Below are 72,089 nucleotides of genomic sequence, written 5' to 3' on the forward strand. Positions count from 1 at the left end.
CGCCAGCGCCGTGACGTCACCTACGCCAGGAGCCTATCCTCCGCTCTGAACGTTTCCCTCCGCGGGTCTGCGAGATAATCTAGTTCCCCACTTACCGCGGAAACCCCGAACTTGTGTCTCGCATGGACTTGATCTAAAAAACAAGATTTATATTATTCAACTCTGTGTTTGTTTAAAACATAATTGCAATATTCATTCATTCGAATGCATGTAGTGTATGTTAATGAATACTTTGTGTATTTATGCTATAGGCTATTTTACATTGAATTTTTAATTTTGTGAAGAAGTTTAATTTGATCAGTAAAATCTGCATGCATTTTTGCTTTTTTAGATTACATCTCCTTTTTGTGACAGTGAATAAAGGTCTTAATCTTTGTTGTGATCAGATAACATATTGCACAATTTCCATTTGCACCACATGCAATTCTAAGTTTATTCATAAGCTATTCTCCCTCGATATCTCCGATGCACTTGATAAATGGTCTGATTTAGTAAGCTATCCTGCACTTCTGATAAAATGACTCTCCACGTCCTTTGCTGCTGTTTCTGCTGATGCCCAGCCCCGAGTGCTATTTTCATGCGTTATCATGCAATATTAATGAGGTGGTTTTGAAGAACTGTTGGACGTTTCACTCTTGACATTGAAAAAATCTCGCCTTTTATATGTGAGGGGCTGGAGAGCTGGTTAGTAGGCCTAACGTGCCGTGCATTATAATGTCTTGAGGTGAGAAGTTGAGATGATGGCGTGTGTAAGCATGCTTTACCTTAGCTGCTCTTTGGACACTTTTGTTCTCCTGACAACATAAATAGAGCTTATCATATCACAATCAAAAGCAAGAGGGGAACTGAGAGGGCAAGGCTTAACACTGTGCAAGTTCAGGAGTTCACGACAGATACACCACAGAGTTGTCTGTCTATCAGTTAAGACTACACACTGCGTGAGATTACAGGCCAAGTGTGGAGAAGAAAGGCTGTTTGATTAAGTGCAACAAAAGAGGTGAGGATGACTGTTTCATTCAAAACCATAAGCATGAAGGTACAGCTAAACCTGTGTTGCAACTTATATTAGATTTTTGTATTTTTTTTTTGTTGGTATTTTGTGAGGCAGGCCTACTAGGGTGGGAGGAGTGAGTCCTTGGAACCCTTTATTGTGCAATTATCAAAAATAAAAATAAAAATGAATAAGTAAAATCAAACAATTATGCCACATTTTGCAGGGGCTAGTTCTGTGGAGCCTGGGAAGTGAAGGGGACCACCTCACTGCTTTATTACTTTATTTTTAAACTGCATCAAAAAAACACTATTTTTCACCACCTTCTACAGGGAAAAACTCGCAACTTGCATCTGGAGAAGGAAAAAAAAAACTCCCCGACGGCGAGAAGCTGTTCCGATCCAGATCTAGCATTGTTACACGGTTACATAATCCATTTCCACACAGTGAATGAAGATGTAAAAACGTGTGAAAAGTAGGTCTTGTTATTGTCAGGAGGGGGGGCTGCAATCCCGCGGCGTGATACTGGCGCTCAGGCGAAGGGTGAGGCGGCTCCGCGACTCGCTGACGCCAGGCCGAGCAGACCCAAGACAGGCAGAGAGAGAGCACACAGGAGGAGAAAGAGAGAGGGCTGCACTGAAAGAAAAAAAGAGGTAGGCTACTGTAAACTTGTTTTTTCTTTCTTCCACATGCTAAATGAAAAGTTTATTTAGCTGTATTTGCACTTGTTACAGTGTGCGTCTGTGTTACTGTGTTTGTGGGTGAAGTAGTTCTCCCAACTCAACAGTGTGTCAGTTGGCAGCTTCAAACTTTTTTTTCCCCTTCCTCTTTGCTCTTACTCACAGTATCATTCTGCTGTTGTAAATGTAGCCACATTGTGCATGAAGGATCAAACTATTTGTTTAGGCTACACGTGTTAGTAACCACAGTATTGTGATAAGGAACTAGTAGTAATCTGGTAGTAGTGAAAGTGAGCTTGCTGCATATTACAGTAGCCTACAGCAGTGTGTGTGTGTGTGTGTGTGTGTGTGTGTGTGTGTGTGTGTGTGTGAATAGGCTAAATAGTGCTGCCTTTGGAATTTAAAAACACTATTAATTTGGGTAATATCACTCTAAAGCTAGGATCAGTAGATAGCACCTGTACATTTACAGGCAACTCAGTGATTTTCCTGCAAGGAGTACAGATTTGGAGAACACATGGCTCAAGGGATTTTTGGTTTTATTAAGCCACAGGATGTGTCATATACACAATGAATTGTTTGGTCTATGAAATGTCAGAACATTGCCCAAGGTGATGTCTTCAAATTGCTACAAAGATATTCAATTTACAGTGATACGGAACACACATTAGGCAGGCAATCCTCATCATAATGAGATTATTTCCATTGATGCAAACAATGAAATAGTTTTAAGAAGTGTTGATGATCAAGTTTTCTACATGATCAATGGACTAATCCTTTCAAGTCTGTGCTTTATAAGCTGGTGAGGTCTTGGTGCAGGGCCTTTTTGGTTTGTGAAACCACGGGATGTGGGTTGATAGGTGATCTGTGTGAACTCATCATATTTAGATTTATATGATAAAGAATGAAATACAAATGCAGTAATTGTTCCATTCTACTTGCACATTCCAACGTGCCATCCTTTTAGATTTTTACATTGTAAGATTTTTTTTGTCATTTTACTGTAGTCAGGTTGTCGCAGACTTGCGTACAGCTTTTTCAACTAGTCCAATGATGTGGATCATAGGACATGTGTCCCAGTGTGTGTGTGTGTGTGTGTGTGTGTGTGAGAGCGAGAGAGAGAGAGAGAGAAAGAGAGAGAGAGACCTACAGCAGCTAACTGAGGCTAGATCGCCTGACATTATTGAAGATGACATATCAGATTACCTAAAGGACAGGAATTCGTCCTTGTCCGTGATTTACTTTCAATTGTTTTATCGTCCTGCGTTCCGCGTAGGCGGCTTTGGATTCCGTTTGAAAAATTAAACAAAAGGTGATTTTATGGGATTGAAATGTCAGGGTTAGTTGTTTAACATCAGGGCCAAGCCATGCAGTTTAATACAACGCAATGCAGATTTGTTCGTAAGATGCTTTCCCCCCAATCAATCTATCTATCTATCTATCTATCTATCTATCTATCTATCTATCTATCTATCTATCTATCTATCTATCTATCTATCTATCTATCTATCTATCTATCTATCTATCTATATATCTATCTATCTATCTATCTATCTATCTATCTATCTATCTATCTATGATCCTAGCAAAGGCAAAAAACTACTCGACTACAAGGTGTAAATATAGGTTAGCAGCATTCCTGTCTCCACAGAGTCAGTCACAACAGTAGTGAGCAGCGTCAAAGCCCTCCTCCCCGTGTGTCTGCCTGAGCCTCCCGCCCGCCCGCCTGGAAAACACAGGCTGCCATGTGTCGGGCTGAGGTGTCCACCCTAACACAACACTGAGTGCCGAGCATGGTTGAGATAGCTGCTTGAAACCCCATGTGTTTGCTAGTTATGTCTGCAGTCCTGTGTGTCAGTGTGTGTGTGTGTGTGTGTGTGTGTGTGTGTGTGTGTGTGTGTGTGTGTGTGTGTGTGTGTGTGTGTGTGTGTGTGTGTGTGCGTGTGGACTGCTGTGTCTGGGACCTAAATAATCTGATCCCAGTTCAGCCCTATAGTTCAGAGTCAGGAACAACACTGACTGACGGGGTTCTTCTTGTATGCCACTAGGTCAGGTGTGTGTGTGTGTGTGTGTGTGTGTGTGTGTGTGTGTGTGTGTGTGTGTGTGTGTGTGTGTGTGTGTGTGTGTGAGGCCAAAGTGACCCAGAGCCAGTTTGAGAAGCGTGTCCAGGTCAATGCCATGTCTAGTCACTAAAGGCCAGCACCTCTTGTCTGACTTGTGGTTATTTCAAGCTTTGCTCTTCGACTGTTTTATTAAACATGAGTGGCTGTGGTAAACATGGCTACGAGGGGCTATTGCTATTGAATATCAATACGGCTTCGGTACAGACTGAAGTAGTAATAACTGAACAAACAGGAAAGGGCCGCTAATATTGGGTATTATTGGTCGTGGTAGATATACAACCGTTTGCGTTGGCCGTTTAATTAGTAAGATATTCCAAAAACCAACTGACTTTTGCACGTTTTGTCCACCAGAGAGCACTGCCAGGTTTATTTTTTCGACTGTCAAATGTCCCACTCAGGATGTATTTTGGTCACAATTCTTCAATAAAAAAAAATCTTCTGTTGTTCTAAACATGTTCTTAAAAAGGAAAAATTCTATAATATGGCATAAAATGTCAGGCCAAGGCATCTGATCAGATAGTTCCCGGTTAAAATTCAAATTTTAGATTCATTTTTATTAAGGCAAAGTTCCAGTTTGGCTGCTTTCGCCTAGACACATATCAGAGGTTTGGCTTCTTTCGTTAAATAACTAAAAGGTTTTCTGGAGGGAAACGTGTTGCAACTAACATTTATTTTCATTGACAACTCATCTGACAGGATAACACCAGAGAAATGCAGGAAATCAACCCGGAGATTGCTTGCCATTTTTTTCATTGAAAGATGTATATTATGTTGTACACACTCATACATCACTGCTGCATTTATGTGATTTGCATTTGCGGAAAAAAAGCTAATATTGTATCCTCGGAGAGTGTTACTCTTTACTCAGTTATGACCCTTGAAATGCACTTAATCCAAAAGTGCTCGCTGAAGAGAGACCAGACACACCAGCGTTTTCCGTCTCTCTCTCTCTCTCTCTCTCTCTCTCTCTCTCTCTCTCTCTCTCTCTCTCTCTCTCTCTGTCTCTCTCTCTCTCTCTCTTTCTCTCTCTCTCCTTCTCTCTCTCTCTCTCTCTCTCTCTCTCTCTCACTCCCTCCGTCTTACATCCCTCCAGCTTTGCCGTCACTCTCACTTTCTTCCTCTCTTTCTCTTCCTACCCCTCCCCATCCTCCTCCTCCCTCCATCCCCTTTATCTCTCACTCCCTCTCATCCTGCACTCCCTCTGTTTATTGCCAGTGACTCCATTGAGCAGTGGGGGCTAATGGAGGGCCCATCCAGGACCCTGCTGATAAATAATGTAGCTTCTTTCATAATGCCCAGTCCCCAGGGAGGCTCCGGAGAGCATCATTACTGCCTCCTCATCCTCCACAGGCCCAGGCCCCTAAATTGATTAACAGACACTGGAGCGCTGCAAAATGATCCATGGCTGGTGCTAGTAGCGTATAGTGGCGAACAGCTCGCACCAGGTGGGTCAAAACCCTATACGCCTGTCAAGTGTGGCAATGATCCCCCACTCTGTGCTCCCATTAGCCCCCAGTTTACTGTCCGCTTGCTGGGCTAACTGATGGGCCATAACAAGCCACCGCTGAACACAATAGCATTGCCCCGGACTCAGCTGTGTAGGGAATGTCGGAGAGGTTTTTTTTTATGGAGCTGCTGTGTAAATGATGGTGTGTGTTTGGGCTTTTATAGGCCAAGGCCACTGCAGGCATCCGTGTGACTGTTCAATGACTGTGTGAGACATACCGTAGGTGAAGGGGCTCAGAGGTTTCATGATGATGATGCTGACGTATAGATATTCGATGCAGTGATTCACTTTAACTGTTGTAACAGAAAAGAGTTATTGTTGAAACGATAAGTCAATCTAAAGAAAAGTTAATAGACGATGAAGGATAATCAGTTGGTCATCTAAGTCGTCAATCAACCCAAACATGGCCGCTTCTGTTCTGTGTTATTGGGAATTAAATACATTTGTGTTTTTGGTGCATACAATGCAAATGAAAGACGTCACTTTTGGATCTGGATGACAACTTGGGCAGTTGTTAGGCTTATTTTGATTAATTTGAAAAATAATTTTAACAGATTAATAATAATTAAAAAAAATGTAGTTCCAACTTGTTTGGAATCTACACCTCTGACCTTAAATTGTCCGTTCAATATAGTTCTCTCAGGCTTTTCCCTAGGTCCTGAGGCGCAGGTGCTTTCTGGGTTCTGGAGCGTGGTGTGTTGAGTGGTAGGGAAAACACTGGGTCTGATGTTAACGTTAGCTATTTCTTATTTTTCAAAAACAACCGAACCAATCAGTTTTATTTTGCGTTTACATTTTTGATCCGAGATCAACACAATCTTAAACAGATACGTTTGGAAAGATGTCGCACACAAAAAGCCTGTTTGCATCTCGCAAAAATCCTAGTCTACACAGAGGTATAGGAACACAGGGAGGCACAATGGCGTCTTTATATTTTGACTGCCTTGTAGACAAACTAGCATTATCCAAAGAACCAATACAAAGCCATAAATGACCCTTTGCACAAGCATGCGGTGAGGCCAGTGCTAAGGAACCTCTAACTGTCAGGGTAAGAAATATCCAAGAGATAATATGGTCTCCAGCTGCAGCATAATGACATGAGAGGAGTGTGCTCCAGATGTTACTGTACAGAACTCTGTAGAATCTTCCATCTGAAATGAATTAAAGGTTGTCTTTAGTCCTGAACTTGTGCTGATAGTACTGTCTGTGACTGAGGTCATCAAAGCAGCATTGTGGCTGGAAGAGGATCAAAGAAGCCTCCCTACAATGTCTGGCTTGGGACCATGGCAAGAAGTAGTGTATTGTTATGTTCCATGTTTAGCGTTCAATTACATGTTTTGCTTTGTGTTAGAGTGTGCGAGGAGAATTTTGCATTAGACCGTTAAGGTCACAAGGTAGCATGCATCAGCTTAGGTTATACTAAGATGTTTGAGTACACTTTTTTATTTATTTAAATATCACAATGATTATAATGAGAATAGCTTGCATGTGTTATTGGAGACAACAGCAGAGAAATCCAGAAGCTTTGATGGGAGACATTTGGTGGTTGACATTTCTGATATGGGCTGGCTGGGTAATAATCCTCCTCCATACCGTACTGTATCTAAGTGCTGACTGAAAGGAGTGTGTAGCTGTCAAACACTGAAAGCAGGCATTACATGTTAGGACAGATTTGTATTCAAATAGAGAAAATGTGTTCAACTATTTTGATTATTATTGAATCATCAGTCTTCTTTCAACATAAATGTCAACAATGTGATGGTTTCAACCTATAAAAGGTGACAATTTGCTGATTTTCATTGTTTCAAATTACAGTTAGCTGAATATTTGTAGGTCTCGGACAGTGGGCTGGACATGTCAACAGGTCTTCATGCTAGGTAGTTTGTGACTTTGCGTGAAAAAATATCAAATTCTTTTTTGTCTGTAAATTGAGTTTCTAATTAATTATTCTTTGATCAGATAGTTCCTGACTTATGAGAAGTTTGCCTTTATTTCTTCCTATATCTATATTTAAATTGATCATTTGGATACATTGTATTTTTTCCTTTCATGAAATAAAGGATTTTGTAGAAACATCTGTTTAAATGCCTCAAATGTAGATAGCAAAAAATAACAATAGTATTATATGTTGAGGCTAAAATAATGCTACATCAGTGACCAAACAGAGGCCACACCCATCACATCTCCCTGATCCATCCTCTACAAGGCAAAGAGCATTCATGGTAATTCAGAGTGAGCAATGAAGATTAAAGTCAGGGCTTTTTGTTCTCCCGCCCTGCACCTGGAAAAAGCTGCAGGTCTCAGCAAGAGGAAGTGATGTCGCTCTAGTGATGACAGATATGAAGACGTAGCTACACAGTACACACAGCCTGCTTCCTGTGTCTCTGATGATGCTAGCAGAGGGGTCTGCAAGCACTAGAGATATCCTTGTTGGGATATGGTTTCTCTTGATCTCATACACACACACACAAACACAAACACATACACACACACACACACACACACACACACACACACACACACACACACACACAAAGACCCTATATGTCCCCTCCCTTGTATGTTAGTAGGTTCAGCGTCACTTTCGATCAGCTTGTGTGATTCAGGTGGCTAAGCTAAGTATAGGTGCAACTTGCTTCTTTACTGTCAGTGTGCTGGCAATAGTAAGTGTCCAAGGCCCCCCACAACACACACACACATACACACACGCACGCACGCACGCACGCACACACACACGCACACACACACTACCCACACACACACGTGTTGTTAACAGCACCTGTTCTCATCACACTTCCCTGGCCATTTGCCAGTATGATGTAGCCTACACACATTCAGTAGCTGACAAAGATAGAAATGGCTATTCATCCCATAATCTGAAGGACCAGAAATAACTCCAGAGCAACCTTTAATGATGTATTTGTTCCTGCTCGTAGGAAATCCAATATACTGCAGGCTTTACTGTCAGAGACTGATGCACCCTCACCCGTGAGTCAGTACGGATAAAGGGCGGTGGATTTCTGACAAGTTGTTCATTTGATTCTGGGATTGCATCCGAACATTTACGCGCATTTAGCCAACCCTCAACCATAACTATGTTTTTATCTCCCTAATTGCATTCAGAAAAAACGGTAAAAGGAGGTGGAACTGGGCGAGCTCAATGCACTCTTGTTTTCCCTCTTAAAAGCTAGAATGTGTTGTGTACCTCCTGGCCACTGAATTACCCCTGTGGGACCCAAGTCAATGGGCACATTTAGCTTGGGGTCCACATGCACTTCCTTTTTATTGTCCTGCACATTGCCAGATTCCTGCCCCTAACCCCTGTTGGTGTGTTGGTCGGTACCGTTGAAGCTTTATGGAACATTAACCTCTGCAGGCGGCGGCTCACTGAAAAGTGTCTCTGTCCTCTGAAATCTGAAAGACCTTTTTGAATTTCACATATATTCATAGTTGTCCGACAAATAATTTTATTTTTTCTGCCCTTACTGCTACTGTGAAGTGTTGGTGAGAGAAAGCATCAAAGAGGATTTAAAAAATCATTGACCTGTAGGAGTCATGTCCAGTAAAACTATTGGAATTTGGATGAATTCCTCTATCTCTGTATTTATCTTATTTATTTGTCATTTAGTTCAAGCTGAAACAATGATTTCAATTTTGTTTATGCTATTTTTACTCGTCTTCTGGGTTCTAAATATCTTGCCCATTGTTTTGCATTTCCATAGACTCTTCACTCGAAAGAAGAGAAAGAAAAAGTAAAGACGTTTGGACACTCTAGGAAAGTGTTCACTTTTTTCTGACATGTAAATAACCAAACAGTTACTGGATTTATCAATAAAACCATCAACAGATCAATCTATGATGATTGTTAGTTGCAGCCTTCCTGGAGCATTCCTCTTCTAACAGCTTCGAGCTGCTGTATTGCAGATTTAACCTGCGACACATACAGTACATTCCTGCAAAGTGAATCAGGTGTTAAACTTACACACCAGATTCCTTTAGGTTGTGTAGGCGCTACACACACTGTCATGTGAAATCCATTGCTGTAATTGACATTAGTGCAGTGGTGGTAATGTGACAAGCCACACGGACAGGAAGCTATCTGGAGAATGTCTGGGGGAGATGAATGCAGTTGTGAGTGAGCGACTCCAGTTTCCCAGAAGCCAATGCCCATGACCAACATGTCCATAACAGCTATGATATGACGGTGATGTCATCCTATAATCGAGGGTCGTTCCGGCAATCTGCTCTTGATATACCAGTGCTGCTAGTGAAGCAAACGGGGAAGATGTTCACCATAGCTGCTATCACTTTTCTTAGTGAAGGTACAGAGCAAGAGGAAAGATATGCACAAGTATGAAGTGTTGAAACCTGTACGGCTTTATTTATTGCCCGATGTAAATTATTTTTACATCTTTATTTTATATTTATATGTTTCCTTTCATTTTTAATCATATTAATTTAATATGTATTCATATATTTTTTTAAATTTTTAAAGGGTAGTCAAATTGTAAAGATGTTTTTGCAATGACATTTGTTTTGTTTTTACTCTGTAAAGTACTTTGAATTGCATCTGTGTATGAATTGTGCTATTCAAATAAATTGCCTTGCCTTGCCTTGAAAGAAACTTGTACTCATAAATTCTAACCTACCTCTCCTTTTTCTTCTAGTAAATGACTCAGGACGACCCTATCTCACACCTTGGAAGTTGACGATTACCTGAAACTCCAAAAGAAAAACCTGAAAGCTTTTCACGCCTTCCAAGACTGGACTGTTTGCGTCCTTCCTTTGGACATTGCGGAGAGGGGAGGAGGAGGAGGGCGGCTCTTGCGTCATCATGAACGTCACCTCTCTCTTCTCCTTCACCAGCCCGGCCGTCAAGCGTCTGCTGGGCTGGAAGCAAGGGGACGAGGAGGAGAAATGGGCGGAGAAGGCGGTGGACGCGCTGGTTAAGAAACTGAAGAAGAAGAAAGGAGCCATGGAGGAGCTGGAGAGGGCTCTGAGCTGCCCAGGACAGGTCAGTAACTGTGTGACCATACCGAGGTCTCTGGATGGACGGCTGCAGGTGTCCCATAGGAAAGGCCTGCCGCACGTCATCTACTGTCGGGTGTGGCGCTGGCCCGACCTGCAGTCCCACCACGAGCTCAAGGCCCTGGAGTGCTGCGAGTTCCCCTTCGGCTCCAAACAGAAGGACGTGTGCATCAACCCCTACCACTACAAACGAGTGGACAGTCCAGGTAAGACATAAAATAGGGATTTAACCGTCTAATATGTGACTGCGACAGACCTAAAGTATATTAGCAAAGACTTGACTGATCAACAATGTCAGCATCATTATAAAACTTTGTATATCCACTATCATTTGCAATCATTTAGTCACGCCTTACCTTATATAAGAATGATTCAAGCAGCTTTCAGGGATTTTAAATGATGGAGAAAATGAGCACTGTCCTCTGAGTTAAGTTCAAGGATTTCGGACTCGGTATCATGAAAGAAAAAGTTAAATCGATGCACTCTAAAAAATTATAACACAGCTGCTGTTAAACTGTGTCAAATTAAACTAGGAAAAAATGAATAATTTGTGTTAGCATCCAGATGGCTTTGTCAATAAGAAATATTAATCATAATATGCCTGTGTTTAAGTTTTTCTTATTAGCAGGAAAAAACACTTAACAAAGTGATGTAAATTGAATTTCAGAAACGTTTTCACTCTGTAAAAGTATTAGTACTATCCTGAAAATCCTAGTCTTTTCCTTACAAGTAAAGACTTCAAAGTCTGTTCACTTATTTGACTTACTTCTTGTTCCTTGTTATCTTGTTTTCTGAAAGTTAAAAAAACAACAAGAAAAACCACCACACACCTGTTATTCTCAAGACCGATTAGTGTTATTTTACCTCATGAAATCCAGGATCTAGAGATTTTGCTAAAACGGATAAAATATCATTATGAAATACATTTAACGGACTCCAATACTATCAGATAAAAGCAATACAAAAATACACTAAAATCAAATATATCAAACAAATCAAGTACGAAGCTCAAATCAACTGGATAAAACTGTTTTAAGGAGAGATTTTAGAGAAACAGACTCAGCCTTCTTCTCTCTCAGTCAGTCTCGGTGGCCTCCGCTCAGAAACAAGACAAATCAAACACTCCTTGGCCTCATACTAAACAGAAAATGAGGGTCAGCTGACAAGATAGAAACAGCTGTGTGCAGGGTGCTAAGTGTGTAATGGGCCAAGTGTGTGTGTGTGTGTGTGTGTGTGTGTGTGTGTGTGTGTGTGTGTGTGTGTGTGGGGCAGGAAATTCCATCTGGGGGAGAATGAGGGCTTTGTTTCGGGCATGCTCTGCGCTGCTGCTGCCCTCTTCTTTTTACATTTCATGCACACATGTAGTAGACGCACGGGCACAGAAACTCTTAAAATTGCACGTGTGTTACAAGAGTGAGGGGTACACACACACAGACACGCACACACACACACACACACACACACACACACACACACACACACACCCATGGCTGCACACGCACAGTTTCTCTGAGAATGGCTGGAACAGGAAGTCAGTCACCCACACACACAATGGGAGGAAAAGAGTTGTTGCCTGCCTCGCACACTTTTTGTTTTAGCAGCGGGTGGAGGACGGAGGGCCAAGGTGATTAAACCCCACAGCACCTGTCTGTCCACACCACACCACTCCCAGCCCACACACATACACACTCACACACGGCTGCTTTGTACAGCTACAGTATACTTGTGAGGACACTCATCGACATCATGCATTCCCTAGCCCCTTATCCTTACCCTAGCCAGCAAAACAAAATGCCTTACCCTGATCCTGAGTCGAACCCTACAATAAACCTAATTCATACCTGAACCTTAAAACTTAGTCTTAGCCCTCAACAAGGCCCGAAGTGAGAACCAGCCAAAATGTCTAAAACTCAAATTGGTTCTCACAAAGATAGTTCTACAAATACACACACACACACACACACACACACACACACACACACACACACACACACACACACACACACGCACACCCTGTCAATCCCCCCCTTCACTATTCAACCAAAACACCTGCTCCACATACAACCTTTGAAATAAACTGCTACATTGATGTATGCGTTGGCCCCGCTGCGGCACACATGTTGGGTTAGTACCTGCAGGAACCCGTCTACAATTTCAGCACCGGCTTTATTTATCTGTGAAGGTATTTATAGACAGGAGTGGAGCGTATCTGTGTGTGTGTGTGTGTGTGTGTGTGTGTGTGTGTGTGTGTGTGTGTGTGTGTGTGTGTGTGTGTGTGTGTGTGTGTGTGTGTGTGTGTGTGTGTGTGTGTGTGTGTGTGTGTGTGTGTGTGTGTGTGTGTGTGTGTGTGTGTGTGTGTGTGTGGACCGCACCTGAATAACCAACACACATCGACCGGGATATTTACCTCCAAAGTGATGAATTCCTCGAGACTGGCTGGGTTTAAAAAAAAAAAGCCTTTTCAGAGCAGAAACCTGAGAGTATCACAGGGCCAAATACTGCTGGCTAAGACCAACAGACGGGAAGCTGACATGTGAAGAATGCACTAGGACATCTGCTGCTCAGAGCGTAGCAACACGGACAGAGAGCGCCAGAAACAGATTTTTTTTTCTTTATTATTTTCGGAATCAAATAACTATGGAAAGGAGTATCCAATGTGTGTGATCGAGACAAACATGTCTACAGTTCCGAAACGATTCATTGATTAATCATAGGTTTAGTTCTTTTTTTTTTAATGACAGGATCACAGCAGACAAGTTGCATGAATTACATAAGATAAAAGGGGTTAGTACCAACACAAAATACAATAAAATTCATAATTGATACAATCAACTTTAATAAAGAAACGTCTCAAAAGAAAAACTGAAGTAAAAACAAAGACACTGACCATATTCTTACTTCGACAATATGTAGACAGGGAGCGTTGCAATCTGGATCTTTCACCAAAACTTATCAACAAAATACTGCTATATTACACACTGTACTTTTAATCTTATCAGTGTTCGGTTGGGACTTATTTGTGGAGTGCAATATTATTTGGACTTAAATAATCTCTAAACATTGAAAAAACATTCATTGACTTATTACCTTTATCTGCTAACATATCAAAGCATTTCCTGTGTTAACCAATGTAATGTCTTTTCTCCCTCCCCCTCAGTGCTGCCCCCTGTGTTGGTACCGAGGAACAGCGAGTTCAACGCCAAGCACACCATGTTGCCGCGCTTCCGCAACCCTCTACAACAGAACGAGCCTCACATGCCGCAGAACGCCACCTTCCCAGAATCCTTTGCGCAGGCCAACACGATGCCGCCCAACTTCCCCACCTCGCCGGTGAACAGCTACCCCAACTCGCCGGGCAGCGGCAGCAGCAGCGCCACCTTCCCTCACTCACCATCCAGCACAGACCCTGGCAGTCCATTCCAGATGCCAGGTGAGAATCAACACCTTACACTTAAAAAAAATAAATAAAATTTATTAACTTTTTATTAGGAAATTCTGATTACAGCACATTCTCTAACACTAAAAACTTGACATAAATTGATTAACAGAAGAGCTGTACAATGCAAAGAGTATTGGATTTGTAAAAAAAAAAAAAAAAGTGTATCAAAAGCAGTGTATCCCAACCTTATGTCCATTTCCTTTCATTATGATGATACTACTGTAAAGACAAGTTCACAACTGGACTATTTACATCCAGAGAGGAAAATAAGTCAGTAGCAGTTTGGCCTCATTCAGTTGCGTTTACATTAGAAACACCATAGAATACCTTCAATACACCTTACATTTTTCTTCCTTTTTTCTCTGTACTCACAATCTCTGCTCTTTGGCTCTTTGTTCTGCCCCCCCTTCTTGACACAGAGACCCCCCCTCCTGCCTACATGCCCCCCGAGGAGCAGATGACTCAGGACATCCCCCAGCCAATGGACACCAACCTCATGGCTCCAACCCTGACTCTAGACACTAGCAACCGGCCAGGTAACCATGGCACTTACTAGATCACACACGTGCACACACACATGTCTTTGTGTTCACAGTGATATCACTCTTTGTTTGGACCTGCTCACCTTGATCTGCAGGTGCAAAGATTTCTGGGAATACTGGTTGCTTTTCAAGTTTTTGGTCAAAGCCGAAATACAGAAAAATACAAAAATAATACAAAACAAAAACATCAGCTGAATTGTGTGTGCCATGTCCTTCCAGATAAAACCTGGACAGTGTGTGGAAGGGACCTGTTAGTTTACAGTCAGCCTCTGTCTGTGGGTGCAAATCCCATGGGAAGCTGAAAGCCTCAGCAAATGAGTGCAGACCTCAGAACAGTTTTATGAGGTCTATAAAAGCGGGGCCTTATGTCATCTCTGCTGGTGGTAATGACTTTCCACTCGTTAAGGATAAGATTCACTAATTACCTACACCGTTAGCTCTGAAATGCGGTGCAATAATTGCTGCTATCTGTACTTTGTGGTTGTGGGTTTGTTGTGCTAGGCAGACACATGATTTAAAGGGGTATTGTGTAGATTTTGTACTAGTGGTCATACTATCTATCAGTATTAAAGGTCACATATTCTGCTAATTTTAAAAATCTTGATTTGGGTTCCTACTAAGAACTGTTTTCACGGTGTACTGTCCAAAGAACCCTTTGCATTACTCACTTTGCCATTGCTTTCAACCTCTGTCCGAATTCCGAAACGCTCCGTTTTAGAGCACGTCTCTTTAAGCCCCGCCTCCCAAAAGCCCTAGTCTGCTCTGGTTGGCCCTGAATCTAACTGCCAGGTAGATTGAGTGGTATATCAGGGTGTGCTCATCACAGGAAGAGATAATGTTTAGTTAGGTTGGTGATCCGGGGGCGTGTCTTATGATGTCATAAGGGCAGAGAAATCTGTCTGGGGATTTTGAACACAGCTTTTAAGAAAGATGGAGGTGGAGAAAAGAGAGAGGGTTCTTTTTTTTCACATACTTTTTGAGTCTCTAGTCACACCGGGGACCCATATTAATGTTGAAAAAACATGAAATAGTGCATTTTGCTTAATAGGTGACCTTTAATATACTTGCTATGTAAAATGTTGACATCTGGGAACCTTGGTAGAAGTCTGAGCGCTTATATAACTTTGTTTGGATAGAAAAGAAACTCCTAGTACCTGTAGTAATCATCTGTCAATGACCCCGTCCCATTTGGTTTTTGCAACTGATATAAACTGGGCTTAGATCAAAGTCGTGATCAACCAGCACTTTGCTTTGATGATGCATTATTTGCTCTAACTCCCCAATGCAGGTGTTTGCAGTGAAATCATTCTCACCTCACATCGGAATACAACAGCTGGACTTTTGGTCTGAACTTTTTAGTTTTCCACGCCTGACAAACAAAATATGTTCTACTCTTTTTTTTACGACCGCGCTCTCAAAGCTCCAGAACTCCTGCCCACACACACACACACACACACACACACACACACACACACACACACACACACACACACACACACATACATGGTGACAGAAGTTTCGGGAATAGCTGTTGAAATGTTTGCTGGATGTGGGAGAGTTTAAAGGGGGAGTTATTTTTTTTTCTTTAGCACAAGCTGCATCCTGTACAGAGGGAGCGGAGTTCTATTGTGGGCTCTGGGAAGGGGACAGACAAAACACACCTGCTAGCCTAGTGCCGTGCTACAGAGGAAGTTTGGAAAAGTATGTGCTTAGATCAACATGATTTATTCCTCTCTATGGGAGGGAGGAGGGTGAGGCCAGCTGGCATTGACTGACCTCAGATACAAGGCCCAGCGAGCATTGGCCAGCCATCTTCTATTGACGGTTTTCCCGCTCAATAAAGGCTGGCACACACAGACCACAGACAGTGGGTATGCTTTAGGATGGCTCTGCATTGATTTCGGTCGATATGAATGTAAACGATGTAGCCATGGGTCCCTTTATGTTTATTCAAATCATTGTTAATAGGCTACAGGGGACAGTTGGGAAGAAATGATTGGGCAGATGAGTAAGAGTTACAGCTGAGCCTCTGCTGACATCAGTGTCTCCTGGAAGCTTGTCTGCCAAGGAATACAAAATGTGTGTTACTATTAGTCAATTCAAGTCAATAATTATTTTTATAGCATTTAAAACATATAAATGCATTTAGATATTTAAATTATCATCAGTTGACCAAAGTGCTGTACACAGGGCTTAACATTCAATATAAAATAATAAGCATGAGTAACATTAAAAATGAAAACACAATAAAAACACATTGGTGCATAATGTCAAGCTCAACTTGTGTTAACAGCCAGCACAAAAAGGTGAGTTTCAAGCAAGGACTTAAAGTTTCCAATAGACTAAGCACCTATGATATTTACAAGGGGACTGTTCCACAGATTGGGAGCAGCCACACAGCAAAAATCTGTCACCTCTGGTTCTTAGCACCTTGGAACATCCAAGAGCATTTGGTTTGTTAGGGGTTAAATGTTTAAAAAAAAACAATAATATTAATGTTACAATATTTAATACATTTAATATTTTAACATTATTCAACATATGAAATGTGTCCTCATCTGTTTATGTGCTTGTAACTAACTGTGTTTGTGTTTACTAAGCTCACTCCTGTGACCTGTTCATGTGTTTCTTGTGCAGATGTGCAGCCCGTGGCCTACGAGGAACCCAAGCACTGGTGTTCCATTGTTTACTACGAGCTGAACAACCGAGTAGGGGAGGCGTTCCAAGCCTCCTCCACCAGCGTGCTGGTCGACGGCTTCACAGATCCCTCCAACAACCGCAACCGCTTCTGCCTCGGCCTGCTGTCCAACGTCAACCGCAACTCCACCATCGAGAACACACGGCGGCACATCGGCAAAGGTACAGCATAGAAAGCCCTGTCAATGACCACGGTTACATGCACAGCAATACTCTGATACTAACCCGGTTAAGATCATATTCCGGATAACACGTGACATGTAAACAGCAGTTTCTGCTCAACTTAATCAGAATAAGGTCATGTTGGAGTAAGTCACATTAAGATAATAATGTGGACTATTCTGATTTTAGTCGCATTATTGAGGCATGTATACACCTTTGCACTAAATATTCCCACCAGAGTTTTTACCTGCAAGCTTTGGCAATTGTCACAGTTTATGACATACTATGTCCTAGTGTGTTAACCTCCTAAAAGAAGAGGTGCCATTTTTTGCTGACAAAACAATGCAAGACAACAATAATGACATAAAGAGAGTTCATTTTCCTTGGATGGGACATGAATTATTGTCGGAAAAGAACGCTCTGTCATCATGACGCTCCTGATTGACTCCATAATATCCAAGTAGCTGCTGCTCAAGGAAACACCTTATTTGGATTATTGTCATAACTGGATTATGGACCTTAATCAGAATATGCTGTGCATGTAAACGTGGCCAATGTCTGCAATGTACCTACTGTCAAACAGACGAGACTAAATCAATTTGTGTTGTCAATAAGATGTTGTGACCGAACAATAACAACAAATTGAGTAAACAGTATAGTGTATTGATTTGTGTTTTGCTGATGAAAGTGAACTAACAACACTCCATTGTCTCCTTGTCTTCCTCTCAGGTGTCCATCTGTATTACGTCGGCGGGGAGGTGTACGCAGAGTGTCTGAGTGACAGCAGTATCTTCGTCCAGAGTCGTAACTGTAACTACCACCACGGCTTCCACCCCACCACCGTCTGTAAGATCCCCAGCGGCTGCAGCCTCAAGATCTTCAACAACCAGGAGTTCGCCGAGCTGCTGGCCCAGTCCGTCAACCACGGCTTTGAGGCCGTCTACGAGCTCACCAAGATGTGTACCATCCGCATGAGCTTTGTTAAGGTAAGGGGGAAAGGGACAATATGGATTATTTGGACTGTCTAGTGTTAATATTTACCATACCACATTTTCTGTAAACTGACTTTCTTGAGTTTTACAACTGAGTCAGAATTGATCATTAGTGGCATTGTGTCCATTATCAGGGCTCATATTTTTTATATATTTCTTAAATATTGTATAGTAGGCCTATATATTTTTGGTTTTGATTATTTAACACGAGTCAAAATTGGATTACAAAACAGCTAACAGCATCTGCAGTGACAACACTATGGTTAAAGTTTTTTTTTTGCATAAATATAAGTAATTGTGCTTTCTCTTTACTTTCTCTATTTACCATTACTTCAATCATCTTATTTCCTGCTAGTTATTTCTCTGTAAAGTTCAGTGAACAGTCCCTTCAAACAGCAAAAACATTTGAATGCTTGGGGATATAAAAGCAGTTAAAAAAAGTGTTTTATTCTCAGTGAAAATCTGATATTCTAATAAGTTTCTTTCAAGTGTAACAAGAAGTCCAATTTTGGACCATTCAACACCATGTTGTTTTCCATGTGTTCTCCAGGGCTGGGGAGCAGAGTACCACCGTCAGGACGTGACCAGCACCCCCTGCTGGATAGAGATCCACCTCCACGGCCCCCTGCAGTGGCTGGACAAGGTGTTAACCCAGATGGGCTCTCCCCACAACCCTATATCCTCCGTCTCCTAGGCCCAGTGACTGTCCACACCCCAGCATTTTGGTCTAAGTAGCAAGAATAGGGTCCACAGATTGGCTTGTGGTTCAGCCTGTCTACGTATAGAGGTTTTGACTGAAATACAAGCTGATCTGGGACCAGTAGTGGCCGGGCGCGGGTTGTTAAATGTGTTGGTTTTGGTTCTCTACTTGAAAAGATGTCTGAATTGGGCACATTTTACAGTCTGGGAGAGAGGAGAGTTAGCAGAGTGAGCGTGATGCAACTGGAAGATACTTGATCTTTGTGACCAACTGTAATAATTACAACCATCACATTCATCATGATGCAAGTATCCTTCCCCCGATCTTGCTCCCACACAACGTCTCATTTTACATCGTTCTAATATTCTGACTCATCATTACTAGTTTGCATCTAAATATTCCCCTCATGAAACCCAGATATACGTGTGTAGTTACAATTATTATGAGACATTCCAGGTCGCCCTAGAATTGCAGTGGATTGCTGTCTTCTACTGTCTGACTGCAATTGGGGCCGGCATGAAATGTACTTATGAAGTGTAAAAAAAGTGAGCAGGCTTCGGAGTTTGAGCAGTATTGAAAATGTGTAATCATACTCCAGACACTGTCTTCAAAGTGTTCTTTTTTTTAAAAGATATTAAATTAAAACCGTACAAATTTATTATAAAAATGACATCCCATAACTCAGATTAGGAAAAATAATGGGGAGACAATTAAGGGGGAGTTTGAGAGTTGGGGTTTAGTGTGGGGGGGAGGGGGCATGGCACTAAAAGGGCATTTTCAGACTATTGAGAAAAAAAGACTAATGTTTAAATGTTGCTCATCTTGTGTTACACTCGTGTTTCAAATGTTGCAAACTTTAAGATGAAAAAAAAAGAAAAGTGTTTAGATATATTCACTATTAGAATATGTGCTGTGCAGTCTGGTTTTTTGCAAAGCATAGTTTGGTTAGTGTAGTGTTACACATTTAGCTCAACACCACACGAAAGCAGAAGCAAAAATACAAGTGCAAGTGTTTAGTTTTTGTCCGGTGCTGTATGCCTAACGCTGCAGCAAAATCAAAGGTGTCAAAATATGGAGTCACGTTGAGGACATTAATATTTCAGTGACTTCGAGCTTCATTCTCTTATTACATCCACCTAGCAAAAACTTGTAAAACGACTGTTATGGGAAAATGTTGAGCATTCAAATTTTTAATTGTTGCCTCAGAAAAAAGGTATCGGTTACTGATGATGTTTTTTTCTTTTTATATAAAAATGCAGATTTTGCCATTCAATTATTTTGATGCTTTGAGCGATCCTCTCTCGGCTATTAAACTGTATTACTCTTTACATTCTTTTTGTATTTTTTGAACATGTTTTCTGTTGTGTTTGTCTGCACTTTTCACTCAATGTTTTTCTTTTTTTTTCTCCTTCTTCATGTTTTTGTTTTTGCTCAGTAAAACTCCCAGAAAAGCAGTTTTATTCCATGAATATCAAGCCTCGACTGGAAGGTTCAATAAATTTGTTTCATTAACTTGCAGCATCTCTTGTCTCTTTTATGAACACTGTGTAAGTGTATGTGGGTTTGCTTGCTCGTCTGTTTAATTGCAGGCCACTCATTGCTAAGAAATGACATCAACCTGTGTGTGTGTGTGTGTGTGTGTGTGTGTGTGTGTGTGTGTGTGTGTGTGTGTTTGTGTGTATAGACATAGACATTCAACTAAGGGAGGAACAATAATTACAAGTGTATCTGATAGCCAACTGTAATGTTAAGCATGATTGCATTCGCAAGTAAATTGCAACAAAAAAAAGTGCGAAATTGTGCATTTTATGGGGCAGTATTGTGACAGCAATGGAACAGTTACAACAATTTTCCAGGAAGCTCCTCTGGAAATCACTGACTCAAATGTGTGTGATTCAGTGCGTGCAGGAGATTCATATGACTTTAAAAGACGTGGGTGGTACGGACGGTTGCACAGTGGTTAGCACTGTTGCCTCCAAAGATGTTGCATGTTTCTACCAAATTCCTCAGGCAAGCACATCAGGTGGACTACACTCTGAATGTCTGACTTTGAAAGTTGCAGGGTGTCCGTTTACTCTGCGTGTTATAGTGTTTTGGTGTAGCCTACTGCTAATTCAAACAGAAAAAAAAACATCACCAAAAAATTTGGAAGTGTCAATTATTTTTACAACAGACATGAAGATTTGTAGCCTGGTCCAACCACACCATCGTACTTCATTTCAGTTGTACAGAAGTTAAATGAAAATTGAGCGGAAGTAGGTAGGCGGGCGGAGCCAGGCTAGAAGATTTGTCTCACAGTAGAGTATGTGAAAAACATTGTTTTTACAAAATACATTTCAAAAGATTTTATGCAATGATCATCATCATTTTTGTACTCAAACCCTAAGCACGGATATTTTCTGATACTTTTAATTAGCAGCTTTCGTCATGGCAGGGTTTCTCTTACAATCTGCTTTGAATGGTTAGTCAATTTAACTTTGATTTTACAAATAAACTATGAAAATAAACAAGTTTTAATCAGATGAAATCAAGTTAAGTTATTGTCCAAACTGTTGCCCTGTGGCACCAGTAGCCCCATGGGGACCCAAAAAACTCAGGTGCAAATTTGTGTGAAATATCTAAATCACTTGCTATCTGCATAAATTACACACATTTGTTTTACAGTAGGCCTATAGCTCAAACAGAAAGTGTGCAAATCAATGATTTGAAATACATTAAGTCACTCCTGTTGCATTTGATTGTTATATTAATTATTGGTACTGACACTCCCACTGCTATACCTGAAGTTTTCCGACTTGTATTGTCTATAAAGTACTTATTAAGCCCAAAAGCTAAAAACAAATTCTGCATAACCTTTTCCTCTGCCAAGCCTCTCCTGCAACTATGCAACTATACCATCAGCACCCCATACATATACAGGAATACAACTTTCAAATAGCTGTCCACAATAATGCATAAAATATTAAATATATTATTTTTAGGTAGAAAATTGACCTATGCTGCCACCTGCTGGCAAAGTTGTATACTCTTTCCCCCCCCCCACTGTTTTCACCTGTACCTCTCGAAAGGAAACTCATAACATTTCGTTTTTTATTTTATTATTTTATACATTTTTGTAGTGCAAAAAGTGCCGCATCAGCTACAATTTTTGGATATCTGCTGAAGTTCAATTATATTTTTATCGAATGAATGAATCGACGTAACTGTTTGTTGGGGGCGGCTCCCTACGTCAGCGGAAACAGGAGGCGGACGGGTGAGACTGAAACACAGCTGTTGATGTGTAACCTGTAACTCCTCCGTGCAGCTGGTACGAGGTCAGTGCGAATCCTCATTCAAAACTTAATAAACATTTTTTCTAAAGTGTTTGTAAGCTATATTCCTGACAACTGTATTTACATTCACGGGGCAGGAACACGCCGTGTTGACGTAGCGTTAGCTTGACGTCCAAACGTAAGATAACCTTTGAAACAGTTTTGTAACTTTGCTCTGTGGGAGTTGTCTATCCATTCACAGCTTATAACACATGTTTTCACCCTGTCTCTTCTCCTAGATGCCCCATATTCCCCTTAAAATGCGTCGGTGTGGCTTTCCCCTCCTCAGACACATCTCTTCCCTTCACACATCATTCACTGTCCCGTCAGTCGCCGGGACATGCCGCCTCCATCAGCGGCTCCTCGCTGCTTCTCACGCCGACCACCGGAGCCCCATCCCCGACCACAGTAGGGGAGTGAGCACGGGTCTCAGGCAGCACTACCAGGAACTCTCTGGGCCAGAGCAGAGAACGTTAGATAAACTGTACACAGGGCTGATCGGAGGTCAGCGGGCGTCACTGGCGGAGTCCATCACGCTGGTGGAGACGCAGCACCCCAGGAAGAAGGAGCTTGCTCAGGTGCTGCTGCAGAGGGTGCTGGCCTACAGGAGGGAGCAGGAGACGCTCAATGGAGGGAAGCCGGTGGCCTTCAGAGTAGGTGGGTGATCTGAGTTTGTGTGGCTAAAGTTTCTTATTGTGTATTTTTTAATACATCATTATTATGGTTGCTGAGATGTTTGATGACAACACAAGGGGATACAATGTATTTTATCATGTGCAAACTGAAGCAAAAGGGAATAGGCATACCCTCTGTGCAGTGCACTACACTACACACTTCTTCACCACTTTATTAGGTAGGCTACACCTATTCAATTTAATGCAATCCACCTCAACATGGGAATACTGGGAGTTCTGTTCACCTAGATAGAGATAGCCTGTAATATTGCACATTAAAGTACTAGTATTTCACATGACAGTGATCATAATATCGCCTTCATAATATTTAAACATGATATTTAAGTTGGAAGTACTAATTGCACATAGTAATGAATGAAATAATGTATACACGATATATTACATTTTGACATTGACCTTATACATTACAAACCTAATATTACATAACAGTCTCCAGGGTCAGTTTCAAACCTGTGGGGTGGAGAGTCACAACTTAATTGTCAAAGTCAGAGAAATGTGTTATTTGTGAGATTTTTTTTTTCTTCTGATTTGACGGCTCTGTTGAATCGTCAGGTCTGTCTGGGCCTCCGGGAGCGGGGAAGTCTTCCTTCATCGAGGTGGTGGGGAAGATGCTGACGGCACGCGGACATAAAGTTTCAGTGCTGGCTGTTGACCCGTCGTCCTGCACCACTGGAGGTAGAATCTGATACCGCCATTATCAGATAAAACTGAGGAAAAGTTGTTATTGCTGTCATTTCCAATGCACAATAGATGTATGTGTAAAACTGTAATGGAAAATGGAAAGCTGTTTATTATTTATAGAGATCCAATGGTGATTACCACGTTAATGTTTTGATATGTGAATTAGGCCACAACTGCAACACTTGCAAGAATCAACATTGGGGCGCTCCGGTGGTGTAGTGGATAGAGCGCGTACCATATTGGCTCAGGCCTTGCTTGCAGTGATAGCGGGTCCGGGTCTGACCTGTCATCCACCCTCTCTCTCTGTCTCCCCATTTCAACTCTGTACTGTCAAATACAGCTTGAAAATGCCAAATAATAATAATAATAATAATAAAAAAAATAATCAACATTATCCGGCAATGCACTATTGTATGTTCTTAAATTCATGTGTTACACTGACTTAGCGCTCTTGTTTCAGGGTCCCTGATGGGCGATAAGACGCGTATGACTGAGCTGTCCCGGGACATGGATGCTTTCATCAGACCGTCTCCGGCCTCCGGAACCCTGGGTGGAGTCACCAGGACGACCAACGAGGCCGTGGTTCTCTGTGAGGGCGCCGGGTATGACATAGTGCTGGTAGAGACCGTAGGTAAGATGGTGTGATGTAAGTCATAATCTAGCTTGAGTCAGTTCTTCGGTCCGTAATATACACATACCAGCACCTTCTTTGCTTCTCAGAGGCTAGAATGTATTCATTTAGATGAATCTCAAGTTTGGTTAAGCTCATGATTATTAAAAAAAAATTGAATAATTTTTGCAGGATACATATTTCAAAACTATGGCTCTCTTTAGTTCTTCTTTAGTCAGCATCATATTTCATTCCATCATAACGTTGGTGAGTGGTGACGGCTTTCTGTCTTGTTTGCAGGTGTGGGCCAGTCAGAGTTTGCAGTAGCCGACATGGTGGACATGTTTGTGCTGCTGATTCCACCAGCAGGGGGCGATGAACTGCAGGTCAGAGAGAAAAACCACATCCCACAATGAACCCATCAGTGTGTCAGATGTTGATTGAACTGGTAGAAAGAGAATAATACATAATACAAGATTGAAACACGCTGAAATCTTATGTGGCAGGTTATTAAGTTGATTCTGAAATTGATAGTTTAATGAATATAATTCTAGTTTTGCTGCTGTTGACTTGATAGTGTCCAGTATCTATGTCCTGGCAAGTTCTTTTGTGGTTTCAGTCACCTGGGGGCAATACATAAAAAACAAAAAACATAGGTGTGTTTACTTGCACATACAGGTTGTTATGGCGTAAAACAAATATTTTTTTCTCAGCTTCGCTATTCTTAAACAATATTCATTGTTCATTGATATAATCTTTATTCTTAATCATCTCCTCATACATACATTTACAAATTTACTGTATATTAAGGAGAAACATTTTCTTTGAAGATAAGTATGTTGACCAACTATATGCTAATATGTATTAATAATCTAAATGAGTCACTTAATTAGCATAACTCATTAGGATTAATAGTGTGGTGATTATTGCGTGACATTAAGCAGCTCAAGTGGCATTTGTTTTAATTATTGTAAGTATATATTAAATTACACACGTTCCCTCAAAATCATAGACATAACTTTGACATATAAACAGTACAAGTTTGTTATTCAGATTGCAAGTCTGCACACAGACTCCTCAGCAGCTTATGTGTCTAGACATCAGATTTATTTACATTGTTTTGTCACATTTTCTTCAATGTCAAACACTGTGTCCATCAGGGCATCAAGAGAGGCATCATAGAGCGGGCCGACCTGGTGGTGGTGACCAAGGCTGATGGAGACCTTCTGATTCCTGCCAGGAGAATACAGGCTGAATACACCAGCGCTCTCAAGCTGCTCAGGAGACAGTCCAAGTCCTGGAACCCTAAGGTGTGTGTGTGTGTAAGAGAATTCATTTGTGTGTGTGTGTGTGTGTGTGTGTGTGTGTGTGTGTGTGTTCATAGTTAGTGTAAAAAATAAAAAAGGATCATTTGTAGGGGTATAATGGTTTCATCATGATACAATATAAGACCGATTCATTGGACAATGATAGAATATTTGCCGATATAGCAAAGTCTTCCGCGTAACGACTTGGATTTGATTTGATTCAGTGGCCTGAGATTGACATGGCACGATAACATATGCCCCCTGATAATTTACAAGTGTTCAACATTCAACCTACTGGGCAGCCGCAGCAGGGGTAGTAACTGCTCTGTGGACCCTACAAGACGTCCCACTGAGAGGTCAGCTGACCCAGGAAGGAGGAGGAGGATGATGATGATGATGGTGATGATGATGGTGGTGGTGATGATGTCATAGCATCATGGCTTCAGACACTGCAGTGTCTCAGCTCACCCGCCTGCCTTCCTGGTCTGGTCCCTTTGTTTTCCCCGACCAATGCAGCATCTGCCCACTGGGCAAACTGCCAGGAAACAACCCCCTCACCACCACCTCATCACCCAGCCTCGACTCCCCACTCCCACTGCTCTGAATACTCTGCTGCTGCGTCATGCATTTCGCTGATTAAAAGCCCGCACACTCAACATAAAAGCTGATGGTAATAGTCCCCTCGCTGTATGTTTCTTTACCTTTGCATTCTTTTGTGTCTGTCTGCACAGTATTGTACAGTACAGTTATCTGTTATTTACAGTATTGTAGTCTACATTTCTTTGCCTCATCTTGGATTGTCTACCTCGCTCAGCATGAAAACAAAGAACATAAATGGCATGACATGAATGCTGCAATGATTTTAAAGTTGATAGTAAAAATGTGAAAAGGCCTATAGACTGTAGATTAACTACATTCAGGGGAGAACGGGGTAATTTGTCACACGGGTAGGTTGTCACAATCGTTATATCTCGGAACCAGAAGGCGCTGTCTGTTAAGTTTTGGTATGTAAATATCCACAACTGGGATCAGAGGTCACCTACATAGTCTTCCTTGGAGTTAGACTGCTGCATTTGAGGTGAGAGGACTGTTAGTGTTTTTCATGTCAAATTGAAAATATTTAGCTCCTCAGTATTTTTCTTCTAGCCTTTTACACAATGGGTTTATAACAAAACACTTGTTACCCTAAAAAACTGTGAAGGGTAAGCTATAGTTTAGATTGTTTTTAGCAAGCTAATTAGTTGTCAGATGGTTGTTGGCCTTGATGCTAGCAAGACATTCCAGTTGGGGTTGGTCGTCAAATGTTTTGGGGGGTTGGTTGTCACATGTTATCCAAAGGGTGCAGTCAGGAAAGGAACCCAATAACAAAAGAAAATGTCAAGCTGTATCCTCACTGACACCCCAGAGAAGGAAAGAATTGAGGAGGAAAGGCAGCTAGCATGCAAAAGAGAAAAAGGGCAACAAAATCAAAACGACCCAGTGCATCCCAAACTAGACCAGTTGCCAAGGCTACTGCACCCCAGTGCACTCCATCCCAGCTGGGGAATAAGAAACAGAAGAGAAAGACACAGGAGGAGGAATCTCCATCAGATGAAGAGGATAGTTTGTGTTTGGTTTGTATGGAAACGTTCTCCAGCACCCATTCAGGGGAGGTAAGGGAGAAGTGTTGTATGTGCAACCAGTGGGCACACAATCTCTGCTTAGTTAGAGTGAGCAGACCCTACATTTGCCATCACTGTAACTCAGATAGTGAATGTGTGTATCCTAGTTGAGTAGGCTATTATTGTTAGACCTATTTGTTTTGTTCTTTATGTTGTTACATACAGTAGGTTGGTCTTAATATGGATTTCCTTTTTGTTAATTCCTTGCTCATTTTGTGTTAAGATGCATAAAGTTATGTAGGCCTATTTTTCAACTTGACAATGAAATTAAACTTTCAAATGTAGTTCTGCTTTCTTGCCTTCTTTTTAAGATTTTTCCCATAAAGATAACATTGTGACAAACAACCCCATAGTGTGTGACAACCGACCCCTTAATGGGGTTGGTTGTCACAATGTGTTAGAGTGTCTTTGATGGTAAATTTCTTCTTTATTACAATAAGTTAGAAAAAGTGATGGGTTCACATTTCAAACCACCACGTTAAGCTTCAATTTAATGTAGGAATGACTATTGAAAGATGTTTAGGTGATGAGCAATTCTCACTAGAGTAAAAACTGTGCCTACTTACCACTAGGCCAGCAACTCACAATTATTTTCAATCGATTAATTTATTCTATCAGCTTCACCGCTCTGCTCGAGGATTATTCATTGTGTAAAAAAGGTCCATATTGTCAAGTCTGAGCAAATGAATCAGCTCAACTCTTAGTTATTTTCAAGGGCATTTCATTGATGCTCATTCGACCCACTTTATTTTTATCTTTTACATTTTCTTGTCCTTAAATATTTATTCATATCCTTTAATAGTTTTTTTTAGGCACTTTGAGATAACAAAGATCATTGCATTACATTACATTTAGCTAACGTATTTATCCAAAGTGACTTCCAATAAGTGCATTTAACCATGACATTACAAACCCAGAACAGCAAGAATCATCTTAGTACATTAGCTTAAAAGCCAAATTACAAATTAAATATATATATATTTTTAAACCATCATAATGTTAGCCGTGGTGGTGTCTGTACAGATGTGTTTTTAGCCTGGGGTGGAAAGGAGGCATCTAACACAAAATGCCAGTCTAGTTGGATTACAGTAAGTGTAGGTATGTTTGTAGCTTATTCCTCTTAATGCATGTTAGGAAAGTGCAATACTAAATTGCTGGAGCAGCCCTTTATACTATAGGGTCAGCTCACCAAAGTTACAGTAGAACATGTTGTCTCTCTTTCTCTCTCTTTAACAGTTTTCATGAAAGACAAATTCATAAGAAGAAAGTACTTCCACTAAAAACCTGTTGTCAGGGAAGTCTGTGGTTTTTCCAGAGAAAAAGGGACATTGTTTTAGGAAGAAAAAATGTCTGTGGTCACAAACCAAAATTCCATTCAACTCCATTGTTCTGTGGTGGAGGTAGAAAACTAAGACGTATGCATTAGCCCCCCCCCTTTTTTTAAAGAAGAAAATAAGTAAACTTGCAACACAATTAGTATCAAGGTGGTTTCCTGTTGTTTTGCATCTGACCCAAATCAAGTCCTTGTAAAATGATTAACTATATGATGTCATTAGGGGATTCATAATTGTCTGTTGATCACGGTACCAAAGTATTTATCAGGATGTCTCATTCAACTTTGCCGATTGCCCGTTGATGTCCGATTATCTCCAATTGATGCATGTTAATTTAAAAATGCTTCAATAGTCTCGAAAATTGTTGAGTATTTCTGGGGGTTTATATTCAACATTAACATGAGTCCTCTCCACTCTCTCCTCCCAAACTGTCTTTTCCCATTTCAATTCACAAGTGTGTGATGAAGTGATGGAAAACAGAAGGTTAACTTTTATGTAGAAGCAGTTTCGCGGCTCGTAAATGCACGTATAAATGAGTGCCCTGAGTTTCTCATTGTTCCTAAATCTGTGGCACAAACTTCCCTTCTGTGTCTGCTTTGAATTTAAATGTTAACCTACATGTTGTCATATGCTCATGAACCTGTAGTAGGTTCTGACAAGAGACACACAGTCATTCATTCTAAACACAAGTGAAATGTAGCCCCAGGTTGCTTGTGTGAACAAGGTGGCATGGGGAGACTCACACCATTGATGATACAGCCTCTCATTTTAAACATATAAAAAAGTATAAAACTATTAACTGAAAAAGCAGCTACAAACTGATATGTAGATTGTATTAATTTGTTGCTTTATTTTAGTTAATGTGTTTTTTTCTCAACCCGTCTTGTTTATATTATATTTTTTTTATTATGTAGCGCTTTGGGATTGTGTTTAACAACAAAAAGTGCGTTTTAGATATAAAAAAAAGTGTTGAATTAACCTTGTCTTTGTGACAAATCTCTTTTTACCATTTTAACTATTTTCATACTGAATTAAATACAGACATCAGTTCTACTGTGTCTTTGCTGGGCAGTGTAATTGTCCAAACTTCTACCTGGCTGTTGGAAGAAAAAAAAAATTTCACGCACCCCTCTCTTTCCTACCTCCCCTCGCCAGGTGGTGCGTGCCTCCTCCTACACCAATGAGGGCATCCCAGAAGTGTGGGCCCGGATGGAGTCTTACCGGGATGCTATGCTAGCTAGTGGTGAGCTGCAGGGCCGGAGGAGGGCACAGCAGAAGGTCTGGATGTGGAGTCTGATCCAGGAGAGCGTCCTCCGCCACTTCCAGAACCACCCCAGTGTGAGAGACGCCCTGCCCCAGCTGGAGAGCAGGGTCACCAAGGGAGCCATCTCCCCAGGCCTGGCTGCTGACCTGCTGCTAAAGGCCTTCTCACCCTCAACACTATAATCAAAAGGGACTAGGCTTTTGGTAGAAAGAAGATGGAAGCGTCACAAGTCACTGAACAGGGCCACTCGGTTCTGGGACAGAGTGAGATTATGTGACCTTGACTCTTATGTGACTTGGTTTTGCACTAAAAAAGGAGCAGTCTTTGCTCTTTTTTTAACTCCTAATTTGAAATTTAAAACACGGTAGATAGACGTCACCCTTCCACAGAAGCTTTGGTATCTGCATGCTTTTAATTCCAATTCAGGAGAGAGCAGAAAAGTGCTGACAGCTGCTCTTCACTTCTCACCTTCAGTTTCAAGACACATCCTACGTTTTTTGGACAGTGGACGGCAAAATGAAATGTTAAGTGCTGTGAAGTATGAGATGTTACACTGCCAATGACCTGCCGATACTGCGATTGACTTCTTGGACAAAGACACTACAAACAATCGTGGACACTTTTAATGAGAGCAGTAAGACATACACACATGATTGAATGGGCTGTGTTCCATTTTGTGAAAAGTTTGCACAGTAGCCTACCCATCTATTTTTCTAAATACACACAATGGTAAACTTGTTTATGCCATTTAATGTGGACATGACAGATATTGCAGTGGGAGTATATGCTGTAAGTAATACATTTTTATTGACACTAGCTCTGCCGCCTCATATAGGGAAAAGTGTTAAATAGATCAGTCTAAGAGAAATGGAATGTTATATGATCACTTGTTGAAATGCCATGGACTTTTCCTGTAATTAATTAACAAAACATGTGTTTCATTCATAATTGTGTCTTTGAGTTGAATATTATATTAAAAGAATGATGTGAATCTTAAATGGATAAGTGAATAACATTAAATCTCTTGGTACATTCGTCCCAGATGTTCTCTCTCCTCATGTTTGGTCATGTTATGATAAAAGTAGGTTATTAAAGTTAACTCCATGAATATCAGTCCTGAGATTAGTCAAATATGTAATGAATTTGTTTCCCTACTCTACATAAATATATATTTTTTTGTAACTACTACATAGTTACTTCTACATAGTTTATTTTTTATTTATTTTTATTTACTAACTACATCATAGTTATACGGTGGGGCTGAGCATTCAGCAAATAAAAAAAAGCTATTTTTTTTTAGCAATTAGGACACCAGGATCTGTTCCTCATGAGAACAGATCTCGTAATTACGACGATTTTTTTTAGTAACTACCACATAGTTATGCATTACCTTAGAGTCTAAGTCTTAAGTCCAGGAAATGGTGAAACTATAGCGAAAGCTGCCAGTATGAAGTCAATATGACTCTCAGCAGAGTATTTCTCTATCAGTGAGAGACCCGAGAGACGCGCGTCTCAGAAAAAAATAGGCGAGCCTCCTGAGGTAAAGTGGAGCGTCGGATGTGTGTGGAGGCCCTTAGACTTAGACTTAGACTTGTTTTTATTGTCATTCAATAAACTAGTGCACCTATTCAACAAAATTGCGTTACGTTGACTCTTATGTGACTTGGTTTTAATCTACTACATAGATTTTTTTTAAAAAGTAACTACTAAACCCTATGTAGTAGGTAATCCATAACAATGTAGTAGTTACTAAAAAAACTATGAAGTAGTTACAAAAAAAAAACAATGTAGTAGGTAATGCATAACTATGTAGTAGTTACTACACTTTTGTGTACATTACTGTAAAGTGTTAGCGGCCCGTTTGAAGCAGCAATTGTTTGGCACAATGAATGACATATTGTTTATCAAATTGGATTATTTTTCAGGAGTTCTGAGTGTGCAATTTCTCTTATTTTTTTTGTTGGTATTCTTCCAGTAAGTAGGCACCTTGCCAATATACAGAGAAGAGACAAATTACATGAAGTAAAATACTGTATAATGCAAGCCTGTTCAATAGCCACACATGATGGACAGCTGTAGTATGTAGTATAGTAAACAGAAAGAGTATGTGACTTGAAATGCAGTATCCTTTCCTACATTTCTCCGCCACTAGAGGTCTCCCAAATTCCATTGAAATGTGGATTCATTATCCTAATGACTGAGCCCTCAGTGCCAACCATCCCACCCTCCCTTTCATAACGCTCCCCCTCCCCTCCCACCATGCCCTCCATCCATTCTTCATGGAGGTTGCCCAGGGTGCCAGGTTACTCTGAGGTTAGGACATCAGCAGCTGCCACTCTACTGTGGTCGTCGCCCTCAGTGACAAAACCCTCCTCAATCCTCGCTTTGAAAAAAAAACAACAACACACAGTGGCAAGTACAGTACAGAACAGAACAGGACAGGACAGGACAGGAGGGGTTAGAAAATGAAGTGAATTCAATACTACAGTAGTACACGCTTGCTGTCCTTGCTGGTCTGCTTTGGAAGGGAAAAAAAAATAACAGAGCCAGAGTCCCCCCCCACCCCACCCCACCCACCCCCATAAACGCTGGTTCGCTCTCCCAGGTCGTGTGCTCGTGTGCTCCCGCCTGCGTACGAGAGGAAGAATGCCCCTTGAATGCAGATGGATTCATTAGGTCTGAGTAACACCCTTCTCCTCCATCATGCTGACACAAACACATACACACTGTAACTGCTCTCTGGCTTCACAAAAGGGAACAGTGAGTTCTGCGGCTCTGGATGGACACACACACTCTCTCACACACACTGCAAAAAACACGCACACGCACGCACGCACACACATACACACACAGTGAAACACACACACACACACACACACACACACACACACACACACACACACACACACGCACACACGCGCACACACACACACACACACACACACACACACACACACACACACACACACACACACACACACACACACAGTTGTCTCCAGTATAAACAACACCATGCGGTTTCACTGAGGAAGATTAACTCAAATGCTGCCGGATCGTGTTCGGCCATTTTAGCCTAAACACGGGGACCATCCACATGTGTTTGGCATTTGGCTGGATCTCTTGAATGTAAGCAGAGGACAGAGACTGTCTCTTTGATGAGGGTTTTTTCATGTTTAATGGAGAGAGAGGGAGGGGGAGGGGGGGGGGGGCTTCCATTGACAGCCTCTCTTTGTGTCAGCAGTCTGAAGTCAGAACGCTTTCCTGGCTCAGGACGAAACAAAACGGTTGCCCTCATCATGCTGTTGCAATTGCAGTTCGAAAAAATACTCAGCGTTCCCCCCCCCCCCCCTCTCTCTCTCTCTTTTAACGAAAACCTCAAAGTCTGGAATGAGCGCCTGAACAATGGGGCTCGTCTGCTACAAATGTCAATAAACGAAGCAAGGGTGACATAGGCTACGTCTATGTTTCTTGCTCCCTCCCGTTCGTTGTGTTTGCGTTGTACATTATTCGGCTGCTTTCTGGTCAGATCAGAGCTTGAGGGAGGCCTGACACGGAGGCAAATGTCACCCTGGCCCTCCTACCAGGTTGATTTGGGATCTGTGTGTGTAGTGTGACAACCGGTCATGGGCTGCTGAGCCACACAGCCTCACCCTGTCCACTGCTATGTTTGCTCTGCTCGTCAACCACACACCCACAACCACGCACACACACCCACACACCACCACACACCCTCTCCTCATTCTTCTACACACACATGGACACCCATCCTGATTACCTCCTACACATCTTGTACATACATACAAGCCATCCATCCCTTGTCTCTCTCTCTCTCACACACACACACACACACACACACACACACACACACACACACACACACATGCTGCCTTGTTGCCCACCCGGCCGCTCCGACTCGGCTGGCTGCTCTGCTGTCTCTCTGTAGTGACAGATGAGTGTGTGAGAAGCATTTCCTTCGGGCTCGGGGCTCACTTTCTAAGACGGCTGCAAAAAACGACACAAGAAGAAGCCACACGCTAATGGGGTTGGGGGGCTGCAGTGAAGCCCTGTGTGTGTGTGTGTGTGTGTGTGTGTGTGTGTGTGTGTGTGTGTGTGTGTGTGTGTGTGTGTGTTCTTGCTGTTGCAGATGTAACACCCCACTCATTATGCTGCTCTGATGGGTCACTGTGCAGCCTCTTTCTAGAGACGACCCTTATGGCGACATGTCTTATTATATCAGCTGCTGAGATGGATGTTAATACCAGGCTGCTGTGGCGTGCGGGCTGTGTGCTCTCTAGCCTGTGGAGTGATGAGACATAGTTGGTATTCGCAGTGCGTCTGGTTGCATGGGCTAATTCTATTGAACCTGGTGAAGCGTGCTGGATGGTACGGTCACAATGCCCCAGGGAGAGCAGTATGTACCTCTGCTTTATTACCCACCTGAGGAGGCTCCCTCCGTCTCCCACACATGTACACTACAGCGCTGTTTGCTATGTGTAATTTACTGTGTTCAGCCCGTGGGCCAGGCCTTCATCTGCAGGAAGGCGCGAGGAGAGCCTTGGCGCCAGTAATTGGACTTTAGAACTGATTGGGGAACTTGATTGACCCCAGGTAATGGATTTGAGTGAATAATTATTTGTAGTTATGGTTGGAAGATGATATCAGGGAGAGAGAGACCAATCCCACCAGTGTGACTCACCCCTGCCGCCCGAGCAGAATGCTGCCAGCACTCAATTAATGAAATCCAGCTGCTCAGACTCCCCACGTGTAGTGGCTTGATCAAAAAAACACACAGGGGTCTGGTCAGAAAGAGAGGGTTATCTTCATCCAACCTTTCCCTTTTCCAAACAACTGGCAGCGCACCGCGGCCCATCACAATAGTGATTATAAAATCTTCTCCACTCCAGGTACAAGACATTAAGGCTGATAATGTCTCCATTATTTTTTAACTGCCTGTGGCAGTGCTCAGCAACAGCCTACGGCGGCCATGTTAATGAGACCTCTCAAGATGGCAGGCAGCGCCTCCTCAGGACACAAAATGCAATCACTCTTAATCCAGCACTTTAATTGCTGGCCAAGCCCGCCTAAGTGAATTCAGCTGTTCCATCTCTGCAGGCATAGCGGCTGCAGAGACGCTCCTACGACATCATACTCGCAAAGATAAACTGGGCTTCCAAATGAATGTGAAGTGATGCGTGATGGTCCGTCGTGTTAAAGCTGAGGCTTATGTTTCTGCTTGGAGGGTGTCAGACACACACTCATCCCTAACTGCGTTTAAGCATCATTTCTAGCTCCCAACAGAGGCTGGAGGAGGATGTAACATGTAGACGGAACAGCAGCCAACTTCCTAACAGTCCCTCTCTTTTATCTTCCTCTCTTTTCTGCTTGATTGATCCACTTGCTCCTACATCATTATCCTCAGCGCTCTAGTCACTACACTGTGGCACAGTTCCAATTCCTATACTCTCCTGCTATTAAGTATGGAAGAAAAAGATTTAGGATGTCCCAATTCTTGTGGTCCGATGCAGCATGCTTAGAAATACCCTGATTTCCTGCTATAACGGTCGTAACATTTAGTGTGGAAATCAGCAAGCTTTTTTGACGATTGTTTCTGACCCACAAGCCACTATACACCGGAAGTTACGTCACATTAACGGAGCCCCTGTGTGCAAACACCCAGCGATGTGATGGACAGAAAAGCCAGAGATATGTTTAAGGTGCGATGTTCTGATGCAATAAATAAAGTAAAAGTATGTCCCAATTGTGTGCATACTGCATGCAAACAACATAGTTTTTATGATCAGCTGTAGTATCTAAAATAGAAAAAATACCGAGAATGCTAATTGGAACACAGCCTAAATCTGTGTTCCAATACATACACTTCCCTACTTTTAAGTATGGTGGATAAAGATATAGGGTGTCCCAATACAGCATGTTTAAAAATACCCGGATTTCATATTACATCCGGTTGTAACTTTTAGTATGGAAAATAGCATGCAAACTACATACTTTTAAGATTATCTCTAGAATAGAAAAAACAAAGGGTATGCGATTTGGAACGCAGGGTAAATTCCCCTTTCCTCTCACTCTCCTTCCGTCACCCTTCCAGCAGCAGTGCTCCTGTCATTCGTCCCTGTCCCCCCCTCGCCCCCCCCCCTCTGTCCCTCTGTGTGACCCCTCATTGCCTTCTTGCCAGTCTCTATTATTCCTGGCTGCCCGGTGGCCTGGTCAGCCTGGTGCTCCAGGAAGCCCGTGTTATGACAGGTAACAGTGGGCCGCGCACACGCTCTGGTTACATGTGGAGGTCAGCCTGTTGTACCTGTCCACAGCTCTCACACACACACACACACACACACACACACACACACACACACACACACACACACACACACACACACACACACACACACACACACACACACACACACACACACACACACACACACACACACACACACACACACACACACACACACACACACACACACACACACACACACACACACACACACACACACCATGATTCACTGTGTATGGATAACTGCCAGACAGCTCCGGTCCTAACCTTAGATTCAGCTAAAGTGAGCGATGAGGCGCAGTGGAGTAGAACTACACCTTTCACCATTCTGTTCCTTTGTGCTCGCTAAACAATGTCTTTTTTCTCTTTCTAAAAGGTCTTTACATGATGTGTTGCTTTTACAGCCCTGGCAACCAGTAGGAATCCTGGAATAGTTCCTGTTTAGCGCAGGGAAGAAGAATGAACTGTAAAGCGAGACACTAAAGGTGAATAGGCTCAAGTTATTAACGTATGGATTATAGATATCATCATGAAACATTGCCAGTTGATTACTTACATTAAAACACTTTTTTTTATATTACAATAAATGTTTGAATAACTTGTGCACATTTGGCTCCATCTCACTAATGCATACATTTGCATCTCATATTTAAAACAAGTCTAGATGTTGGATGAAGCCAGAGTTAGAATCTTTAGGCCTATGTCATATGAGTGTCCAAAGTTTTTACAGGACAGATTTCGGATACAGCCTTTTTTCATTATAACTGGATAGTTGCTGTTAACTACTGTTCTCTCCTGGCATGGCCTGCTCCCTGTGTTAATGACCACTCACACTTACTGCCCTGTGGGGGCCGCAGGACACAGTCATCCAACATCGGACCCTCTCACACCATCTGCTCAAACAACAGAAAATATGTTCCACATCTTATTTGTCTTCCATAGTTTTTGGAAGTCATTTTTGTGTCTTGTTCATAACAAATATTTTAATGGAATGAGATGGCTTCAGTGGCATGTTCCATGAATGTATTCTCTGCTCATGATGTCTCATTTGTTTCCAGCTGCCCTCTATCAACCAGTGAATAGCCAAGTTTACTAAGGTCCAGGGCCAGTAATGAGAACAGTCATCCTCTACCCGACCGAACAAGCTCTCTCCACCCCAGACAAGATGGCAGCGCCCCGGTAGTCGATCAGCGGTTGTTGTTACCGTGGCATGTTCCTGGCTCCCGGTCTGATCCGGGCCAGGGCCTCACACTGTCCGGACTGTGAGGGCCAAGGGGCCGGCCTGGCTTTGTCACGCCAGGTTGACATGTCGGGGATCTTTGCCAGGACACCACAGCACATTTGGTTCCTCCCGGACAAGTGGTGTGGGAGCAAACGTGTCAACTCGGGCAGATGGGCAGGCGTCAGTGCCAACCGCACTGGACCATACCAGACCGCTGGCCAGGGCAACTGTTGGCCAGTCAGACAGACGCAGCACTTCTTACTGGCACGTAGTGGAGGGGCAGGTGTCTCCCTCTAGCAGTGAGCTCTGGGAACATGTGTCTTCATACAGCTAATGTGCCTATCTGTGTGTGTGTGTGTGTGTGTGTGTGTGTGTGTGTCTGTGTGTGTGTAACACAGTAAAAAAATGCAGTTAAATGCAAAAATACATATGTAAGAGAACATTTTTACTGACTTTAATAGTTATAGTTTTAGCAGCCAACACTTAAGTTAAAACATTTACACTGCAAGACGGTGCAGAAAAAGTATGGGAAGGTAAAAAAAAAAATTGACCACTCAATTCTCAAGCAGCTCTCAGTTTGAGGTTATGGAAGTTCAGGGCTGCCAAAACTAGCTGCTGTCTATTTATCTGCACATCTAAAACGTGACAGGTGAGTCAGAGGGCAGCACCACTCTTACACTTTCATCATAAATACATAAAGTGCACTACAACATACAGTATGCATACCATGGCCCTCTCTTTTCGTGACTGTGTCTACATATTTTCTATACCAGATTATAAAAATAAGATTTTAAATTTGCATTTCATCATACATTATGCATTTTGATATGGAAAATGAAAGTTCAATTTGATGAGATAATTAGATTTTAATATTGGCAACCTTGGACTGCCATACTTATGTGTATCTGTCTTATTTTATTAGTCTGTGTCCACTTTAATCATCTTTACATCTAATGTACGCTATTCCTGGTGGGAATATATCTGTCCATTCAGGGCCAAATCGAAAGAAAAAAAAACAGACAAACCTGCTTAGGCTTTTGCCAGATCAAGCAAAGCCAATGATGATTTGTGAGTGTATGTGCATACATGTTTGGATGCGTGCATACATCAGATGCACTCTCATTATCTTTGTTAGCATACACCTGCGCCTCTGCATGAGTGAGCCTCTGTTTCTCACGCACTTCCCATGCAGGCTCCTGCTTGGAGGGAGGGCTATTAATCTTAGCTAAATCAAATAAATCAAGTGCACTTTAGAAAAGAGCTGTCAGTGTAATTGTTGTGATAGCCATTGCCCGACTACTCCAGGGGGAGCTCTATTGAAAATTGTTCCAGAGAATGCACACACACCGGCCGGCCGCCATCCAAAAAAAAATGCAAGGGCTCTGAGAAAATATATAGGCGATATGCTGCCCTATAAATGAAGAAGCTACTCTGTTACAATGAACACTGCTACTAAGAGTGATGAGATTGAAGTAGTAGGATGCTTGGACAAGGCTGCAGTGTGCTAGCTATTAGGCCTGTCTTTGTGTCTCATCTGCCTCAATGTAAAATGTGACCAGAATGCCCCTTAATGCTCTGCATTGCATTGGCACCAATGTTGTACAATTTTTTGCTCAAGAGAAAAAAAGCCATCGCCGTGATTAAACATCAAACCTAAACTTCAGCTCCATCCGGTCTATCTACGCAGAAAGAGCACAATCTGGTATTTACATTTAAAAGAATAACTAAACCTTTCAAGGGAGCCACAGTAGTGTGTGTGTGTGTGTGTGTGTGTGTGTGTGTGTGTGTGTGTGTGTGTGTGTGTGTGTGTGTGTGTGTGTGTGTGTGTGTGTGTGTGTGTGTGTGTGGTGGCAATGGGGATGAGACAGGGGAGATAATGGGAATGGAAAGAGCAGCATGTGAAAAGACTGCCCTGCCCTCAGATTCCCTCTCAACCAATGAGGGTTAAATGACTATCTGGGCACCTTGGCAACCATTTTCTGTGCCTCTTCTTCTTCTTCTTTCTCTAATTCGGCTGTGAACTGGCTTGAACAGGCAGCATTCATCAGCATTGATTTTCTGTATAGATAAAAAAAGAAATATGTAATTTGCGATGAAGGGGTCTTCATGTCCTTGTGCATGTTTGATCACATTGGAACGATTTGTGTTCCAGGCTTTATTGTTTTTTTCTTTTTCTTCAATTCTTTTTTATTGGTTATTACAAATGTACTCTTGAGCAAAATGTTTCTCAGGGTTCCAGGAGATGAGGCCAAGCTGTGTGTGTGTGTGTTTGCATTTAAAAGCGAGTATTTGTGTGTGTGTGTGTGTGTGTGTGTCTTTGTTCAAGCGCCTCCTTAGTAGATGAAGAGAGCAGCCACTGTCACTCAACTTCATATCATAAGTATCACAATAAGCAGCGGAGAGACGTGGGACAAAAGGGTTTTTAGATAAAAGACTGTACTGCATTTATGAGAATACATTATGATCAGAAGCACAGCGGTTGTTTGTGCAGATGAAAAAGGGTCAGGGTAGCAGAAGACCCATATTGTTCCTATTTATAATAACCTTAAAAATATTTAACTGCAACTTCAGTTGTCTGAGAGAAAATAGTCTGCACAATGGCTATTTTGTTGAGGACGCAATACAGCGTTTTGGTCCTAATAAATTCCTCACCACAGAGCCCATAGTAATAAAGTACAAGTGAAAAATGGGGGGGGGGGGGGAGGAGGAATGATGAAGGGACATGGATGGATGCGATCTCTGTTAATTGGTCTGACCCACTCCTCTCTTCTCAAATGAGAATGGATGGAGGGAATCCCGACGTCCTGATTGGAAGATGGATGAGTGTGGAGCTATATGGCTTTAATTGATTGAAGACAGGAATTGAGTGAGGGACAATTGAATCATGGTAATCACTAAAAAGCTGCGTGAGGTAATAAGGCGGGCTAACCAGGTTGTAATCAACCCCTCGGTGCAAACCATCTTTAGGATGCATAGCCAAAAAAAAGAGAGCTTGTTATCTTCCAATACTCAAGGTGTCATGACAGTCGGGGGTAAAACGTCAAACGGTTATTTTCACAAAATCGAAGCATTTCTAAAGTAGCTTTTTTGGGGAGACTTAAATCATATTAATTAATACATGGCTGCTAATTTTAATATAGGCCTATACTTTTTTTTTCTTTTGGCTAATTGGTCTCCAGGCCAGTTTTTTTCCGAGCTACAGATTCCCAGGGTCAGTCGGGGGTCAGCGTTCTACTTCATTACTCCGTCCAGGGGAATGAGGAGGCTGATTAGTTTGGGCTTGACCTTGGGGCGATTCTGTTGAGCTCCCTCCAACCTAAATCTCCTCATCTCACATCTCAGAGGACTGAAATAGTTGCATCTCACGGGGTGAAAAACCATCAAAAAGAAAGAGTATAATATCTGTATCATGCAAGAGAAGAGGATGAATATGAATGGATGAAATGCTGGAACTGGAAAGCTTCACTTATCAAGCCAAAGGAAGGGCAAGAGAATTGAACGCCAAAGGTACATGGCCACTTTGAAATGGTTGGGATGCTGAGTGCTTGCCTTTTTATTTATTTAATTTAGATAACTGATTTATATTTATTTTAAGTAACTTTCTTATTTTCTGTTACATATTTATAAGTATAAGTATTATATTACATTTCTTCCCAGTCTGTTCTGAGAAACTCCAATTCCTTTGACACACTAAAGATATTGTTAGACAAATGTGTCAGTGTGTTGTGTATAGAGATTTTTTACATGTGAGTTGCAGAGAATGGATGGGCACTAGGTCTAGTGCCGCGGGGAGATGAAGTGAATGAAGTGCATACAGTAGCGCCTACTGTTACCCATAGAAACCAACTAACCTATGGCTGGTGACTGTCATAGAACGAATGCCATGGTAACAGCGAAGCCTAACGACAGGGGAGTTTGGCTTGCCTTGTGTCCTATCCATTTCAAAGGCAGGAGGATCATTCTTAAGTAGAGCTGCTCTCCCCCTGCCCATTACCACCACCCTCCTCCTCCTCCCACTCCCCTCTTTCTATAATGTGTTTGTCATCCGGTTGGAGTGGTCAGCCACTATATAGCTTTATATTTGAGGCAGTAGCAGCACCCAGCAGGGGGCTATGATCCGCCCCCCTGCTGCTGATTCAGGCTTGCCCCGAGTCTGGATGTGCCAGGCTCAGGGACTTGTGGGTAATTACTCCCCCCCTCCTCCCCTTTTCTCCCTCTTTCCCCCTCCCTAAAAATACACCCCCCGCAGAGCTTCCCTGAATCAGATTTCTGCTGTGATGTCTGACGGGGGACAGACGCAGCATGGGGGCTGGGGCAGTCAGTGATGCTATGCCCCCGGGCTGGGCACCAAACATGCATGTAAATAAATACACGTCCCGCCATGCGTGTCCATGTTCAACCCAAACTCAGGAGAGGAGAGTGAGTGACACATGCACACGAGCCTACAGATCATCTCTCCCAGGTGTGTAGGTCTATAATACATCAGGTGTGGATTGTTTTGGGCCAGACTTGAACCTTCTTGACATCTTTGTTAGTAGCTTACACTTTGCGCACAACTGCATGCTATTTCCAGCAGCCTGTGCAGGCTTGTTACAACTTCTCCAATATTAAAGGTGGAGTCAGTGATTCTGGTGATTCCACCTTCAAGGAATGAATAAACATGGAATTTCATATTCACCGATCCATCCATCCATCGCCGCCTAATGTTTAAAAAAAATGAATAGATCTATGAATCATCAAGCAGCAGCCTGGTTGGTAACTTCTTCCATGTCGTTTTCGCCCTGGCTTCAACCCATGCCAAATCGATTCCAGAGGTCATTTTCTCCCTTCATTTTCTCTTTTCCTGTGTGCCAGTGGTCCTGAAGGCTCATGTCTATGGCACGACTCTGTGTGTTTATTTTCTCTGTTGGAACCAAGAAAAAGAAGGGGATCTGTCTCCACTTAGCAACCTAGCCCTCCTACACACACACACACACACACACACACACACGCACACACACACACACACACGCACACACACACGCGGGGTAAAAACCTCCATGGTGGATGAAGAGTTTTGGAAGTTTTGATGCCGAATGAAGCACGCATGGAAAATGACAGGGGCAGACAAGAATGAATAGGTAAACAGGATATGGTCTGTGAGATAGAAATACTTGTAGGCCTATTGTAGCTATTCGAAGAGAAAAAGATTGATATAGTTGTAGTGAGAAACATGGAGAAGAAAAAGGAGAGACAGAGAAAGAAAGAGAGAGAGAGAATGCAGGCAGCTGGAATCTCCCACACACAGACACACACTACTGTCTAAGCAGCTTTCCTCTCAGGGCAGGGTCGAGGCGGGTCACGGCGGGATTACACTTTTGGCAAACAAGAGGGAGCTCCTCTCGCACAAAGCCGCCCGCGACTCCCCCATGACTCCCAGCAGCTGTAATAAAGCCAAGGCAGCCTGAACCTTCAAACAAAAAAGCTAACACGCTATCGATCGACAGCAGCCAACTTTCAGCAGAGGTGGTGTCGAGAGGTCGGCGCTGTGCAGACAAGCCCGGGCTGGGGGGTGAAGGGCTATTATTGGGATGAGGGGAATGAAAAAAAAAAAAAACTCCAGCGTTTAAGTCTTATCATAGAAAATTCCTCACTTAAGTTGACCATTTCCACCCAACTGTCTGTCAGAGAGCAGGGAATGGAGTTATTGTGATTTGGCCAATTGTAGAAAAAACAGCCCTCCATGTACAGTGTGATTTACCAATCGCAAAAAAAAAACAAATGAGGTTTTACTCTATCCCTTTTCCAATCAATAGCCATCCCCCTGCAGTGTCTGCATGTCTCCTCACTTCCTAATCAACACTTCCACTCTTAGGGAGGTCAGACGAGCCAGGCGCACACTGCCCCCGGCGCTGCTTTGAACTTAATTAAGCAGCTTTAAACACAGCCTGAAAAAAAAAAGATTCATTATTACACACAGGCAAAGATGAGCAAGCTGGATGAGAACAGGGGCCCTTAAAGAACAGAAGAGATTGGGCTACGGATTGGCTGTTGAACCCACATGGGGTCAACATGGAGGGCGCGGGCCGTGGAGGTCTCGCAAGGACTGACAAATCCTTTTCGATTTGAGAAAGGTCCTTTTCTTACGCCTGTTTTCAACCTAAATCCTCACTCTTAATTAGATCAAACCTTGTGGATGAAACACAATACACACATAAGAGATGTGAACAGTGGTATTATCTGCCGAATCTTCACAAAGGAAAGAGAGGTAAAGATGGAGGTGTCCATATGTCTGGAAGCCTGCAGCAGTGTGCCACCAGGGTGCTGTGAGGTAGGGCCTGTTTAAAAGCTCCAGACCAAGGTGTTCTATAGCTCGGGGGCTAACGGTGATAAATGAGTCCCTTAATGTCGGCAAACACTTTATCTCTGCTTCATCTGTTTTCATTAGGCCGGGCCAACCTTTGGCTGGCCGGGAACGTGCTGTAACTTTCATTACTACGACACAGGAAGGAGAGGCAGAGAGAGAGAGAGAGAGAGGCAGAGAGAGAGAGAGGGACCTCCCACCGGTCTAATAAAAACACAAGCTAGACGCCATGACAGATCCTATTCCTTATTATTACGAAGGTACGCCGCCGTTGTGAATTAGGCAATGCTAGGTCCCTCAAAGATGATCAGTGCTTTTGCTTAGCTCCTGTTCGTGAATGGTTTCTGCTCAGTTCTGGTTTCTGCTCAGTTCTGCTGCTCTTAGAAGTCTGAAAAGGGGCCTATGAATTTTTCGAAGCCTTTATTTTTATGTTAGGAGAGATTTGGCTTTTGCACAATTTGTTTATTTTTTATGTTTAAACCTTGTAAGTTCCTTTGTATACGAGTTAATTTGACAGTGTGTAGATATGAGGATACTGGTTAGGGTTAATGTTATTGTTTATAAACTTAAAAGTTCCAAGTTTGTTTCAAGAAAATTGTAAGTCGAATTGTTTCTCTTATTTGAAGTTTTTGTAATTAAAGGCCCAATATGTAAAATTCAGAAATTCCTTCCTCAATGGCGGCGCCAGTGGCTTAAGAGGGAATGAAAGAACAGACACACAAGGCAAACCACTGACGTAATATCTGATGTAAGCTTTACTTTCAAATCCTGTTACATTTAGATCTGGCAAGTTGAACATAAAATAATGCCAAATAAAAGAGAACAAATACAAAACCAAAAAAAAAAAAAAAAAAAAAGAAGAGAAAAGTACAAATGATCTATTTACCAGTTTATCGTCACAACCCTGTACAGCCTTAACAATGGAGTAATAAAAAAAGCTTTGTACAGCACATACCATTCTTTACCGAGTGCCAAAAGAGAAGACAGTTGAGCCTTTTTCCTAATCGTTAAAACACAGCCGAACGTATAGCGAACTGATTGTAGAGACAGTGCATTGTGATGCTAACGAAATGCAACCGAGGGAGTTAGTTTGAAACGCAGTTAAGTGCTAAAGAACTAGAGCAAGAGAGGGAGAGCAATGTCATGCATACTATGAAGTGCTGTAAGGTAGTCAAGCTTTAAAAAAGGTCACTGTGATGCCTACAATTGGGCAAACAAATAAAACATAATAAGTGCTTAAGAAATACTGGGTTTTCAAAAAAAAGGATAGAGCCCTGTTGCCTTTTTAAAACATTACACTCAGACTAGGGGGACATAAAGAAGTGCAGCCATTCATGATTACTGTGTAATAAAAAGGCAGACATTGTTTAGAAAGGTGTCAAGTGTGGACGCACTAGATTTCTTATCTCCATCTTTTTTTTTGTCGTTTGGACCCTGACAATTAGTTTGACTCATTCTCAGAAGTCTCCGGTGGTTTCCTTCCACCAAGTGGCACTAGAGTATAAAAGATAACGTAGATAGTACAAGGAGAGTGTGTGTGAATGTGTGTGTGTGTGTGTATGTGTGTGTGTCGGAGGGATGCCAGACATTGACAGAGCAGAAAATAAGGTACAAACAAACAGCAGTGTAAAAGGGGGAGGGGACAATCGAAGGCATCGCACCGGAGCGGGACGTGACGGATTCAATCCTAACATCACATCCTGCAGCGACTTACATTTTGGTCTTGACAAATTAATGTGACAATTCAAATGATGAAAGAAAAAAAATAAGCAACAATGATTCATTAGAAGACAATGCATGAGCAAAATAGACGAAAGCAAAAAAAAACAAGATATACATTTTAAAAAACAATCCCTTTACAAATAAGGGATTTTGGCTTGAAGACCACTTTACAAAACACAACCCCTATCAATATAATGGCCTGGGTAAAGCTTCTTTTTATTTTCATCAAATAAAAATGCTTGTACGCTCTACTCTACCGCCCTATCTCGGAAAAACACAATTCTTATTTTTTTTGAGCATTTTTTAACGGATAAATACATATTCTCTTAATCGAAAAGTGCAGCACTGTGCAAAATTGGCTCATCACAATTTTAGCCTGGGACCGCCTCAGATCCCAGGGAGAGCTTGACCTCAACTGTCTAATTCATGCAATTTGTGTTCATTTTACCTTCTCCGATTTCACAGAGGCAGACCCCTTTTTTCTGCACTGCTTAAGAAAATGCCTACACGTGGAACTAAAAGGGGCGTTGATTGAGTCATTTCCAGCGACCAATGCTTCACATTATGGTAACTGGGTGGATTCTAGGTTTGCACTTTTAAAAAATAAATAAAAAAATTAAAGGTTTAAGTGCTTTTGGCATGAAATGTAACTACATTAAGTGCAATTAAAACTCAAAAGGTTGAAAGAAGGGGAGGGGGGGGCAAAAAGCAGTACCATGTCTGCCGGCCTATAACAGAAGCCAGTGCCATTGAACGCAACGCTGTACAAGCGAATGGCTTTGCTTCATCATTGCACCTACAGGAGCTTTTTTCTCTCTCTCAGAATGGGTTTCTCTATATGAATGTTAGTAGAAAATGTTTTATTATGGTGTAAAAGGCTCAGTAAAAAAGTTCAAATAATAAAAAAAAATGAATAGACAGAAAACCAAAAAAAAAAAAAAAAAAAAAGACACAGAAGGCCACCAGACACACTTTTAAACTTTCCCCGTCTTTTCCAGCACAGAAGACATCCCTGTTCACACACTCGCGTATCGCTTCATTTGTCATGTACATCAACAAAAAAATACATTCATTCAAGTCATTTTGGAACAGATTTTTTCTCTCTCTCTCTCTCTTTTTTTTTTTTTAGTACACAAAAAAATTACAAAAAGCTCCAAAAAGCACCATTGAATCGGCCTGTGGTGACCCTGGCTGTAGGGCGAACCCCAGAGCTGGTCACCTCCACAAAACAGTTATCTCATATATCTCTTCTAGGTATAGGTGTCTGTGATACATAGCTCTGCATATGAAGCCGCTCCGATATCCACCTGGTCTCAGAAATGTAGAACGAATGTTTCTTATTGTTTTTCACTGCCTATTTCACCTGCGAGTGCAAATTCATTGTCAAAATGTTTTACATTTATGTTCAAATTATTAATTAATTATTAGCAATAATAATTATTTAATGTCGATTGGTTTGATTGAATATTTTCAGTATGTACATGATCACAGCTTATCTCCCGTTTTGTGAGCTTACAAAAAAAAATAACATTAAAATGAGCTAATCGCCGATTTAAATGAGAATTATTCTGAGACAGAGGTGATATCAGACAGCAGCTATGCATAATATGGTTTCACCATAATACAAAAAAAATTAAAATAAAAACTGAATCAAAAATATGGGAAGGGGAGGGGCTACAAAACTATGTACAAGACTGATAAATAAGTAAGTGCGTGGTTTGAGGCGTTGCTTTGGAAACGTGCCCTTTTCAATGAGAAGCATTCCGTTTCATTGGTTCTGTCCACGGTGCGCCGCTAACACTTCAGGAGATCTCCAATTTAGCTTTCCTAAATGACGTCAAAGCTAGTCGAAAACACAGAAACAGGCATGCTATTTTCGATGCATAATAGCAAGAGACAAAAATGCACTAAAAATGTAGCACTTGCAAGTTTTGTTTTGTCTTTCTCAACCTCTTTTTTTTTTCATCGCGTCAAACGACTAACGAAAAAATTACCTATAAAAACCGGAGATACAGTTTAGTTTCCTCAGATAATGCAACTGGGTCCAGGTTCATTCAGACATTTCAAAAGGGAAAAACTAAAATAAAAAGGTAACAGAGAGAGTAGTAGTTGAAGTAGTAATAATTCAATTGATAGAACTGATAAGAAAAGCAGCTTTTTGATATAAATGCATTTTTTTAAGCATGTACAGCCTTTTTCTCTTATAAATGTTTCTTTTTTTGAATATTTTTTTTTTACTTTTCTGCAATATGTTTTGTCTGGTCCAGCTTATTCTGCTGGTCTGATTGGAAAAAGACGATATGCTCCCGCCGCGGTGGTTCAAGTGTCATTCACACCACCGTGCGAGGAGCGAGGGATAGAGAGAAGGAGAGATAGAGAGAAGGAGGGCTAGGTCAAACAGTCTTGGCCCTCTCCATCAGTCCCAGGTAGGCCAGGAAGGAGTGTTTGTGGGAGGGAGAGGGGGAGGAGGCGGAGGAGGAGAAGAGGAGCGGAGAGGTGGCCGGCCGCCATCTGGAGTGGAGGTGCGAGTGGAATGTGAAGCGGCTGCTGTGTGTGAACAGGGTGGTGAGGGGGATCAGGTTCCTGTACTGCTCCATGGAGGGGGGGAACAGGGAGGGGGAGGGGCTGCTCAGAGGGCCAATGGGTGGTCTGCTGGCGCTGGAGTTGCCGGCGGCGATAGTGTTACCGTTAGCGCCACTTTTGCCGTTAGCGCCGAGCGCGCGGTGGTCGGGCAGCTGGTGGGCCCGGCCCAGTGTGAGGGACAGAGCCACAGACTGAAGGGCCTGGGACGCTGTGAGACTCATGAGGGGGCTGCTGCTGCCACTCCCTCCACTGCTCCCTCCTCCTGCAACGCCCAACAGGAAGCTCTCCTGGCTCTTCGTTAGCAACGATGATGACGAGCCCCCCGGCAACACTTCTTCCTCCTCTATCTCCTCCTCCTCTTCCTCGTCCTCCTCTTCCTCCGGCCCCCCCACCCCCCCACTCTGGTGTTTCTTGAGGTGGCGGCTGAAGACAAAGGGGTGTGTGGTGGTGAACGGGCACTCGCGGCAGCCGAAAGTCTGGCGCGGCGCGTGCTTCAGCTTCTTGTGCAGGTTGAGGTTGTCCTTGCGCTTGCAGCTGTAGGCGCAGCGGTCGCAGTGGAAGGGCCGCTCGCCCGTGTGCACGCGCACATGCTCGATCAGCTTGTTGGCCGTCTTGGACAAGTAGCCACACTGCTCACACTTGTAGTGGTTGCCCAGGCGATGCCCGCGCACGTGGGCCTCCAGTGAGGCCTGGTCGGGCCACAGGGCCTGGCAGATGCGGCAGCGGTACTCCATCTTGCAGTGCGTCTTGAGGTGGCATTCCATGGCCGCCGGACGGTTGGTGGAGTAGATGCAGAAAGGGCACCTGGGTAATGGGAGGGAGGGGGGGGGGAGGACCGGACACAGCACAAGAGCAAAAGACAGTTGAAGGCGGAAGTGTACATTCAGAAGCAATTAAAGCTATAGTGCATAACTTCTGTTGACCCCCATTAGGACATCGGGAGTGATTACAACAGCACTGTCTGCGCATCTACATTGAGGTAAGACTTCGGTGATCGTGCATGGATTTTATTCTTTCTGCTGTATGTCCAGGTTTTTTCTTAGCAGCAGAATCAACAAGTAAAATATTTCTCTGTGCGCTTCTTGGGATTTTTCTGAGCTACTCAGCTACAGTGTCGGGGGGGGGGGGGGGGCGACACCAGTTTGTAAACGCTGCCATACTGAGAAATACAGAGAGAGTTTTGTGAAGATGAGGCTTAATCAATTTGTTTGGCGATGGCTTGAATACAACCGACGTTCATTTCAATGAAAAAGTTACGCACTATAGCTTTAACACACCTTGAATTCTAATAACACAAAATGATGAATAGGAGAAGAGAAGGTAAAGGAAAAAGTGTGCATCATGTAGAGTTGTGTGTGCTAATGGTGGTATGTGTGGTAGTTAAATGGTGGGAGAATGGAGGTATGGTCAGGTATGTGTGTGTGCGTGTGTGTGTGTGCGTGCGTGTGTGAGGAAGAGGAGGGGGTGACAGGCTGGAGAAAAGGATTGGAGCAGTAGGACATGGAGGGAAATGAAGGAATGGAGTGGCACTTACATTTAAATAGCACCTTTCATCTGCTCTGGGCCCCAAAGCGCTTCACAAACCCTGCAGAACAGAATCACCTCAGAAAAACCTTCCAAATGGACAAGGCCCTCTCTCCCTCTTTCTCTCTCTCTCTCTACACACTCCTACATATATAGAAACACTTCACATTGCTCGAGTGTATACACGTGTGCACATTTTTCTAGCGAGAGAGAGAGAAAAAAAAAAACTTCTTTATGTGGACCTCGGGGGTCAGAAAATGTAGTCTATCTAAAAACCTGTTTCCCCCGAAGGTCCGTTAACTCATTCTACACCTGTCGGCCTGAATGTCTGCCTGGGGGTTTTGAAGGTAAATATGGATGTGGTTTACAGAAATTAAGCGACTGTGTAAACCCCCCAATAGCTGAAAATATAACCCAGATGTGCAGACGTAAACAGTACAGCAAAGAACTTGAGTTAAAGCAGATTTAACTATAAAAATAAAATAGCAGAAAGATCTCAGTTCTTCCATCTCTTACTTTCCCTTTTTTTTTAAAGAAATCTAACTAATCTATTCAAAAACATTAACACCAGACACAAGAAACATATTATGAAAACTCACACACACACTACAGCTAGTGGCAATCATTTTCAGTTAGTGGCTCAAGATGCTGTGTGAAGATCTTTGAGCTATAAAAAGGGGCATTTTGTGTGTTTGTGTTCTGTTATCCACACGATTTGTACACAAAAGTAAGTCAAAGTAGCTGTGCTGGCAGCCTCCTAGTTTACATTTAGTAAAAACGCTGCCATTTTCACGGCATGCTATTGTCTGGCATTGACATGCTACCATTTCCTAACTCTTAACACTGCTGGCTGCACACAAACAAAAAGATGCAGAATACAGATCTTGGTTTATGACAAGATGAGGCGATAATCATATGATACTCAATGGCTCTGCACATGCATAAAACTGTTATGAGAACTAATAAAAAGAATAGAATGGCATGTTTACCCTAATATCTATTGTTAACAACTACCATGTGTGCAAAATTACATTATTATTAAGCTCAAAGGCTAACTTCATCAGTGTGTGTGTGTGTGTGTGTGTGTGAGTGTATGAGTGTGTGTGTGTGCGTGCATGTGTGTGAGTAGATCAACAGATGGGCTTCATGTTAGCTTGACAGGCCTGAAATGGGACATAAACGTGTCACAGTACAACAAAGGCTCCTGAGGGACTGGAGTATGGAGATGGGGAGGGGAAGCATGTGAGACTAGAGCTACATAAACAGGTAATATTAGAAGAAAACAAGGCTGGCTTATGAATATAGGGCACAATGAAGATGCTACTGTATATCCACAATCACTTGTTCAATTAGTACAAACTGTACGTGCTTTGTTTAAGATGAAAAGTGTAGCGCAAGTTTTGGACTATATATTTTAAAGCTTTTTCATTAAGGTTATTCTTACCACTTAGCGCATGCTGTGTGTCAGATGTGTGAGCGTGTAGCTTGAAAGCATATGTTCATTTTGGAAAAATGCTATTGACCTGTGTAAATGTCCAGTCTATGATGTCACAAATGTAGGGAGGAACATACTTCATCTAGAGTGTGTGTATTTGCTTCTAAATGATTCATTTCAAAAGGGTGTGCCAACAATTTGTTCTATGTAATACACAGCCCAGTATGCCAAATGTGTGTAATGGAGGAGGGAAAAAGTGTCTTTCTGGGAGTGCAGGTTTCATCAGATGTATTTCTCTCTGGCAGGGCTGTTTAGCTGGTGGCAGCAGAACAACACACCCCGAGGGGAAGCCTGTTTCCTTCTCCTTTCCACTCTCCCTTCTGTTCGCAGCAGCGGCCACTGCAGACCCAGACACCACTGTCATGTAAATTATATGCAGTGATTTTGTTGCTGTCCTTGGTTTTGAACGTAGGTCGTATTGAGTTACATTGTGATGTGTTCAAGTGCTGTTCAGTGAATTTTTTTTTGGCGAAAGGTAACTTCATCGTGATTGGTTCAATGTAATCTCCTCAAAATGTAGTGTTAGGACAATAATTAGAAATAGGTATTTTAGAATGGTAATACTGTGTACTGGGGTTTAATTTGAGGAAGGTTTAAAGATATCAAAAATGTGATATTGTCCAACCCTTAGTATATACAGTACATTTTCAGCTGTGAGCTTCAGTTTGCAATGTTATCGAAAGGAGGCAAAATTGAAACATGCCCACTAGCACAGCCCTAGCATTGGTCTATGCATGTGTGTACTGTGTGTAAGTGAGTGTTGTGTGTGGTGAATTGAAGGAGGGGTGAGGGAGGGAGGGGGAGTTAGGAACCTCTGTCTGTACTTGCTTTCCTTACTTGAGCCCTCCGGAGGGGACGGCGTGGCACTTCTTGTGCTCCAGCAGCTGCTCGGGCGTCTTGAGGAACTTGTGGCAGACGTCGCACTCGAACATGCGCGTGATGAGGTGGATCTGGAGATGGCGCTCGTACATGCTGCGCGTCTTGCACACAAAGTTGCAGAAGACGCACTCGAAGCCTGGGGGGAGAGGGAGAGAGGAGAGGGTGGGTTAGGAATGATCTGATTGAGTTTACGTTTGATAGTTTTGTTGAGATATTATAATATATATTATTATTATTATTATTAAATATATTATATTTTGTTCAGATATGGATAAAGTAATTCTCACATTGCACATTCATAAACAAAGTGTGTATGTATGTGTGCTCAAGATGCTGAGTTGCTTAAGGAGTACTCCAATGGTATATTTTTTTCATAACTTTACGACTTAAGGTGCAGTCAGTGATTCTGGAGAATGCTTGTAGTCAAAATCACTTTGTCAAAATCAGCGAATATCTCCTCACGATCTGCTACTTGTCCATACTGTGTATCTGCTGGAAGAAAATCCAGTATTACGACACAGCCTAGGCTCTGTAAACGGCCACGATGCTTGCTATGGTGAGCCCCTTTGTTTACACACCAGTTTACAGAGCCTAGGCTACGTATAAACACCTTTTTTTTCAGCACACACACACATACACAGCACAGACAGGTATCTGATCGTGACAAAATGTTCACTGATTATGACAAAAAGTGACGTGTTCTCAAGAATCGCTGACTACACCTTTAAATTGACAAATAGTATTTTGTTTCGATAGTTCCCACAATCCCTTGCCTTTTTCAGACTTGTCCTCAGTTCCTGATCCCGAGTGGCTGCCGGAGCTGGATTGGCTGCCTGCGGAGGAGGGCGGGGCTAGCAGGCCCCTCAGTTCCTCGTTGCCGTGGGTGAGGTCTCCGGCCTCCGAGCTGTTGAGTGAGTCGCTGAGGGCCGAGAGGGACGAGGATGTGCTCTTGGTCTCACTGAGGGGACTCCGAGAGGTCAGACCTGGACCACAGAGCACAGAGACAGGCACAGATAGTTAGTGTAGTGATAGAAAGCAACGCAACATCGGTGAAAAATGTTACCAAGCTCATTTTGGAAGAAAAACCTTAAGAGGCAAAGAATTCACGATAATTCATGTCTGTTAGTCTTTGGAGAGGGGTCCCTTCCTATGTCACTCTCCATGAGCTTACTCAATAGGTTTTCCCCTGTGTAAAGTTTATTTTTTTGCTGGGAGTTTTTCCTCAGTCCAGCTTAGGGTCTTAGGCTCTGTAAACGGCCATGTTCTTAGGGCGAGGGTGTGATATTGTGTACGGACTGTGAACCCCACTGCGGCAAATGGTGATATTGGGGTACATGCATTTTATGATCGATTTGATTTGTTTGATTTGAACTGAAAACCTGCAGAAATGATTGGGTGTGCTACGTGCCGAAAAAATCTGTTACTAGAACCTTTGTGGTTATGTACATTAGTGCACACACAGACAGAATATGAGCAGGCAGCCTCCACTGTACTGTGTGTGCTCAGACCGAGGCCTTTGTCAAACAGAGATGCAGTGTGCTTTTATTGATCCCTGTCTCTAAGTCTGCAATTCACTGGGAAGAGAGAGAGAGGGTGAATAACAAGGGGGCAAGAGAGAGAGAGAGAGAGACAGAGAGAGAGAGAGAGAGAGAGAGAGAGAGAGAGAGAGAGAGAGAGAGAGAGAGAGAGAGAGAGAGAGAGAGAGAGAGAGAGAGAGAGAGAGAGGGAGGGGTGAGGAGCGTGGGTCATGGCCGAAGTAGCTAAGATGGCGGGAGCATCTCAGGGCACAGCTCAACAAAGGCCATTCACTCAGGAGGGAGAAAAAAGGCTGCGCGGCTCCTGAAATGGTTGACCTATCTTTTTTAATACAGGCACAGGCAGGCACACACACACACACACACACACACACACACACAGGAGTTTGAAACCTTCAGGAATGTAGGCATGCAGCACACACACGCACAAGGACTTATGGAGTAATAGAAAATGTGATTAATTGCCTTCAATCAAATTTTATATAAAAATAAAACCAGGGTCACTCCGAGCAGTCTCCGCAGCATTCTGAATACAGCATTGAACCAGCCTGGAGGCTTTTTGATCACATCCACTGCAGTATTTAACTTACACTTGCCTTCTCTTACAATATCCAAAAAGGCTAAAGCCACAGAATATAAGCATACCAAAAGATGCTAGACTGAGTCAATGGGTTACAACCTTGAAAGGACACTTTAGCTGAAAAATAAAACAAGAACTCAATTTCAAGAGATTTTGTCCGCGATCACCCGAGGTACTTCATAATAAACGGATTTAAGGGAAATAAAGTCTAAGCATGTACCGAGGTATCAAGAATACATATTAGAGATTGCCGTCAGATCATTCATAGCTTCAGAGTAGGGCACCCAAACCCTTTCCCCACATAGTGTCCAGACTTCACAGGGGTTCAGCTTGAACTATGACACCCGCCTAGCTTAGCCTCCTTCTGGCCTGGGCCTGTCCACACAATTAACTTTTTTAAAAGGTGCACTGTGTAACTTTGGGTGTGTCATTGAAGTTCAATTTTTCTTTAATATATTCTCATAACTGAATAAACACACTTTCCTCGCAGAAAAAAAATTTGATCCCTGGAACACTGTTCGAATCTAGAAAGCTACCTGAAAAGTTACGGTTTCACTGTTGTTGTTTACAGCAGCAGGGCACGCAGGTCAATTAGCAAACAGAATCTAGACTAACGTTTGGTTCTGGTGCCTCAAAATATATTTTTTCTTTATTTGCTTTATTACATGTAGAGTTAATATGTTCTGTAAGCTAACTGCAGATTGAGCCAATGTTAACACATCCCCCTCCTCTGAAATGACATAGTGCACCTTTAAGTCGTGCCCTGTGGAGTTTAGACACTTTAGGAAATAGAGCAAGCCCTTGACAAATGACTGAAATCTCCACATACAGTATAGAGAGGTAGAAGAACGCGTGAGTTACGCTGGCGTCCCCGTTTGGCGGTGGTGTCCATCTTGTGTGTGAGAGCGAGATTAATGCCAAGTTCTTAAAAGATGGCCACAGTGGCATCGTAAACCCAGTTCGTCTCTTAAAGGACCCAAGGCTTATTGATTTCTCCCCCTCAGGCACGATAAGGGGCCAACCTTCACCAGATAAACAAGGCCACTGTGGCCTCTCAGAGACCCCTCAGCTGTCTAGGCCGGACAATCCCACCCACCCACACAACACAACACAACATACACCAAAAAAGCGCACATACACACAGAGGAATAGAGCAAAACGTCAGCAATAAACTGGACGAAGCTGTTTTAGACAGAAACACTCATATCGACCACACGAGCTTCACACCAGCAGCTTTAAAAAACCCAAAGAAGGTCAACTGGGCGGGGGGTGGGGCTTGCCGGTGAAACCCAATTCTACATCTCGTCTTTCCCCGTGCCCTCTGGACTGATACAGATATACATGTGTTTATGAAGTGCAAATTACCGCTACATTATGATGGTCTGTGTTCAAAATAATACTTTGCCGATCTCTTTCAAAGGGCTGACACCGCCATGTAGAAAGGCTATGACAAGGAGAGCTGGTTCAAGTGGGACCCCTCTCTAAGACAAGGGCAGAAGTGGGTGGACATTGTAGAGGGAAATAAACTCCATGGGGAAAAACTGACCAAAGCATGAACAATGTAAGAGAAAATGGACTACATTGCAAGAGGTAAGATGGGTAGTGTCATCTCAGTTGGTCTCAGAGAGTAGAGCCCTGTTGTGTCTGTTTTTTTTATTATTTCTAATTCTGTCATTTGGTTTCTTGTGGATTTTGATCAGTGTAATGGTAACTAAACAAATACAAATGTTTGCTTTTCTTTCCCATTTATTTGATATTATCTGATTGTTTTTAGCACTTTGTCACGTTGTTAATAAAAGTGAAAAATATATATATTCATATGACGATTATTATAAAACCCTTAAAAGCTGAGAGTCTGCCCTTTAACCTCAAGTCATTGTTGTAAATCTAAACCCGCCTGTAGTGTGTTGGGTGTGCGAAGCCAAAACAATAGAAAGTGTGTCACTGTCCGAGTGCAGCACTGCGCTTCTATTCTCAGCCGTGAACATGAGCCGTGGTGTGTAAGCTTCCACCCACTCCAACATGTGAGAGTCCTTTTTCAAAAAGAACTCCAGAAATATATTGTTCCTCTCTCTCTCTGGGGAAGCAATCATGTGCTTTGCTACTATCCAGAACATGTTACAGAACCCATGAACCCATCAAGTGCAGAAACAAGACTTGTAACTGAAAGATTATGACTCCATTAAAGATGTGCAGTCAGCTTTGTTGTCAAAATCAGTCAATATCTCCTCAAAATCCGCCACTTGTTTTTTGTAATGTTTGTGAGCGCTTAAAAAAAAAAGCTGGTTGTTAAATACACAGCCTAGGCTCTGTAAACTGCTATGTTAACAAAGGGTACATACAACAAAGGGGGTCCACTGTAGCTAGCAACATGCCCCGTTAACAGAGCCCAGGCTGTGTTTTAAGACCAGAATTTTTTTTTAAAGCGCGCACACATTACAAACAGGTGGCAGGATCGTGGAGTAGATAAACACTGATTTTGACAAAAAGTAATTTGGACAAAAAGCATTCTTCCAGAATCGCTGACTCCACCTCCGATCAGAAAATGGACAGAAAAGTCCAACTCAGAAATCTGTGTAACTGATTAATTGCGTCAGTCAACTTTCAAGCAAAAAAGCTAAACAAGATTGTAGTGTTATCAGTTGTGAGAAATTGTGGCCCTTTATGTATTTTTATGAATGAATAATGAATTGCATATGTTTAGGTTTCGGACAATTCCACTGAAAAACATTCAATTCAATTTGAGACACTTTTTGAGAGGGTTATCTCATTTATTCTGTCAGTCAGTCTTTGGGAGGGGGGGAGGGGGAGGGGCTTCCTGTACCAACCTGCGTGTCCGGTACTAATGTGGCTCTTCATGTCGTTCTCCTCCATACAGACGTAGTCACAGACGCTGCAGCACAGCGAGAACATCCACTGCTCCTTGTCCACATGGAGAGACATGTGGCTGACAAACTGGGCGTTCAGCTCCGTCTGGAAGTCACACACATGGCAGCTGGACACAGAACAGAGAGACAGAGAGAGAGAGATAGAGAGAGAGACAGAGAGAGAGAGGATAACAGTCAGCTTAAGTGTTATATTATTTCCGCATAAATTGGTGAGTTGTACTAGCGTGGAGTGGACACAGTTTTTATTTTAATTCGATAATGGTCATTGAAAGTAAAAAAAAAGATTTTCCACATGGCTGCAGATATGGTGCTATTGCAATTCAAACTCTTTTCAGCTCATTAGACACATTTAACCCATTGATGACGGCTGCTGCGCGATGCCACATTGGCTCTCCTGCCTGATGCTGCGTCGCGCAGCATTATTACTTTATCTACTTTTCATGGCATTCCCAGCATAGAATGCACTGTCATTGGTTCAAATACACATGAGGTGGGTTTTGTTGATTTTTTTAAGACCACGTGACCACCCAAAAGTTGTGTGGTTTGCCGAAAATCATGTCAATAAAAAAAATAAAAAATAAAAAAATAAAACAAAATAATAACAAAAATACGCCAGCTATGTCGGCGACAGAACAGTTAGTGGCGTTTGGTGCGCAGAATCAAGGTCTACTATAGACTACTGACGAAAATCACACAACACATTGCATCTATCTATTAACAATATTTAATAATTTTCTAATTTATCTAATTTTGACAATTTTTAGAAATATTTGTTGGTTTGTAAGCGCTAAGGGAGCATGTTTAAATAAAACCTGTGAACCTTAACTTTTAAATGTATTTTATTTCATGTTTCTATGTGCTACACAGGCTTAGATATTAAGGTTTTGGTAGACTTGACAATTCGTACTATTTTTTCAGAAAACCCTCAGGCATTAAGGACATGCATCCTAGATTGCCATAGTCATCAATGGGTTAAGTCTTAAACATATAGGACAAGGTTTTGGGAGATGTACTCATTTAGCTTTTCTTGCAGAGCATTGGATGAGAAGAACGGGAGGCTAGCCTAAGACAAAGAAGAATGAGGAAACAGTTGGCCTGTCTCAGTCCTTAGTTTAACTATTGACATACCAACATGTCTAAACCTCACTAAAGAGTCTTGTCTTTCCCATACCCAAACAGTTCAGCTTATAACCTCCTACATAAGGTCAACATTTGATGCTTATTTTTATTTTAAACAAAGCTAAGGGAGCTGCTTTCTACTACTTACTGTCTGTTTACTAAGCTAAGCCTATCATTTCCTTAGCCGTAGCTTTACACTGTATTTAACAAAACAGATATGAGTCAGTTATGATCTCCTCATCTACCTCAAGAAAGTCAATAAGCATCATTTCCAGATACACTACCATTTACAGGTTGTTATTCATGGCCATAAAAGCTACAGTCAGGAGGTTGAGAGGACTTCTTTATGTTTTCGAATCACACTTTAAGGTTGCACAAGGCCCTGCTTGGCTTCTTTTACAAAGATGTTATTTTGTATGAAGGGTTTACAAAAGTAAGAAAGGTTTTGTGCATGGATAACGAAATGCTTTACAATGGTTGAACCAGACTGACAACTGAAAGGATCAAACAAGTGAAAGAAGATATGTCTGAGGAAGAGGATGAGAATATAAGAAAAAAACCTGGCTGCTTTGCCACAAAAACCCGTAAAAATAGAATTAGGTGAGTCTAGGGTTAGCTCGGATGGTCCCAAAGAAAAAAATGGTCCCCAACATATTTAAAGCCCAATTGCACTGGTTTGGTTCAATAATGATTGAAGGTCATAGAAGCTTTCTGCAGTGTGAAAACAATTCAAAATCAAGGGTGTTCGTGGGAAAATGACGACAACATTACAGTAGTAGTAAAGTTTAAATAAATAAATGATCCTTTTTTCTTTGGGCCCAATCTATAGGACATGTGAATAATACATTAAGTGTCTGAACCATACTGTTTTTATCTGATAAAATAACCATTACTGAAAATAAGAATAAAAAATCAAAATTATTCTCAAAAACAGATAAATTATAAAACAGATTTAACAAAACAAAAGCAGCTTGGAAGAAAGGAAATCAATAAAACACATCAGGATAGAAGTGTGCAGTGTGCACCAAATAGCAGCAGATAAAGCATCAATCAAGTAACGATTGAACCTTGATTTCAACCAAAAAAAAAAAAAGTAATTTTTAATCGTTCGTGATAGGTGTTTTCTGGTCAATTCAGGTTGCCTTTTTTTTGCTTTGTCCAGCTGATAACACTATTTTCATTACGTAATGTTAATGTAATAATGAACCTAACTTGTGACATTGGCTTGGGACGTTTGATAAACAGTGTTATTTGGTGCTTGTGGCCACTACCTGTAGTAGTAGGGGCAGTTCTTGCGCTCGGCGGAGTCGGCGGTGACAGCGCTGACGATCTGCTCTGCGTCCGTGCTGACCAGCTTGACAGAGTGGATGGTCAGGTGCTGGTTCAGGTTGGCCCGGCACTTGGCTGCGTAAGGACACAGGTGACACTTGTACTTCCTCTCTTCTGCAACAACATGCACACACACACACACACACACACACACACACGGTAAACATTACCTCCGATGCTATTTCATAAAGTCGCGCTCAGCCTCAAGACCCTTTAAAGCGAGCTTAAACCTAATTACTTAATGCCTAACCCTGCCTCACCTCCGCCCGACCCCAAACTCTAACTCTAATCCTGGGAAGAGGAAGATAAATAAATAAATAAATAAAGCTCTCAGGGAAGCACCTGGATACTTTCCTGTAAATGCCCCAACAAGATACTGGGAAATATGACGCATGCACATAGGCCTTTTGACCTTATTTGTCATTTGCTATAAAATTTAAATTCCAATAAAAAAAACAATATTTTCTTTGATCACAATACACAAACATAACAACTTGGTCTTCTCCCTCCTCCAACACATACACAGAAAACACACACAGAACAACACACACTCCATTTGCCCCAAGGACATGAAGCCAGGCAACCTTTATGTCGCCGGGGAAACCAAAAAGACCATCACACTGACATATGCCCCTGCTTCTGCTCTCTGTGGTGTGGCCAAGCTGTTCACGGCCAACACGCTCAGATGGTGTGTGTGTGTGTGTGTGTGTGTGTGTGTGTGTGTGTGTGTGTGGGTGTGTGTGTGTGTGTGTAGTGCAGTGAAAGTGTGCGCACGCAAAATGTGAGAGCATGTCCAATTGTGTGGGGGCATTTTGTACACGAGTCTCCATTTGTGGGCCATGGATTCAGTCCAAAGTAGGCTGCTGCATACATTTTCAAACCAGTATTAATCTATATATTAAATACATTTATATTAATCATTTACATATTTAGGGTAATTCTTATCTGTAATAAGGATATAGATAATCATTATAGTGGACAGAATGGGGACAATTGGGAACAAAAAAAAGGGCAGAGTTTGAAAACAGTTTAATCAGAACACAAGGGAGAACACAGCTTCATCCGGAGAAGATTCTAGTGTCTGTGAGAGACAAAGTGAAAGAAGGAACCAATCGTGGCTGCCTCAGAAGTGCTGTGTGTGTGTGTGTGTGTGTGTGTGTGTGTGTGTGTGTGTGTGTGTGTGTGTGTGTGTGTGTGTGTGTGTGTGTGTGTGTAAATACTCTCTGTGAGGCATCCCCTTAGCTGGGTAATTAGACAGGCAGTTTTCCCAGTGAGACTAATCATGGTAGTAATGAAGGATAATCTAGTCTAGTAAACCTTATTTACTTACTGTGGGAAGCACAAGCACGCACGCACAAACACAGAGCTATACATTAACTGTGGGTGGTGGTGGCACACATATACAATGATGATGTCATAGTGTATATTTACCTGTGTGTAGGGACAGATGTCTAGAAAGAGTCTGCTGTCGACCGAACACCTTGCTACAGATGGGACACGGGAAGAGCTGCTCGTTTAGTCTCCACTGGGCAATGCCGTTTCCAGGCTCCCCGTCGTCCTTTTCTGAGTCTGCATAACACACACACACACACACACACACACACACACACACACACACACACACACACACACACACACACACACACACACACACACACAGAGAAAACAAAACTCATCATTCATGCTGACAAAATCAGCCACAAAAGCATCGGCAGTTTGACCAAAGGCTGTGAAGTCGAGCAGCTATAAATCAATAGGAACTTAAGTTTAGTGTACTGATGTTAGAAACTGTAACCACCACACCATAACATACTGCTACGGTGTATGTGTGTGTGTGTGTGTGTTTGTGTACTGATTGTGGTACAGTCTTCTAATTCAGAAATCAATGGATGACGGGTTTGCCATCACAGTACAGTATATGGTCTGTGTCTTAAGTTACAACCATCTTTAACATGGAAACAGTTGGGCTTAACAATATAAGACATTGTTTTGTTTCTTCCATGCATATTTTCTTTTGACATTTTGGGAAAGGTTCCATTTCGCTTTCTCAAAAACAGTTTGATGAGAACACCGATATCACTCTCATGTCTGTCCATTAAATAAGAGGCTACAACCAGCAGGCACGTAGCTTAGCTTAGCACAAAGACATAGTACAACAAGGCGTTAACATTAGGCTAGTTGAGATACGGGAAAATGAGTGTGTCTGGCACAACATTTTATTTTAATACGTTGGTGCTGTTTTGAAGAGCCAAAAAAGCAGCAGGTAATATTGAATAAGAGCTTAAAAATAACTCTTATTCCCTTGAGTGTCAAAGAAACAACAGACCAACTGATGCACTGGGGGCTAATTTGCTAACCTGCAACTTAGACTGAAACCTGACTGCTACCATTAGACAGATGCTCCTTGTGTAGCCTGCGGGTGGGATGCAGTGCAAAATGCAATCTGAATGTCAACAGCAAGCACAAGTCCTTTGCTCTAAAGCCTGAAGCATATGCAGTGTATATACAGACACACACATCGCTGTAGCTCTACGTTTACCATCCGCTCACACACCTTTTTGGAACTGTATTAGCAAAAAAAAGCATGTTTGATTCAGGCGCACACTGAATGTATTTAAATAAGAAGTTCAAAGGTAAAGAAGAACAGGTGATATATGTGACACAAAAAGAGTGTTTTATAATGAACTAGAATTGCAATTCCTTGAAGAAATTGCGGTGTGAATGCTGACGCTGATGCTGAAGCTGATGCTGAATTTGACCCTTCACTGCTGAATGTTGATGAAGAACGAAGGATGAATATATCTGAATCAACAGAATGATTGAATGATACAATGTATGAAAAATGAATGAAAAATGAATGAATTATGACCTTGAAATTTGACCTCTAAACTACTCTGAGGTCATAATTGAGTCATAATAAACATCTGTGCAAAGTTAAAAGAAAATCCGTGTAAGTCTAAAATGTAGCTGTAACCGGGGCTTGAACCGCCAACTTTTAGTTCAGGGTAAACAATAAATAAAATTGTTCGGGGTAAACAGCTCTACCTCATGTGTCATCTACACTTAGCATGAGACATGTTCCACTTCACACAATGATATAAGTAGAAAATGTTATTCCACAAGCTGGATTCAATCCTGTGATTTTCTGATTACAAGACCAAGGCTTTAACCACTATACCACCAATCCTGTGCTAAAAACAGAGACCAGGTCTAATTTATAAAGAAACCTATATATTCCTATGGTGCTATATATTCCAAACTGCTACTTCTATCTCGCAAACCGTGAGTCTGAAAGACTTGCCCTCGTCAGACGGAAACGGGAAGAAACATAGTGAGACACTAGTTTGTTCAGTGTTTATTTCTCACCATAAAATAAAATTTCACTACATCATTATTTTAAACCGCAATATTTAAATTTGATAACTAAAAGAACCTTGTATTTTTTCAGACCTTTTTTGCTATCACTTTACCTTCATGTCCCAGTTATTTTATGATAAACCTGTACACAGAACATTTCAGAAAGGATATCGATGATAATCTTATTGACCTCTTAAGATAGAGTGGTGTAATCAAATCAACAGGTGTAAAAAATGTTCGTTCCAATATATGTTACATTGTAGGCTACCCTCTATGCATATATGCAAACATATACAAATGCATTGAGACATTGAATAATGCCCACCTTCAAAGTAAATCAGATAAAGTCTGTTGGAATATTTCTGTTAATTCACCATTTATTAAAATGTTATTGTTACATGAAAAATGTTAACCCCATAGAAAAAGGAAAATATAAAAGTCTGCCGATATAATATTTACAGCCTTACACCCTCAAAGCATGTCAGGAAAAACTTCTTAAAAACCTTTATCAGGGAAAAAAAAAAAATTGAAGAAACCTTTAGGTAGGCCAAGTCTTTGAGAGATCCCCTACCAGGACGACTGCGTGTGACAGACTAGTTAATGTTTGAATCTGTGATTGTCTGAAAGTCTTGTGCACAGTGTAGCTAATGTGGATGACACAATGTGTATCTTTGTACGGTGGTTAGCGGAAAGGAAACTGTCTCTTCTTCAAGTCATTCTTCCAGTGGCCAGATGATGAAGGGCAGCGACTGTTTCTGTTGAGCAGATAAGACTCCCAAAGGAAATTGCTGTAGAGAAGATCAACAACAGAAAAATGTTTTACAATAAGACCAAATAACCAAATATGCATTTAATCACTTACATAAGAAGCAAGGTCAAATCTTATAAGTATCTTCTTACATGCTCAGTAAAGAGTTGTGGAGCCGCACTGCCTGCCCCTTATCTGCTTTTCCTCAGTCCATATGATTCTCTCCTATGGGATGGTTGGTCATGTGGCCATCTGGATGGACAGCTAACAGGAAGCATCTTTTTTTTGTTGAGTTGAGGACTCCAGGATACTGCTGCAGAAGACTCTCAGAGTAGTTTGCTGTAAAGATGAGGGGTAAATGTTATAATAAAACATTAATTAAATCACTTGTAGAACACACAAGTTCAAATGTTTGCGTAAAAAAGCATTAAATATAATCTACTTACGTTTTTGAAGCAGAGAGTTGAAGTGTCTTTTACTGCCTTGAGTTGACCTCTCCATGGTGCTGACGACTCAGCCTGGCACAGATCAAGTGAGAAAAAATCAGAAGCAATTGATCATTTCATGTTTTTCACATTGTGAGTGTCACTGATGGTTTGAGGTACAGGTACATTAGATAAAGAAAGTTTACTTACAAAATGCTTTGTTCCAGGTCAAGATGACCACTCGGGTTGATTGCCACTAGATTTTCCTGTTGCCCCAGTCTCACCATGTTTCCTCGATGCAGATCCATCACAACCGCCTCTCAGCCTGAAACCAAACCCAAATGTGCATTCTATGTTACTTACAATGAATACTGCGGACAGTGACAACAACCAAATCAGCATAGACATGCAGAGGATTTTAATACAACACTAATATAAAAAAATATGTAGTCACATACATGGCACTGTTCCAGAGAACTATGAAGGGCTTTGCAGACATCTGTGGTTGGTCTCTCTGCCTTGAGTAGATGTCTGTCAGGTCTGCTGTGAAGCCCAATGTTGGTGTTTCTAGAACTCTGGTGTAACTTCTGAGCTGAGGGGCCTCCCGAGTGACAACTGTGGGGCACTTATGTAGACAAATATACAGACAAAAAAGAAATGTATTAAATAGCAGTAATGTAGAGTGCAGCAGGAGCAATAATGAATCATTACAACTTCCCGCAATTACTGATAATGATCAAAGTTATGCCTTAGTTACCAGCACTTACTTGTAGTTTCCTGTCCACTTCTCAGGACTGCCATTATATTTTATATGTATAAATATATATGTATATATATATATATATATTGGGAGAATTGTTTATTCACAATTTAAAAGGGTCGACCATTTTTCAATACGTAGTAGTTGGATTATTTAAGCTTTGCCACCCACAATATAATTGAATATTTAGTCATCGGTTGCAAATGACGCTGGTTGGATATTGGTTGAATGAAGTTTAGGGGAAGAAGTATGAGTGAGAAGAAGCGATTTTAAATGTTGCATCATTTTTAATGAAATGTTGACGAATTTTGAAGTTAGGATTTATTTTGAAAATGTTGAATAAAAGCAGACGTGGTGAAGTTGTTGAAGATCTTAAAGTTTGAATGAAGTTTCTAGAATGAAGCATGTTGATATTTATCTTGAGTGAGATTGTCCCTCCATCCCACCCTCCCTCCCAGCCTGTAAAAGGCTGGAACAGCCGAAGCAGATTTTACAGCTTGGCTGACAAGGACAATCCCACCCACAAATGTATTAGTTTTTTTTTTATTTAGTATTTTTCTGGATTAAGTTTTGTTCAAGTAATATGTTATGTTAAGTAATAAGTCGATTTACAATCATCAATGCATTACACAATACTTAGTTTTGTTAAACTTAGCAATGGTTACCCAGGTTATATACTCTCAATTTACATTTCCAATATTTCTGAGGTAATCGTACAGTACACAGGATTGTGGTAACTGTAGTAAGTTTGGAGCAAGCCAGAATGCAGACAGCACTGTGGTCGAGAGATGTAAATGTGGTCCAAGAGTGTATTTTTGTCGGTGGTAGCGGCTGTGATAAGTTGCTCGTAACCTTTTGACTGAAACAGTTCAAGGATCGGCTTGCTTGCTCCGGACAACAGATTTTCATTAAAATCTCCGCAGACTATGATTGGATGATGATCCATAATTTCTAGCGAATCCAAGAGGCTTTGCAAGTTGGAAAGGAATGAGTGTATGCTGTAGCTTGGAGGCTTGTAAACAGCAGCGATCAGCGCATTGAATGGGGCTTCAAGCTTGACAACTGTAAACTCAATGTCAGTAGCATTGTGTACGTACTGCTTTTCACGGACTTGTATATGGTCTTTTACATAGATAGCGACTCCGCCACCATTTTTGCGAACCATGTCAGGAAAGTTTGTGTACGAGACATTTCGGTTGCGATTGAACATCTTGTACCCTTGTAAATGGAGACTTTGAGCGACAAATGATCCTTGTAAGTGAGTTTCTGTTAGACACAGGACATCAGCAAGGTGAAGTTCATGGTGACTCTTGATATCAGCGATGTGAGACGGAAGTCCTTCTGTGTTGTGGTGGATGACGGTGAGAATATCTGGCCTGTTTAATGTCGCTGTGACATTCAGTAGAGGCATTAAATGTTCAAATGAAGCTTCTGCCATGGCTGCAAGACCTATTTTGACTTGTGGATTAGCATATATTTTTGTCTCATCAAAATCTAGAATATGAAGTCCACTGAGGGAAGTAACTCTGCTGAGAGCAACATAGGCCATGCCTGGCTCAAAGATGCTTTTTAGTGAGACTGCGGCGGAGGACCTTGTCATGCCTTGAACCTTGTGTATTGTACAAGCAAACGCAAGTTTTAAAGGAAACTGCCTGCGGACCACTCCCTTTTGCTTCAGTTTTTCTTCATCTCTATCAATGTACACAATATTATCAGCTGCACTGATATTGCTGGGATTTCTTGCCACATCTAGTTCTAGTCCAAGTTTGTTGACGTGTGAAGCACTACCGCCATCACTGGTCACTATTTTCGCAATACATGCAAATGTTCCATTGCAGAGACCAGACTGCACGTTGATATTTCTTGTAAGCATGACACGAGCGCCTAAAGCAACTTTAATTGAGTCAGGTAACTCTTTATTGTCCCCTTTAAAAGGTGTAGCTTCTCTCGCCATTCTACCAGTTCTGGGATCTTTTCGATAGTCGTCTGCATCTATCTTTATGATGTCAGAGTGAAACCGCTCTAGTGATGTCGAATTATGTGCATCAACCTGTTTATTTGTAGCGAAGACGTGGAGTATGTCTTTTGGACAGTGTGCCGGATCAGCGACAGCCTGTGAAAGCAAAGCTTTGTCTTGGTTGGATAATGCCTCTTCCTTCTCTTTAACGCGGATGCGGTTCAGCATCTCAGCAAATGGGACGTCGTCTTTCTGACGCATAATCTCAGTCAACGTGATAATCTGAAATTGGTCGCGCCAGAGGTCGATCTGAGTTGGATCATAGACGCACAACGGTTTAGACTGTCGAACAGGAGGGAGCTGATTGAAATCACCCACGGCGAGGACACACATCCCACCGAAAGGTCTGTGATTTCCTTTGATTTGTTTCAATCTGGCATCGACATAGGCAAAGAGAGACTTTGAAACCATACTGATTTCATCAATTATGAGTATCTCTGCATTTGAAAGCTCTGCCCTGACTTCATCTAGTTTATTACCAAGACCATTGAACGGAGGCTTTAAACTTCTCGGCAGCTTTAGGAGACAATGCAATGTTGTGCCTGAAATGTTGAAAGCGGCGGTGCCAGTAAACGCGGTTAACAGGACGGTAGGTTTTGACATGTCCGATTCCTCTGCATTACGTGGAAGCCTAGACAATATTTTGGATGCTTCTGCGTGGATGCATTTGATAAGATGAGACTTGCCTGTTCCAGCACCACCGTTAATGAAATAGAAGAACGGTTCCACATTTAAACCACAGACGCGTTTTATGCTCCAGTCTCTGATGGCGTAGAAAACGGACGCTTGCTTTTGGTTTAAATTTTGATACATTTGCCGCAACATTGCGGGATCTATCTCAGGGGCTTCTCTCATGATGGCAACTTCTGGTCTGTTTTCTGTCCTCAGATTATAGTCCGGCACGTTCTCTTGCACGTTATCCTCATCAGCTGGTCTTGCTTCAAGTTCCTCAATGCATTCTAACCTTTGTAGTTCACATTCGGGAGCCAGATTACACCATTCGTTTATTATAACACCATTCTGTTCAAACTCTGCGATGGCACTATCAATGTCTTCCCTGTGTTTTTCATATTTTTCTCGGTTTCGTTTCACGACACAAGACACCATCTCAGGGCGCTCTGTACCTCGTATCCAAATGCCAGCACGTTCGTGGAAGGACTGGTTGGTGGGGTAGTGTATGGATTTTAGCTCCGTCTGTGCGCGATACGGGACGTAAAGCTTTAGTAATGTGCCGTGAAATTCCTCAGGATTCTTCTCCTGTGAGAAACAACGATATTTAATAACAGCGGGTTTACCGTTTGTTCTTCTCTGAACAAATCCCATCTCATTCAGTAGGGGCACTACGTTGGGACCTTTTGCCTGTTTGCCATAGACAATTCTACAAGTGGAAGCAAAATCGGCCAAGCACATTGCCTCAAAGTCTGGAGTTTCTGGTCTGCATTGGTACTTGTCAGGTAATCCGTTCATCCACAAATTAACAGAGTCTGGCGTTCTGTTCTCTAGGAAGGACATGGGGTAACTCATTTTTAGCGCGTTGTCATCAGTCTGTACAAATATGACCTGGCGTGAACACTGTTTCATGCGTAGACCACATGCACGGGCCACACACTCTTGAGCACTGACCTCTCTTTTCTTAGAGTACGCCTGCATTACCAGTTTCATCTCATCGCTCTCATTTACATTTTCATGACTTGAATTTTGAATCATTGATTTGAGGTATTCACTTAAACCGTGTTCAGCTTTGCTGATGTAGCTGCAGATGTACATGATACACGAGTAAGGGTTGAGAATGAACTGTATATCTAAATTAGCATCCCAGGCTTCAAGGAGGGCAGGATTGTATCCATTTACCCACGAGTCTTTTGGATCACGCTTTAGAACCACCTCACTTGCTTTGGCTTTAATACACAGGCATTCTATGTATTCCTCAACCGTGAGGTCACATGACGCCAACATCTGTTCTAAAGTCAGAGATGCGCTCTCAGCTACATCGTTTAACCGCTTTAGTGCGTTGAGCTTTCTTATTGCCACCAACTCTCTCTCATCTTCATCTTCCAATACTTTAGATCGTATTATCATGGTTTCTGGGGCTGGGATTTTAGGAAATCCAAAACGGCAGTTGGCATTGGAATATTTAACACATGTCTTTGAATGTGTTTTGCTGTGCATCTGAACTTCTGTAACTTTTTTGTGCAGTTCAGGTTGTGTGTTTGGATCAGGCAACTGAGCTGTGATGTATTTGGAAACGAAATCACAAACCGTCTGATCAGAGTCTTCTTCAAACACAGGAGCTCCTTCTACCCATACGAGACAGTGTATGTGTGGGCTTCCACGGTGCTGAAATTCCAATCTCAAAAACCAGTCCACCACTTTACCGATGGGTTGAGCGGGTGACAGTATCAAATCTCTGAACAGAGCCTCAACACGTTTGTCAAAAAGTCGCATAGAGGTCACCGGGTTTGATCTTAAGATGGACGCTTTCGCCTGCCAATCGAGTGCATCAAAATTCACTTGTTCGCCTTGTTGAGCTTTAATGGCTGTAATAACCTCTTTCCAGCGCATTTCAGCAGCAGAAAATGTAAGAAAGAATGTTGGCGTCCCCATCTGACGAATCATCGAGAATAAATCTTTGGTCGTCTTCTCCCAAAACGCGGGGGAGCCTCTGAGTGGTGTCATGAATCGGATTGCATCTTTGTTACGCACAAGTTTTTCAACCTCATGCTTGTTCTGCAACATTGCATTGGTTATTTTGCGACCATCTCGTGTAAAAGGTTTTGCTTTACGCAGCTGTATTGACATGCTGGAAGTGGCCTGATGTATTTCGCTTACAAACTGAGCGAAAAAGAGATAGTTTGTATCCCTAGCAAAACGGTTGTCTGCACAGCAAAGTCTAGTTTTGAAATAACTGCAGGGTGTTATTGTTTTGCGACGGTTTTCGTCTAGAGTGTTTTTACCAGTGGGAAACTGAACGGGAAAAGCCATTGCCTCTAGGTTAGGAGTTTTGAAAAAGCTTACTGGTTTGTTTCCCTCAGCGGGTGCAACCGAGTAGATTCCCTCACTAAAACTTAATATTTCATCTGTCAAATCAGTTGGTTGTAGACATGACTCGAGAGCAACGGCGCCATTAGGTTCATCACTCTCCTGTTCAATATTTTCAGACTGCTGCTGTGGTTGCTGACCATCAGACAACTGACTATTTGTATCCTGTTCATCGTTCTCAGAATCCATTTCTGCCTCAAAGAGTGCATCGTTCTCAAAGCTGTCAATTTCCATCATATCTTCAACATTATAGTCCGTATCATCCATGTTTTCCTCATCCGAGTCATTTGCTTCCTCATCAATTAATGGGTCACAAAGCTCTTCCTCATCTCGGATTGTTATGTCAGTATACTGCGGATGGACCTCTTTTAGTTTAAGCAAAGCCCTCACTAGTTTAGTCCATGTTACACTTTGGTAAAGTTGATGGCCGGTATAGCACAATTTCCTCTTAAGTTTAACTCTCATGACCTGAGACTCACTTCTTAGTCTCGGTAAGGCATTTACCGTTTCTTGTACTTCTGATGGGACGCAGACCAAGTTTCCACAAATCTGGCGCTGACCTCCCTTCGGGAGTGGGATAATTTTGGCGAATGTTATGCATTTGGAAATGAGATGCCTCTCCAAAATGTTTAAATCACAGAGTTCAGTGGGAATATCTGCTAGTTCTAGATTGTTAGCTATGGCAAGTGGTGGCATACTTCCAGTTTTAAGGTGCTCATGGCAAGTGTGACAGATCCACTCTTTTTTTCTTTCAGCTGGTACTGTGCATTGTTGAGCATTTTGACACTCATCAGTACAGACATGAACAAACTTCCCTGTCAGGCAGGTTTGAGCAACAAGTGGATTTGTATTGTACTTTGATCTATTGCAACATTTCACTTGATTTGGAAACAAAGATCGATGGCAGCACGTGCAGCCATGTATTGGGGCCTTTTTGATATTGGATCGAAAAACTTCTATAGCATCTCGCATCTGCATGTCTTCCATCGCATCTCTAATGAGACTGTCATCCATAGAATCTCTAATAGGACTGTCATCCCTTTGGTTTTGCCTTCTTTGCATGCGTCTGTATTTTTGTCTTATTCTCATCGCACAGTTCATGCGATGAGTCATTCCAAATGCACGATTGCTTTGGTATTTGTTTCTCATGCGTTGTCTCATTGTTTCTTTCTGTCTGGCTCTAAATGCAGGGTCCTTTGCATAACGAGTGGTTACATTAGACTTTTTAGTTTGTCTGAAACGAGCATCTAAGCGATAGCGGGTGCATGTGTATGACCTCTGCTTCTGCTTGAAGCTTTCACTTTGCCTGTAACGGTTGGTTATATACGACCTTTGCTTGTCCTTAAAGCTTTCGCTTTGCCTGTAACGGTTGGTTATATACGACCTTTGCTTCTGCTTAAAGCTTTCGCTTTGCCTGTAACGGTTGGTTATATACGACCTCTGCTTCTGCTTAAAGCTTTCGCTTTGCCTGTAACGATTGGTTATATACGACCTTCGCTTGTCCTTAAATCTTTCGTCTTGCCTGTAACGATTTGTTAAGTTATGCTTCTGCCTCTGCCGGAAGTCGGAGTCGTGTTGATAGCGAGAAGTTGTGTAGGACTTCTTTCTTTTTCTGTAAGAATTGTCATGGGATTTGCTCACTTCTTTAGCGTACCTTTCCCTCTCTTTCCTCTTTTTCTTTTGGAGGGGAGTTTCAGTGTTTTTGTCATGTTTTGCCTTTGCCTTCTCTGCAGCCATCATTCTTCTTTTATACTTTATCCTTGCATGTTTGGGAAGTTTAGATAGATTTGGTATAGCTCTGTGGTCCTTTTCTGGATTATCTAATGTATAACATTCTGAACCTGCATTGCTACACACATGTATTAATTCACTTGAATCTGATGTAACGTCTGCATAGGGGGTATAGGCTGTATCTGAGCATGATGGCAACAACATCTCAGTTTCAGGCTGTGTTACACTGGAAATAGTGTGAACGTTCTGCTCCCTCATGTGTGAAACTTCTGCATTTGCATCGACATGAGCCACATTTTCTTCTACAGAGATTTCCTCTACACTTTGAACAACCACATCTGATTGCATGTCAGCACAGGGTGTAGACTCTGTAACTGAGCTTGACGGCAAAGACATTTCAATGTCAGGCTGTGTAACACTGACCGTAGTGTTATCGATATGCCCCCTCGTGTGTAAAACAGCAGTGTCTGCATTAGAGTTTACGTGAACAACATTTTCATTCACAGAGGCTTCATCTACACTCTGAAAAAGCACAGGGATTAGTTCATAAGGAGCCTCTGGGCTGGTGCCTAACAAGGTAAAGATTGTGCAAAGTTTGGTTTGCAGATCTCTTAAATGGTTGAAAGTGAACATGACAGCTGTTCCAGTACTGTCTGGGCCAATGGGAAGGCCATCAGGTCGTCTTGTGTGTGGGTCAAAAAATCCATACCTTGCTTGCTGGTCTCGGAAAACAGCAATGAAGACATGGCTCATTACCAACAGAGCGAAGTTCAC

General features: G+C 42.1%; 3 protein-coding genes across 5 annotated transcripts in view; 2 read left to right on the forward strand and 1 right to left on the reverse strand.

Moving 5' to 3' along the window:
* The first annotated feature begins 1,584 nt into the window (after positions 1–1,584).
* Positions 1,585–19,571, forward strand: smad1 (SMAD family member 1). Its single transcript, XM_080029239.1, has 7 exons — positions 1,585–1,644; positions 9,969–10,535; positions 13,487–13,759; positions 14,188–14,304; positions 16,948–17,169; positions 17,899–18,155; positions 18,712–19,571. Exons 2-7 carry the CDS (start codon positions 10,136–10,138, stop codon positions 18,853–18,855), a joined length of 1,413 nt encoding a protein of 470 aa, XP_079885365.1. The 5' UTR covers positions 1,585–1,644; positions 9,969–10,135; the 3' UTR covers positions 18,856–19,571.
* Positions 19,572–22,170: 2,599 nt separating this feature from the next.
* On the forward strand, positions 22,171–30,660 carry mmaa (metabolism of cobalamin associated A). 2 transcript variants are annotated; one of them, XM_080029143.1, is made up of 7 exons: positions 22,171–22,311; positions 22,412–22,829; positions 23,420–23,542; positions 24,009–24,179; positions 24,459–24,544; positions 25,319–25,468; positions 29,616–30,660. In XM_080029143.1, the coding sequence occupies exons 2-7, from the start codon at positions 22,412–22,414 to the stop codon at positions 29,904–29,906; spliced, it is 1,239 nt and encodes a 412-aa protein (XP_079885269.1). In that variant the 5' UTR covers positions 22,171–22,311; the 3' UTR covers positions 29,907–30,660. The 2 variants fall into 2 exon arrangements, with proteins under 2 accessions (XP_079885269.1, XP_079885270.1); XM_080029144.1 differs by having other exon boundaries at positions 22,171–22,175.
* A 32,128-nt stretch (positions 30,661–62,788) lies between these two features.
* LOC307251994 (uncharacterized protein) overlaps positions 62,789–72,089 on the reverse strand; it is a 14,025-nt gene continuing 4,724 nt past the window's right edge. The window contains exons 1-5 of one of the 2 annotated variants that reach the window (XM_080029506.1): positions 64,227–71,998; positions 63,979–64,093; positions 63,790–63,861; positions 63,496–63,682; positions 62,789–63,383 (exon numbers count right to left, since the gene is read on the reverse strand). In XM_080029506.1, the coding sequence (XP_079885632.1) occupies positions 65,214–71,948 (6,735 nt within the window). In that variant the 5' untranslated portion in view covers positions 71,949–71,998 and the 3' untranslated portion in view covers positions 62,789–63,383; positions 63,496–63,682; positions 63,790–63,861; positions 63,979–64,093; positions 64,227–65,213. Of the gene's footprint in view, positions 63,384–63,495; positions 63,683–63,789; positions 63,862–63,978; positions 64,094–64,226; positions 71,999–72,024 lie in introns of those variants that run through there. The other variant, XR_013844915.1, reaches the window with a different exon arrangement.

The sequence above is a fragment of the Ammodytes marinus genome (genome assembly GCF_949987685.1).
Source record: "Ammodytes marinus genome assembly, chromosome: 6".
NCBI lineage: Eukaryota > Metazoa > Chordata > Actinopteri > Uranoscopiformes > Ammodytidae > Ammodytes > Ammodytes marinus.

What these genes read in the sequence shown, in the direction of transcription:
- smad1 (XM_080029239.1), top strand. Translation starts at nt 10,136, where the DNA reads ATGAACGTCACCTCTCTCTTCTCCTTCACCAGCCCGGCCGTCAAGCGT. An exon ending in CAGTCCATTCCAGATGCCAG is followed by an intron (nt 13,760 to 14,187) that starts GTGAGAATCAAC and finishes TTCTTGACACAG; the next exon opens with AGACCCCCCCTCCTGCCTAC. An exon ending in TCCGCATGAGCTTTGTTAAG is followed by an intron (nt 18,156 to 18,711) that starts GTAAGGGGGAAA and finishes TGTGTTCTCCAG; the next exon opens with GGCTGGGGAGCAGAGTACCA.
- mmaa (XM_080029143.1), top strand. Translation starts at nt 22,412, where the DNA reads ATGCCCCATATTCCCCTTAAAATGCGTCGGTGTGGCTTTCCCCTCCTC. An exon ending in GTCGTCCTGCACCACTGGAG is followed by an intron (nt 23,543 to 24,008) that starts GTAGAATCTGAT and finishes CTCTTGTTTCAG; the next exon opens with GGTCCCTGATGGGCGATAAG. An exon ending in AGTGCTGGTAGAGACCGTAG is followed by an intron (nt 24,180 to 24,458) that starts GTAAGATGGTGT and finishes TCTTGTTTGCAG; the next exon opens with GTGTGGGCCAGTCAGAGTTT.